The sequence below is a fragment of the Lolium perenne genome, chromosome 2 (genome assembly GCF_019359855.2).
Source record: "Lolium perenne isolate Kyuss_39 chromosome 2, Kyuss_2.0, whole genome shotgun sequence".
Lineage (NCBI taxonomy): Eukaryota > Viridiplantae > Streptophyta > Magnoliopsida > Poales > Poaceae > Lolium > Lolium perenne.
This window is the reverse complement of record NC_067245.2, coordinates 53,020,893-53,091,274: the sequence shown is the minus strand read 5'-3', so window position 1 is coordinate 53,091,274 and position 70,382 is coordinate 53,020,893. Positions and strand designations below refer to the sequence as shown.

Genomic DNA, 70,382 nt, shown 5'->3' with positions numbered 1-70,382 from the left:
TCTAGGCAAGGATGATAAGAATGTGACACCTCCTTGTCGCTCTAATAGTGAAGCTTCTTCTATATTCTATTGGCATAGAATTCGTTCAAATCCTCTTAACCTGCACAAATTGGCATATGCGTTCAATCAAGATCTCCAAATCTATCCTATCACGTCAAACAAAGTCCTCACGAATAGAATCAAGTAGATTACTAAACAATGCCATCTCATAGGTGTACATGATCCGAACAAGATAGCACAGTTACTTCTCGTACAAATTGATGCTTCATTACCTTTTAAATATACATCAAGCACACCATCATTCTGCTAAATATATGAGAACAACATACGCAGCTAGGAGACTACTATGCCGCATTCTCTTACTAAAACAATAGCTCTCTGCATTTCGGTAATCAGCTAATGGTACATATGATTTTATATGCATGAACGATCATTATACTTAAATTGCATGCACTATATATATGGTTGCTGAATCAAAGAAAACATGATGCTTCAAATGCTCTGATCACAGTGAAGAAGCAATCTGCATGCCTCAAATGCTAGCTCGAGCGGTAAGCAGCGTGGTTGTGCAAGCAACTCTCCGAGGTTTGAAAATTGCATTCGTGTTCTTGGTGCCTCACTCTTCTACCTATGAAAATATGGCTCTAGTTTCCTTCCCCGTTGTCATGTTTTTCATTAAGACGTCTTACCCAATGTCGTAGCTTTGGCAGGGCAATACATACCTCCACCTAAAATGTGCATGAAGATGGAATGTGGCCTATTCACTTCGACAACTGGTCATGTTGCAATTTTATAATCCGAGGCCTTGCTTCTCAAAATGAATGGTATAACGATGTGTATTGGTGGTTGCGGACATACCTTGATTACACCACAATATAATGTGCATTGGCCTCCACTTTCAAGAACGGTGCCATGTTCCCCACCAGACACCAGCAGCATGACACTGTAGCACAATTGCAATATTCAAGATATGAGACAACCAGACAAACTACAGGCAACCAAAATTCATAGGATCGTTGTGTGGCGTGCATACCTTGAAAAGTTCCAATTTCTACGAATCGCATCAATTATGCATCTTGCTTGACTAATTGAATTTTCACGGGCCTGCAGGGCAGAAATATGGCTTATATTAGCTGATTGCCGCTATTTTTATAGCATAAATTATGAAGTTGATGCCCGAGTATCTTCTCAACCAAATGCTCAAAAACTATATTCATTGGTAAACTTATGGAAAATGGATAGGAAAAAAACCAATTCAGCACCCAAGAAATGTGGGCATATTTTTATATTCTTTGTAGAACATCAACATGGGAACTCAAACTCATACAAACAAACTTTACATTGCAAAGATAACTGTAGAAGTTCAAGCTCGTGCGTTTTTCTCTGAAACCATTGCATCCAGATGTGAGAAACTTGACCCAAAAACACTCACCATTAATTAGTTATGCTAGCAATTCCTTGGGATAAGGAATCAGAGGGCACCGTTGTGCACGCCCAGGACGTGAAGACCTCTCCACGCACATCGTCGGGGGCATTGAAGCGGCATCCAAGGCGTCCTTGTACACTACCGGCAGGGAATACCTTGCCGCGCATGCGATCGAAGGCTCGAGGCCACACACGGCATCCAGGGCGCCGCCGCAAACGTTCTTGAAGGCGCCGTCGAGCCATGGACGGCTTCGCCCTAGAAGCCTTAGGCGTCGTGCACTCCATAGAGAATTCCGCGTCCAAGCCGACGGTGGGGCGAGTCGAGCGAACCGGCAATTAATCTCCAGCTCCCGTCATCTGATTATCTACTGTTGTCGTCTAAAAGATGAATTAGGCAAGATGTAGATTTGGTGAGCAAATTATGCTGCGGGATTTTTGGAGTGATTGACATGCATATGTGGCTGTTAATTTGCAACGTGATTTTAGGATCTAATTGTGGGCGTGGTTGATGGTTGGGGGATGTGGGAGAATAGCGAAATGTGGACCGTGTGATGCACGTGAATGAACGGTGGAGATTCAATTTTCCAACGGTACTTCGTGCCTTTATAAGTAGTAGAGATGACATGGAGGTTCGAACATTCAAACACCTCCAGGAATTTGAGCCGCTGCAGCAGGGAAGGTATCTCAAGGTGAATTATATCATCACAATGTAGAAGCTGCAAGTGTTCCAAAGCAAAGGAATTGGATAGAAGGCACCCTAACTCATCATCCGTGATCCGCACTTTAAACAGCTGCAACATTTTCAGGCTTCTAAAACCAAGTTGAAATGTGGGATGTAAGCCACAATTGAAAAGACGAAGATGCTGAATCGAGTCTTGGCTCTGGTCAGATAGAAGTTTGCATGGGAAATCAAACGGTGCCTCCTTCGAAAATAGTGCAAAGTCAAGTTCTTCTATCCCTGGTGTAACAGCCATCTTAAGCCAGCTATTGAGTTGATGACATGATACAGCATCACAAGGAGCATAGTATTCTAATTTGAATTTCCTCACACCAGCACCTGAGTGGTTTGCTAGAACACAGTCAATTTTGTGGGTGTAGTCTCTTATCACATTCCATCCCACTGTTCGTAAATTTTCTTTCGAGCACATCGTTTTATTAGTGAAGGTGAGGTTAGGATAGCATCTCCAGGACTGTAGAAAGGAGTGAGAGACACACCCAAGACGGGCAGCATCTTGCATTGGCAGGAGGAAATGTATATGACGCCAGATGTCCTACATGCAAAAGTAGAAAGGATCATCATTAGAATTGCGGGCTTGTTCTTGTAGAAATAAAAGAAGGATAAAAGCACGTAAAGTACAGCAGTCAGGGCAAAAAAAAAAACAAATTACACAGCTCCCAAGGAAAATAGTTCTACTCCCTCCGTTCTAGAATAAGTGTCGTAATTTTATCTAGATTTGAATGTATGTACAACTAAAATGTATCTAGATATATCTGTATCTAGCAAGCTTTTAGAAGTGAGGTAGTAGGAAATTTAGTTCGTCAGGAAGAGAATCTTAAAACTCGTGAAACAGTTTTCTGCCAAAAAGTTAGCTGCAACAGAACAAAGCAAAGCTTGTTGCAGTGAGAAGTATGTTCACAACTTCTATTTAGCTATTCTGCTGATGGAGATCTGACAATATCAAGACATACCTCTGGAAGGTCTGGCCCTAGATATCTCATTTTCTTGCCATCAAGAAAATAAACGTCCGGTTGGCAGGGTGAGCTGTTTCGTGTAGCTAATGAGGAAGCAATACATCCATCTGCAACACATGACTGTTAGTAATATACAAACACCCACAAAAGGAAACAACAGGTTCAAGTACACACAAAGTTCGATTCTTTGTCCAGTTTTTTGCAGGAACACAAACGAGATCGACAATCTACAAGACTCAATTATGTCAATACGAAAACCAAACTCTGTTGCCCCCCAGATCTTGTCATTTCTTTAGTCTAATAAAACTGGATCCCATCAAAGTGTGATATCTCTTGACCTTATCAGAAAGGCGGACGGGAACTCAAAAAAGGTTCCTTCTTTAACAGAGAAAACTCATTCATAACAGAAAGGCTGCAGGGTAACGATATTCTTAACAGGAGAGCGGCACACGTTGAGAATTAAGATCCCGAGATCTACAATCTACAAGGTCGATTGTCCATACGAAAATCAAACTCCAACTGAGAAAAAATATTTTAGGAAAACAACGCAGTTGCCCCCAAAGTCTAGTTAATTTCTTTCAAACTATTAAAACCGGATCCCATCGACTTGTGAGAGCCCTAGACCATATCACCGGTGCGAACTGTCCAAAAAAAAAAGGGTCCATTTTAGTAGAAGAGCGGCACACATATATAGGAGAATTTGCATCCCTAACCCTAATAAAACTCATACATAGCATCAAGGCGCGGGGTAAGCAATTCTTAACAAAATAGCAGCACACACAGGAGAACTTAAACAGTAGCAGAGGGGCCGACGAAGGAGCTAAGACGCGGCGCTTACTCTTTGATTGGGCACAGCCACGATTTCGCTTCTGTTCCCGCTGTATAGACATGAGCCGATTGGGAGGGAGACGACACCACAGTACGAACCACCAAACCCAGGCAGTATCGTTTCGGGCAAGGCCACCGGGAGGATGAATCCTATTTGAAGCTTATTGCGTCGGTTAGTAATTCAAGCTGAGGTTGTAGCTCTTCTTCTTGCGCCAATGTTGCGGGATTCAACCAATGTATTTAGAGCATCTCCAGTCGCGTCCCCCAAACCGTCCCCGCGCCGGATTGAGCGTTTGGGGGACGTGTTTCGTTCGTGCCGCGTTTGGGGGACGTCGCTCCCCCGTCGCGTCCCCCAAACCAAATTTCGCAAATTTTAAACTTAAGCGAGATTCATCCAAACTTGCCAGATTCGAACAAAATTTGACTAAATTTAAACTAAACCTAATCTAGAACCACTTGCAGCGGCCGGAGGCGTCGTAGTACTGCTGGAAGTTGTACATCTCCTCGGTGACGACCTCCTGCTTGACGCGCTCCTCGACGGGCTCGTCGACGGGCTCATCCTTCACCAAGCCGCTTGGTCCTGCCTCGCCGTCGTCGGTGAGGTCCACCAGCGGCTTGCCGGAGTCGCGGATGGACATGGCGATCGCCGCGTCCAGCTCGCCCCTCCAGGCGTCCTTGTCGTTCATGGACGCCAAGAACGCCGCCCGCAGCCCTGGGCAGTCCTCGGGGTCGTCGCTGCTGGCGATGAGCCGCTGCTGCCGCTCGTACTCCGCCATCAGCGCCGCCTGCGACGCTTCCTCCGGCTCCTCCTTCACCTCCGGCTTCGGGATGAGGAGGGCGCCGCCGCGCCTCCCTTGCTGCCGTCGGCTGCCGCTGCCGCTGCCGCCACGCCTCGTGTTGACGGGCGTCACCGGCTCCTCCTTGACCTCCCGTTTGGGGACGGTGTAGGGCGCCGACCGGTACGACGAGGACGGCGTCGATCGCGCCGGTCCCGAGGAAGAAGAGTGCGAGGAGGAGGAGTACGTCGTCCTCCTCGGCTGCCATTGAGGAGACGGCGGCGGCGACGACGGCATCTCCAGCCTTGGAGCGCCGTTGCGGATGCCGCGGATGACGTTGTCGAGGGTGCGCCCCGGAATGCCCCAGAACAGGGTGCGGCCGTCCTTGTTCCAGCTGTTGAGCCCGCTGACGATCCCCTGGGTGCTGTGCATCTCGACGTCGTACTTCGCCTTGAAGTACGTCGTCCACCAGGCGTCGTTGTTGGTGACCGCCCACGTTGGATCCAACCGCTCTGCGGGGGTGAGTTGAGCCCGCCGGGCCTTGATGGCGTCCCTCCATTGATCCGTGTCCGGCTTCGGCGGCGGCGGGATGCCAATGCCGTTCACGGCCATCTTCCAGCCGCCGCTGCTTGGCAGCCGCATGTCCGGCGAGACTATATACCGGGCGTGGTACAGCGCCCACGCCTGCGCCACGGTGAGGCTGCCGCGGCCGAAGCCGTTCGCCGCGGCGATCTTGCGGGAGGACGAGGTCGACATTTTTTGGAGCGGCGAGGAGAAGATCTGGGAGGGGGGAGGCGGCGGCGACGATAAGGATTGTGATGAGCGGCGAGAACTGCAGGGCGTCTTAAAACAGCGCCGGCAGCGGGTGGTTGCACGCAATAACTCCGGCGCGGACGGCCACGCGGCCATGCACGACGAGACGCGTCCCTGCGTCGCCTGGGAAAACAGGGACGCCATTAACGTCGCTTGACCAAAGGTAGGCGACGGGGTTTTAGCCTTCCGTGCCGCTGACGAGTCGGCCCCGCCACTCCCCGTCTCGCTTTTCGTTGTGTCCGGCGTCCCCGGTGCGTCCCCTGTGGGACGGGGACGGGCTCGGGGCGCCGGACACCGTATGGGGGCGCGCCGGACAAAAATGGGCTTTGGGGGACGCGGCTGGAACGGTTTTTTTTGGTCCGGCGCGCCCCAAATCCCTTTGGGGGACGCTTTGGGGGACGCGGCTGGAGATGCTCTTAAAAAACCGGGGTTGGGAGTTAAAAGTTATAGTATCCTAATTTCACATGTTGCATACTGATTGTATTTATAGTCTTGTATTCAATTTTTATTCGTGGGCAACTAACATTTATGGATAAGAAAGTATGGCCATGTGTGCAAGAAATTCAATTGGTTTATCTCATTCAACCACCTCAATTGATTTGGACAGAGTCACATGAAGGTCGCAAAGGAAGAAGACTACCATGACGTTAGTTAGGGTTAGAGTTAGGATTTAGGGTCGGTGGATTAAACATGCACGCTGATGCGTGTGGTTGACACGTCCGTTGGGAACCCCAAGAGGAAGGTGTGATGCGCACAGCGGCAAGTTTCTCTCAGTAAGAAACCAAGGTTTAATCGAACCAGTAGGAGTCAAGAAGCACGTTGAAGGTTGATGGCGGCGGGATGTAGTGCGGCGCAACACCAGAGATTCCGGCGCCAACGTGGAACCTGCACAACACAACCAAAGTACTTTGCCCCAACGAAACAGTGAGGTTGTCAATCTCACCGGCTTGCTGTAACAAAGGATTAACCGTATTGTGTGGAAGATGATTGTTTGCAGAAAACAGTAGAACAAGTATTGCAGTAGATTGTATTTCAGTATAGAGAATTGGACCGGGGTCCACAGTTCACTAGAGGTGTCTCTCCCATAAGATAAACAGCATGTTGGGTGAACAAATTACAGTTGGGCAATTGACAAATAAAGAGGGCATGACCATGCACATACATATTATGATGAGTATAGTGAGATTTAATTGGGCATTACGACAAAGTACATAGACCGCCATCCAGCATGCATCTATGCCTAAAAAGTCCACCTTCAGGTTATCATCCGAACCCCCTCCAGTATTAAGTTGCAAAGCAACAGACAATTGCATTAAGTATGGTGCGTAATGTAATCAACAACTACATCCTTAGACATAGCATCAATGTTTTATCCCTAGTGGCAACAGCACAACACAACCTTAGAACTTTCATCACATCCCTGTGTCAATGCGAGGCATGAACCCACTATCGAGCATAAATACTCCCTCTTGGAGTTACAAGCATCTACTTGGCCAGAGCATCTACTAGTAACGGAGAGCATGCAAGATCATAAACAACACATAGACATAACTTTGATAATCAACATAACAAGTATTCTCTATTCATCGGATCCCAACAAACGCAACATATAGAATTACAGATAGATGATCTTGATCATGTTAGGCAGCTCACAAGATCCGACAATGAAGCACAATGGGGAGAAGACAACCATCTAGCTACTGCTATGGAACCATAGTCCAGGGGTAGACTACTCACACATCACTCCGGAGGCGACCATGGCGGCGTAGAGTCCTCCGGGAGATGATTCCCCTCTCCGGCAGGGTGCCGGAGGCGATCTCCTGGATCCCCCGCGATGGGATCGGCGGCGGCGGCGTCTCATTAAGGATTTCCGTATCGTGGCTCTCGGTGCTGGGGTTTCGCGACGGAGGCTTTAAGTAGGCGGAAGGGCAGGTCAGGAGGCGGCACGAGGGCCCCACACCACAGGGCCGCGCGGCCAAGGGGGGGCCGCGCCGCCCTAGGGTCTGGGCACCTCGTGGCCCCACTTCATCTCCTCTTCGGACTTCTGGAAGCTTCGTGGCAAAATAGGACCCTGGGCGTTGATTTCGTCCAATTCCGAGAATATTTCGTTACTAGGATTTCTGAAACCAAAAAGAGCAGAAAACAGCAACTGGCACTTCGGCATCTTGTTAATAGGTTAGTTCCAGAAAATGCACGAATATGACATAAAGTGTGCATAAAACATGTAGATAACATCAATAATGTGGCATGGAACATAAGAAATTATCGATACGTCGGAGATGTATCAGCATCCCCAAGCTTAGTTCTGCTCGTCCCGAGCAGGTAAAACGATAACACAGATAATTTCTGGAGTGACATGCCATCATAACCTTGATCATACTATTTGTAAAGCATATGTAGTGAATGCAGCGATCAAAACAATGTATATGACATGAGTAAACAAGTGAATCATAAAGCAAAGACTTTTCATGAATAGCACTTCAAGACAAGCATCAATAAGTCTTGCATAAGAGTTAACTCATAAAGCAATAATTCAAAGTAAAGGCATTGAAGCAACACAAAGGAAGATTAAGTTTCAGCGGTTGCTTTCAACTTGTAACATGTATATCTCATGGATATTGTCAACATAGAGTAATATAATAAGTGCAATAAGCAAATATGTAGGAATCAATGCACAGTTCACACAAGTGTTTGCTTCTTGAGGTGGAGAGAAATAGGTGAACTGACTCAACATTGAAAGTAAAAGAATGGTCCTCCATAGAGGAAAAGCATCGATTGCTATATTTGTGCTAGAGCTTTGATTTTGAAAACATGAAACAATTTTGTCAACGGTAGTAATAAAGCATATGTATCATGTAAATTATATCTTACAAGTTGCAAGCCTCATGCATAGTATACTAATAGTGCCCGCACCTTGTCCTAATTAGCTTGGACTACCGGATCATCACAATGCACATGTTTTAACCAAGTGTCACAAAGGGGTACCTCTATGCCGCATGTACAAAGGTCTAAGGAGAAAGCTCGCATTGGATTTCTCGCTATTGATTATTCTCAACTTAGACATCCATACCGGGACAACATAGACAACAGATAATGGACTCCTCTTTTATGCATAAGCATGTAACAACAATTAATAATTTTCTCATATGAGATTGAGGATATTTGTCCAAAACTGAAACTTCCACCATATGGATCATGGCTTTAGTTAGCGGCCCAATGTTCTTCTCTAACAATATGCATGCTTAACCATAAGGTGGTAGATCTCTCTTACTTCAGACAAGACGAACATGCATAGCAACTCACATGAAATTCAACAAATAGTAGTTGATGGCGTCCCCAGTAAACATGGTTATCGCACAACAAGCAACTTAATAAGAGATAAAGTGCATAATTACATATTCAATACCACAATAGTTTTTAAGCTATTTGTCCCATGAGCTATATATTGCAAAGGTGAATGATGGAATTTTAAAGGTAGCACTCAAGCAATTTACTTTGGAATGGCGGAAAATACCATGTAGTAGGTAGGTATGGTGGACACAAATGGCATAGTGATTGGCTCAAGTATTTTGGATGCATGAGAAGTATTCCCTCTCGATACAAGGTTTAGGCTAGCAAGGCTTATTTGAAACAAACACAAGGATGAACCGGTGCAGCAAAACTCACATAAAAGACATATTGAAAACATTATAAGACTCTACACCGTCTTCCTTGTTGTTCAAACTCAATACTAGAAATTATCTAGACCTTAGAGAAACCAAATATGCAAACCAAATTTTAGCATGCTCTATGTATTTCTTCATTAATGGGTGCAAAGTATATGATGCAAGAGCTTAAACATGAGCACAACAATTGCCAAGTATCACATTACCCAAGACATTATAGCAATTACTACATGTATCATTTTCCAATTCCAACCATATAACAATTTAACGAAGAAGAAACTTCGCCATGAATACTATGAGTAGAAACTAAGGACATACTTGTCCATATGCTACAGCGGAGCGTGTCTCTCTCCCATAAAGTGAATGCTAGGATCCATTTTATTCAAACAAAACAAAAACAAAAACAAACCGACGCTCCAAGAAAAAGCACATAAGATGTGATGGAATAAAAATATAGTTTCAGGGGAGGAACCTGATAATGTTGTCGATGAAGAAGGGGATGCCTTGGGCATCCCCAAGCTTAGACGCTTGAGTCTTCTTGATATATGCAGGGGTGAACCACCGGGGCATCCCCAAGCTTAGAGCTTTCACTCTCCTTGATCATGTTGCATCATACTCCCCTCTTGATCCTTGAAAACTTCCTCCACACCAAACTCGAAACAACTCATTAGAGGGTTAGTGCACAATATAAATTGACATATTCAGAGGTGACACAATCATTCTTAACACTTCTGGACATTGCATAATGCTACTGGACATTAGTGGATCAAAGAAATTCATCCAACATAGCAAAAGAGGCAATGCGAAATAAAAGGCAGAATCTGTCAAAACAGAACAGTTCGTATTGACGAATTTTAAAATGGCACCAGACTTGCTCAAATGAAAATGCTCAAATTGAATGAAAGTTGCGTACATATCTGAAGATCATGCACGTAAATTGGCTTAATTTTCTGAGCTACCTACAGGGAGGTAGACCCAGATTCGTGACAGCAAAGAAATCTGGAACTGCGCAGTAATCCAAATCTAGTATGAACTTTTCTATCAACGACTTTACTTGGCACAATAAAACACTAAACTAAGATAAGGAGAGGTTGCTACAGTAGTAAACAACTTCCAAGACACAAAATAAAAACAAAGTACTGTAGGTAAAAACATGGGTTGTCTCCCATAAGCGTTTTTCTTTAACGCCTTTCAGCTAGGCGCAGAAAGTGTGTATCAAGTATTATCAAGAGACGAAGTGTCAACATCATAATTTGTTATCATAATAGAATCAAAAGGTAACTTCATTCTCTTTCTAGGGAAGTGTTCCATACCTTTCTTGAGAGGAAATTGATATTTTATATTACCTTCCTTCATATCAATGATAGCACCAACAGTTCGAAGAAAAGGTCTTCCCAATATAATGGGACAAGATGCATTGCATTCAATATCCAAGACAACAAAATCAACGGGGACAAGGTTATTGTTAACGGTAATGCGAACATTATCAATTTTCCCCAAAGGTTTTTTTGTAGAATGATCAGCAAGATTAACATCCAAATAATAATTTTTCAGCGGTGGCAAGTCAAGCATATTATAAATTTTATTAGGCATAACAGAAATACTTGCACCAGGATCACATAAAGCATTACAATCAAAATCTTTAACCTTCATCTTAATGATGGGCTCCCAACCATCCTCTAGCTTTCTAGGAATAGAGGCTTCGCGCTCTAGTTTCTCTTCTCTAGCTTTTATGAGAGCATTTGTAATATGTTGCGTGAAAGCCAAATTTATAGCACTAGCATTAGGACTTTTAGCAAGTTTTTGCAAGAACTTTATAACTTCAGAGATGTGGCAATCATCAAAATTCAAACCATTATAATCTAAAGCAATGGGATCATCATCCCCAATGTTGGAAAAAAATTCAGCAGTTTTATCACAGGCAGTTTCAGCAATTTTAGCGATTTCGAGCGGTTTCTCGCTTTGCATTAGAAGTGGAAACATTGCTAACACCAATTCTTTTATTATTAATAGTAGGAGGTGCAGCAACATGTGTAGCATTAGCATTACTAGTGGTGGTAATAGTCCAAACTTTAGCTACATTCTTCTCTTTAGCTAGTTTTTCATTTTCTTCTCTATCCCACCTAGCACGCAGTTCAGCCATTAATCTTATATTCTCATTAATTCTAACTTGGATGGCATTTGCTGTAGTTGTAATTTTGTCATCTAAATTCTCAGGTTTAGCAGCCATTTTATTAATTAAAGAAGATTGTGATGCAGACATGTATGAGATTCGGTTTTCAGCATTAGCAAGTTTAGTTTGCAACCCCGAGATCTCCCTATTCAGATTTTCAAGTTGATTCCCTATATTCTTCAACAAGGTAGATTGCTCATTCATGGTTTTAGTAAACAATTTATTTTGCTCATATTGTGATTGCATAAAGCTCTTGGTGGATCTTTCAATTTCTAGCATCTTTTCTTCATTAGGTGAAACATATCTACCATAAGAGTTACCATTAGCAGGGTATGGCCTAGAATCATTGTGATTGTTATTTTTAATGAAATTCACATCAACATATTCTTTTTGACCTACCAATGACGCTAACGGAACATTATTAGGATTAACATTAGGCCTACCATTCACAAGCATAGACATAATAGCATCAATCTTATCACTCAAGGAAGAGGTTTCTTCGACAGAATTTACCTTCTTACCTTGTGGAGCTCTTTCCGTGTGCCATTCAGAGTAATTGATCATCATATTATCAAGAAGCTTTGTTGCTTCACCAAGAGTGATGGACATAAAGGTACCTCCAGCAGCTGAATCCAATAAATTCCGCGAAGAAAAATTCAGTCCTGCATAAAAGGTTTGGACGATCATCCAAGTAGTCAGTCCATGGGTTGGGCAATTTTTAACCAGAGATTTCATTCTTTCCCAAGCTTGAGCAACATGTTCAGTATCTAATTGTTTAAAATTCATTATGCTACTCCTCAAGGATATAATTTTAGCAGGGGGATAATATCTACCAATAAAAGCATCCTTGCATTTAGTCCATGAATCAATACTATTCTTAGGCAGAGATAGCAACCAATCTTTAGCTCTTCCTCTTAATGAGAAAGGGAACAATTTTAATTTTATAATGTCACCATCTACATCTTTATATTTTTGCATTTCACATAGTTCAACAAAATTATTAAGATGTGCAGCAGCATCATCAGAACTAACACCAGAAAATTGCTCTCGCATAACAAGATTCAGTAAAGCAGGTTTAATTTCAAAGAATTCTGCTGTAGTAGCAGGTGGAGCAATAGGTGTGCATAAGAAATCATTATTATTTGTGGTTGTGAAGTCACACAACTTAGTATTTTCAGGGTTGGCCATTTTAGCAACAGTAAATAAAGCAAACTAGATAAAGTAAATGCAAGTAACTAATTTTTTTGTGTTTTTGATATAGCAAACAAGATAGCAAATAAAGTAAAACTAGCAACTAATTTTTTTGTATTTTGATTTAGTGCAGCAAACAAAGCAGTAAATAAAACTAAGCAAGACAAAAACAAAGTAAAAAGATTGAGAAGTGGAGACTACCCTTGCAGCGTGTCTTGATCTCCCCGGCAACGGCGCCAGAAATTTGCTGCTGGCGTGAAGTTGGCGTGGGAGATAGAAATCCTTGTGCTGTAGCTTTTCTTCAGGTCCCCGGCAACGGCGCCAGAAATTTGCTTGATGCGTGTGGTTGACACGTCCGTTGGGAACCCCAAGAGGAAGGTGTGATGCGCACAGCGGCAAGTTTCCCTCAGTAAGAAACCAAGGTTTAATCGAACCAGTAGGAGTCAAGAAGCACGTTGAAGGTTGATGGCGGCGGGATGTAGTGCGGCGCAACACCAGAGATTCCGGCGCCAACGTGGAACCTGCACAACACAACCAAAGTACTTTGCCCCAACGAAACAGTGAGGTTGTCAATCTCACCGGCTTGCTGTAACAAAGGATTAACCGTATTGTGTGGAAGATGATTGTTTGCAGAAAACAGTAGAACAAGTATTGCAGTAGATTGTATTTCAGTATAGAGAATTGGACCGGGGTCCACAGTTCACTAGAGGTGTCTCTCCCATAAGATAAACAGCATGTTGGGTGAACAAATTACAGTTGGGCAATTGACAAATAAAGAGGGCATGACCATGCACATACATATTATGATGAGTATAGTGAGATTTAATTGGGCATTACGACAAAGTACATAGACCGCCATCCAGCATGCATCTATGCCTAAAAGGTCCACCTTCAGGTTATCATCCGAACCCCCTCCAGTATTAAGTTGCAAAGCAACAGACAATTGCATTAAGTATGGTGCGTAATGTAATCAACAACTACATCCTTAGACATAGCATCAATGTTTTATCCCTAGTGGCAACAGCACAACACAACCTTAGAACTTTTCTGTCATCGTCCCGGTGTCAATGCAGGCATGAACCCACTATCGAGCATAAATACTCCCTCTTGGAGTTACAAGCATCTACTTGGCCAGAGCATCTACTAGTAACGGAGAGCATGCAAGATCATAAACAACACATAGATATAACTTTGATAATCAACATAACAAGTATTCTCTATTCATCGGATCCCAACAAACGCAACATATAGAATTACAGATAGATGATCTTGATCATGTTAGGCAGCTCACAAGATCCGACAATGAAGCACAATGGGGAGAAGACAACCATCTAGCTACTGCTATGGACCCATAGTCCAGGGGTAGACTACTCACACATCACTCCGGAGGCGACCATGGCGGCGTAGAGTCCTCCGGGAGATGATTCCCCTCTCCGGCAGGGTGCCGGAGGCGATCTCCTGGATCCCCCGAGATGGGATCGGCGGCGGCGGCGTCTCTGGAAGGTTTTCCGTATCGTGGCTCTCGGTACTGGGGGTTTCGCGATGGAGGCTTTAAGTAGGCGGAAGGGCAGGTCAGGAGGCGGCACGAGGGCCCCACACCACAGGGCCGCGCGGCCAAGGGGGGGCCGCGCCGCCCTAGGGTCTGGGCACCTCGTGGCCCCACTTCATCTCCTCTTCGGACTTCTGGAAGCTTCGTGGCAAAATAGGACCCTGGGCGTTGATTTCGTCCAATTCCGAGAATATTTCGTTACTAGGATTTCTGAAACCAAAAACAGCAGAAACAAAGAATCGGCACTTCGGCATCTTGTTAATAGGTTAGTTCCAGAAAATGCACGAATATGACATAAAGTGTGCATAAAACATGTAGATAACATCAATAATGTGGCATGGAACATAAGAAATTATCGATACGTCGGAGACGTATCACACGCCAAATAACATGCAAGACAAAAACGTTGTGTTTCCTCTCGCTCCCTCCTCCCCTATAAGGTTAGGTTTATGTTTGTCAGCGGTTTGTGACATACAGTGAGACACGTAGTCGTCGGCTCGTGATGTCTACTTCCCCCTCCTTTTCCTGTAGACAGTGTTGGGCCTCCAAGAGCAGAGGTTTGTAGAACAGCAGCAAGTTTTCCCTTAAGTGGATCACCCGAGGTTTATCGAACTCAGGGAGGAAGAGGTCAAAGATATCCCTCTCATGCAACCCTGCAACCACAAAGCAAGAAGTCTCTTGTGTCCCCAACACACCAAATAGGTGCACTAGTTCGGCGAAGAGATAGTGAAATACAGGTGGTATGAATATATATGAGCAGTAGCAACGGTGCCAGAAAATAGCTTGCTGGCGTGTAGTTGATGGTGGTAGTATTGCAGCAGTAGTAACACAGTGAAACAAAACAAGCGTATTAATGCGCCAGCAGTATTTAGGAACAAGGCCTAGGGATTAGACTTTCACTATTGGACACTCTCAATATTGATCACATAACAGAATAGATAGATGCATACTCTACACTCTTGTTGGATGATGAACACATTGCGTAGGATTACACGAACCCTCAATGCCGGAGTTAACAAGCTCCACAATTAGATGTTCATATTTAAGTAACCTTATAGTGTAAGATAGATCAAAAGACTAAACCAAGTACTAACATAGCATGCACACTGTCACCTTCATGCATATGTAGGAGGAATAGATCACATCAATACTATCATAGCAATAATTAACTTCATAATCTACAAGAGATCATGATCATAGCATAAACCAAGTACTAACACGGATGCACACACTGTCACCATTACATCGTGCAGGAGGAATAGAACTACTTTAATAATATTGCTAGAGTAGCACATAGATAAATTGTGATACAAATACATTGCAATCATAAAGAGATATAAATAAGCACCTCACTATGCCATTCATCAGTGAATAAGTATTCTGTGAAATATAGCCTAAGAGACCCACACGGTGCACACACTGTCACCTTTACACACGTGGGACAAGGAGTCTCCGGAGATCACATAAGTAAAACTCACTTGACTAGCATAATGACATCTAGATTACAAGCATCATCATATGAATCTCAATCATGTAAGGCAGCTCATGAGATTATTGTATTGAAGCACATAGGAGAGAGATGAACCACATAGCTACCGGTACAGCCCCGAGCCTCGATGGAGAACTACTCCCTCCTCATGGGAGCAGCAGCGGTGATGAAGATGGCGGTGGAGATGGCAGCGGTGTCGATGGAGAAGCCTTCCGGGGGCACTTCCCCGTTCCGGCGGCGTGCCGGAACAGAGACTCCTGTCCCCCAGATCTTGGCCTCGCGATGGCGGCGGCTCTGGAAGGTTTCTGTGGTTTTCGTCGAACGTCCCAGGGTTTTCGATCCAGGGGCTTTAAATAGGCGAAGAGGCGGCGCGGGGAGGGTCGAAGGGCGACGACACCATAGGGCGGCGCGGCCGGGGCCCTGGGCCGCGCCGGCCTATGGTCTGGGGCCCAGTGCCCCCTCTGGTCCTTCCCGGTGTTCGGATGCTTCCGGTGAAAATAGGAACTTGGGCGTTGATTTCGTCCGATTCCGAGAATATTTCGTTACTAGGATTTCTGAAACCAAAAACAGCAGAAAACAGGAACTGGCACTTCGGCATCTTGTTAATAGGTTAGTTCCAGAAAATGCACGAATATGACATAAAGTGTGCATAAAACATGTAGATAACATCAATAATGTGGCATGGAACATAAGAAATTATCGATACGTCGGAGACGTATCAGCATCCCCAAGCTTAGTTTCTGCTCGTCCCGAGCAGGTAAACGATAAACAAAGATAATTTCTGGAGTGACATGCCATCATAATCTTGATCATACTATTTGTAAAGCATATGTAGTGAATGCAGCGATCAAAACAATGTATATGACATGAGTAAACAAGTGAATCATATAGCAAAGACTTTTCATGAATAGCACTTCAAGACAAGCATCAATAAGTCTTGCATAAGAGTTAACTCATAAAGCAATAATTCAAAGTAAAGGTATTGAAGCAACACAAAGGAAGATTAAGTTTCAGCGGTTGCTTTCAACTTGTAACATATATATCTCATGGATAATTGTCAATGCAAAGCAATATAACAAATGCAATATGCAAATATGTAGGAATCAATGCACAGTTCACACAAGTGTTTGCTTCTTGAGGTGGAGAGAAATAGGTGAACTGACTCAACATTGAAAGTAAAAGAATGGTCCTCCATAGAGGAAAAGCATCGATTGCTATATTTGTGCTAGAGCTTTGATTTTGAAAACATGAAACAATTTTGTCAACGGTAGTAATAAAGCATATGTATCATGTAAATTATATCTTACAAGTTGCAAGCCTCATGCATAGAATACTAATAGTGCCCGCACCTTGTCCTAATTAGCTTGGACTACCGGATCATCGCAATGCACATGTTTTAACCAAGTGTCACAAAGGGGTACCTCTATGCCGCCTGTACAAAGGTCTAAGGAGAAAGCTCGCATTGGATTTCTCGCTATTGATTATTCTCAACTTAGACATCCATACCGGGACAACATAGACAACAGATAATGGACTCCTCTTTTATGCATAAGCATGTAACAACAATTAATAATTTTCTCATTTGAGATTGAGGATATATGTCCAAAACTGAAACTTCCACCATGGATCATGGCTTTAGTTAGCGGCCCAATGTTCTTCTCTAACAATATGCATGCTTAACCATAAGGTGGTAGATCTCTCTTACTTCAGACAAGACGGACATGCATAGCAACTCACATGAAATTCAACAAAGAGTAGTTGATGGCGTCCCCAGTGAACATGGTTATCGCACAACAAGCAACTTAATAAGAGATAAAGTGCATAAGTACATATTCAATACCACAATAGTTTTTAAGCTATTTGTCCCATGAGCTATATATTGCAAAGGTGAATGATGGAATTTTAAAGGTAGCACTCAAGCAATTTACTTTGGAATGGCGGAAAATACCATGTAGTAGGTAGGTATGGTGGACACAAATGGCATAGTGGTTGGCTCAAGGATTTTGGATGCATGAGAAGCAATCCGTCTCGATACAAGGTTTAGGCTAGTGATGTCTACGTTCCCCCTCCTTTCCTGTAGACAGTGTTGGGCCTCCAAGAGCAGAGGTTTGTAGAACAGCAGCAAGTTTTCCCTTAAGTGGATCACCCAAGGTTTATCGAACTCAGGGAGGAAGAGGTCAAAGATATCCCTCTCATGCAACCCTGCAACCACAAAGCAAGAAGTCTCTTGTGTCCCCAACACACCAAATAGGTGCACTAGTTCGGCGAAGAGATAGTGAAATACAGGTGGTATGAATAAGTATGAGCAGTAGCAACGGTGCCAGAAAATAGTTTGCTGGCGTGTAGTTGATGGTGGTAGTATTGCAGCAGTAGTAACACAGTAAAACAGTAAACAAGCAGCGATAGCAGTATTTAGGAACAAGGCCTAGGGATTACACTTTCACTAGTGGACACTCTCAACATTGATCACATAACGAGCAGAGATAAATGCATACTCTACACTTTTGTTGGATGATGAACACATTGCGTAGGATTACACGAACCCTCAATGCCGGAGTTAACAAGCTCCACAATTACTGTTCATATTTTAGTAACCTTGTAGTGTAAGATAGATCAACAGATTAAACCAAGTACTAACATAGCATGCACACTGTCACCTTCATGCATATGTAGGAGGAATAGATCTCATCAATTTTATCATAGCAATAGTTAACTTCGCAATCTACAAGAGATCATGATCATAGCATAAACCAAGTACTAACACGGTGCACACACTGTCACCTTTACACACGTGCAGGAGGAATAGGACTACTTTAATAACTTTGCTAGAGTAGCACATAGATAGTAGTGATACAAAACTCATATGAATCTCAATCATGTAAAGCAGCTCATGAGATTATTGTATTGAGGTACATAGAAGAGAGATGAACCACATAGCTACCGGTACAGCCCCGAGCCTCGATGGAGAACTACTCCCTCCTCATGGGAGCAGCAGCGGTGATGAAGATGGCGGTGGAGATGGCAGCGGTGTCGATGGAGAAGCCTTCCGGGGCACTTCCCCGCTCGGCAGCGTGCCGGAACAGAGACTCCTGTCCCCCAGATCTTGGCGTCGCGATGGCGGCGGCTCTGGAAGGTTTCTGTGGTTTTCGTCGAACGTGGTAGGGTTTTCGCGACGGAGGCTTTATATAGGCGAAGAGGCGGCGCAGGAGGGCTTCTGGGGGGGCCCACACTATAGGGGGGCGCGCCCCCCCCCTGGCCGCGCCGGGGTGTGGTGTGGGGCCCCCAGGGCTCCCCTCTGATCCTTCCCGGGTGTTCTGGATGCTTCCGATGAAAATAGGAACTTGGGCGTTGATTTCGTCCGATTCCGAGAATATTTCGTTACTAGAATTTCTGAAACCAAAAACAGCAGAAAACAGGCGGCACTTCGGCATCTTGTTAATAGGTTAGTTCCAGAAAATGCACGAATATGACATAAAGTGTGCATAAAACATGTAGATAACATCAATAATGTGGCATGGAACACAAGAAATTATCGATACGTCGGAGACGTATCAGCATCCCCAAGCTTAGTTCTGCTCGTCCCGAGCAGGTAAAACGATAACAAAGATAATTTCTGGAGTGACATGCCATCATAACCTTGATCATACTATTTGTAAAGCATATGTAGTGAATGCAGCGATCAAAACAATGTATATGACATGAGTAAACAAGTGAATCATAAAGCAAAGACTTTTCATGAATAGCACTTCAAGACAAGCATCAATAAGTCTTGCATAAGAGTTAACTCATAAAGCAATAATTCAAAGTAAAGGCATTGAAGCAACACAAAAGAAGATTAAGTTTCAGCGGTTGCTTTCAACTTGTAACATGTATATCTCATGGATATTGTCAACATAGAGTAGTATAATAAGTGCAATAAGCAAGTATGTAGGAATCAATGCACAGTTCACACAAGTGTTTGCTTCTTGAGGTGGAGAGAAATAGGTGAACTGACTCAACATTGAAAGTAAAAGAATGGTCCTCCATAGAGGAAAAGCATCGATTGCTATATTTGTGCTAGAGCTTTGATTTTGAAAACATGAAACAATTTTGTCAACGGTAGTAATAAAGCATATGTATCATGTAAATTATATCTTACAAGTTGCAAGCCTCATGCATAGTATACTAATAGTGCCCGCACCTTGTCCTAATTAGCTTGGACTACCGGATCATCACAATGCACATGTTTTAACCAAGTGTCACAAAGGGGTACCTCTATCTTTGCTGTACAAAGGTCTAAGGAGAAAGCTCGCATTGGATTTCTCGCTATTGATTATTCTCAACTTAGACATCCATACCGGGACAACATAGACAACAGATAATGGACTCCTCTTTTATGCATAAGCATGTAACAATAATTAATAAATTTCTCATTTGAGATTGAGGATATATGTCCAAAACTGAAACTTCCACCATGGATCATGGCTTTAGTTAGCGGCCCAATGTTCTTCTCTAACAATATGCATGCTTAACCATAAGGTGGTAGATCGCTCTTACTTCAGACAAGACGAACATGCATAGCAACTCACATGAAATTCAACAAAGAGTAGTTGATGGCGTCCCCAGTGAACATGGTTATCGCACAACAAGCAACTTAATAAGAGATAAAGTGCATAATTACATATTCAATACCACAATAGTTTTTTAAGCTATTTGTCCCATGAGCTATATATTGCAAAGGTGAATGATGGAATTTTAAAGGTAGCACTCAAGCAATTTACTTTGGAATGGCGGAAAATACCATGTAGTAGGTAGGTATGGTGGACACAAATGGCATAGTGGTTGGCTCAAGTATTTTGGATGCATGAGAAGTATTCCCTCTCGATACAAGGTTTAGGCTAGCAAGGTTATTTTGAAACAAACACAAGGATAAACCGGTGCAGCAAAACTCACATAAAAGACATATTGTAAACATTATAAGACTCTACACCGTCTTCCTTGTTGTTCAAACTCAATACTAGAAATTATCTAGACCTTAGAGAGACCAATTATGCAAACCAAATTTTAGCATGCTCTATGTATTTCTTCATTAATGGGTGCAAAGCATATGATGCAAGAGCTTAATCATGAGCACAACAATTGCCAAGTATCACATTACCCAAGACATTTATAGCAATTACTACATGTATCATTTTCCAATTCCAACCATATAACAATTTAACGAAGAAGAAACTTCGCCATGAAAACTAAAAGCTAAGAACACATGTGTTCATACGAACCAGCGGAGCGTGTCTCTCTCCCACACAAGCATGATGTAATCCAATTTATTCAAACATAAACAAAAACAAAAGCACACAGACGCTCCAAGTAAAGCACATAAGATGTGACCGAATAAAAATATAGTTTCAAGAGAAGGAACCTGATAATTTGTCGATGAAGAAGGGGATGCCTTGGGCATCCCCAAGCTTAGACGCTTGAGTCTTCTTGATATATGCAGGGGTGAACCACCGGGGCATCCCCAAGCTTAGAGCTTTCACTCTTCTTGATCATGTTGCATCATACTCCTCTCTTGATCCTTGAAAACTTCCTCCACACCAAACTCGAAACAACTCATTAGAGGGTTAGTGCACAATATAAATTGACATATTCAGAGGTGACACAATCATTCTTAACACTTCTGGACATTGCATAATGCTACTGGACATTAGTGGATCAAAGAAATTCATCCAACATAGCAAAAGAGGCAATGCGAAATAAAAGGCAGAATCTGTCAAAACAGAACAGTTCGTATTGACGAATTTTAAAATGGCACCAGACTTGCTCAGATGAAAATGCTCAAATTGAATGAAAGTTGCGTACATATCTGAGGATCACGCACGTAAATTGGCATATTTTTCTGAGCTACCTACAGGGAGGTGGACCCAGATTCGTGACAGCAAAGAAATCTGGAACTGCGCAGTAATCCAAATCTAGTACTTACTTTTCTATCAACGGCTTTACTTGGCACAACAAAACACAAAACTAAGATAAGGAGAGGTTGATACAGTAGTAAACAACTTCCAAGACACAAAATAAAAACAAAGTACTGTAGCAAAATAACACATGGGTTATCTCCCAAGAAGTTCTTTTCTTTATAGCCATTAAGATGGGCTCAGCAGTTTTAATGATGCACTCGCAAGAAATAATATTTGAAGCAAAAGAGAGCATCAAGAGGCAAATTCAAAACACATTTAAGTCTAACATGCTTCCTATGCATAGGAATCTTGTAAATAAACAAGTTCATGAAGAGCAAAGTAACAAGCATAGGAAGATAAAACAAGTGTAGCTTCAAAAATTTCAGCACATAGAGAGGTGTTTTAGTAACATGAAAATTTCTACAACCATATTTTCCTCTCTCATAATAACTTTCAGTAGCAACATGAGCAAACTCAACAATATAACTATCACATAAAGCATTCTTATCATGAGTCTCATGCATAAAATTATTACTCTCCACATAGGCATAATCAATTTTATTAGTTGTAGTGGGAGCAAATTCAACAAAGTAGCTATCATTATTATTCTCATCAAGTGTAGGAGGCATAGTATAATCATAATAAAATTTACTCTCCATAGTAGGTGGCACTAAAAGACCAGTATCATTATAATCATCATAAATAGGAGGCAAGGTATCATCAAAGAAAATTTTCTCCTCAATGCTTGGGGGACTAAAAAGATCATGCTCATCAAAACCAGCTTCCCCAAGCTTAGAATTTTCCATATCATTAGCAACACTGGTATTCAAAGTGTTCATACTAACATGTTCCATGGGTTTTTTAATTTTCGGATCAAACCATCCATGTCTTAACTCAGGAAATAGAATAAAAAGCTCATTGTTGTCCATTATGCCAAACTAGTGTAAACAAGAAACAAAAAGTTGCAATTGCAGGATCTAAAGGAAATAGCTTCGAGTACTTACAATGGCGGAAAATAGCTTGGTAGCCGAGGTCCGGAGTGTGAGTACCTTTTACCTTTCCTCCCCGGCAACGGCGCCAGAAAAGTGCTTGATGTCTACGTTCCCCCTCCTTTCCTGTAGACAGTGTTGGGCCTCCAAGAGCAGAGGTTTGTAGAACAGCAGCAAGTTTTCCCTTAAGTGGATCACCCAAGGTTTATCGAACTCAGGGAGGAAGAGGTCAAAGATATCCCTCTCATGCAACCCTGCAACCACAAAGCAAGAAGTCTCTTGTGTCCCCAACACACCAAATAGGTGCACTAGTTCGGCGAAGAGATAGTGAAATACAGGTGGTATGAATAAGTATGAGCAGTAGCAACGGTGCCAGAAAATAGTTTGCTGGCGTGTAGTTGATGGTGGTAGTATTGCAGCAGTAGTAACACGAAGAAACAAAGAAACAAGCGGCGATAGCGATATTTAGGAACAAGGCCTAGGGATTACACTTTCACTAGTGGACACTCTCAACATTGATCACATAACAGAACAGATAAATGCATACTCTACACTTTTGTTGGATGATGAACACATTGCGTAGGATTACACGAACCCTCAATGCCGGAGTTAACAAGCTCCACAATTACTGTTCATATTTTAGTAACCTTGTAGTGTAAGATAGATCAACAGATTAAACCAAGTACTAACATAGCATGCACACTGTCACCTTCATGCATATGTAGGAGGAATAGATCTCATCAATTTTATCATAGCAATAGTTAACTTCGCAATCTACAAGAGATCATGATCATAGCATAAACCAAGTACTAACACGGTGCACACACTGTCACCTTTACACACGTGCAGGAGGAATAGGACTACTTTAATAACTTTGCTAGAGTAGCACATAGATAGTAGTGATACAAAACTCATATGAATCTCAATCATGTAAAGCAGCTCATGAGATTATTGTATTGAGGTACATGGAAGAGAGATGAACCACATAGCTACCGGTACAGCCCCGAGCCTCGATGGAGAACTACTCCCTCCTCATGGGAGCAGCAGCGGTGATGAAGATGGCGGTGGAGATGGCAGCGGTGTCGATGGAGAAGCCTTCCGGGGGCACTTCCCCGCTCCGGCAGCGTGCCGGAACAGAGACTCCTGTCCCCCAGATCTTGGCGTCGCGATGGCGGCGGCTCTGGAAGGTTTCTGTGGTTTTCGTCGAACGTGGTAGGGTTTTCGCGACGGAGGCTTTATATAGGCGAAGAGGCGGCGCAGGAGGGCTTCTGGGGGGCCCACACTATAGGGGGGCGCGCCCCCCCCCCTGGCCGCGCCGGGGTGTGGTGTGGGGCCCCCAGGGCTCCCCTCTGATCCTTCCCGGGTGTTCTGGATGCTTCCGATGAAAATAGGAACTTGGGCGTTGATTTCGTCCGATTCCGAGAATATTTCGTTACTAGAATTTCTGAAACCAAAAACAGCAGAAAACAGGAACTGGCACTTCGGCATCTTGTTAATAGGTTAGTTCCAGAAAATGCACGAATATGACATAAAGTGTGCATAAAACATGTAGATAACATCAATAATGTGGCATGGAACACAAGAAATTATCGATACGTCGGAGACGTATCAGCTAGCAAGGTTTATTTGAAACAAACACAAGGATGAACGGCGCAGCAAAACTCACATAAAAGACATATTGTAAACATTATAAGAATCTACACCGTCTTCCTTGTTGTTCAAACTCAATACTAGAAATTATCTAGACTCTAGAGAGACCAAATATGCAAACCAAATTTTAGCATGCTCTATGTATTTCTTCATTAATGGGTGCAAAGCATATGATGCAAGAGCTTAAACATGAGCACAACAATTGCCAAGTATCACATTATCCAAGACATTTATAGCAATTACTACATGTATCATTTTCCAATTCCAACCATATAACAATTTATCGAAGAAGAAACTTCGCCATGAAAATTAAAAGCTAAGAACACATGTGTTCATATGAACCAGCGGAGCGTGTCTCTCTCCCACAAAAGCATTTATTCAAACAAAAACAAAAACAAAAGCACACAGACGCTCCAAGCAAAGCACATAAGATGTGACCGAATAAAAATATAGTTTCAAGAGAAGGAACCTGATAATTTGTCGATGAAGAAGGGGATGCCTTGGGCATCCCCAAGCTTAGATGCTTGAGTCTTCTTGAAATATGCAGGGGTGAACCACCGGGGCATCCCCAAGCTTAGAGCTTTCACTCTTCTTGATCATAGTATATCATCCTCCTCTCTTGACCCTTGAAAACTTCCTTCACACCAAACTTCTCATAAACTTCATTAGAGGGGTTAGTACATAATCAAAAACTCACATGTTCAGAGGTGACACAATCATTCTTAACACTTCTGGACATTGCTCAAAGCTACTGGAAGGTAATGGAACAAAGAAATCCACCCAACACAGCGAAAGAAGCAATGCGAAATAAAAGGCAGAATCTGTCAAAACAGAACAGTCCGTAAATACGAATTTTTAATAAATACTTCCGTTGCTCAGATCAGAAAACTCAAAACTAATTAAAGTTGCGTACATATCTGAGGAACACGCACGTAAATTGGCATATTTTTCTGATTTTTCTACAGAGAAAACAGCCCAGATTCGTGACAGATAGAAATCTGTTTCTGCGCAGAAATCCAAATCTAGTATCAACCTTCGATTAGAGGCTTCACTTGGCACAACAAAACACAAAACTAAGATAAGGAGAGGTTGCTACAGTAGTAAACAACTTCCAAGACACAAATATAAAACAAAGTACTGTAGCAAAATAAACACATGGGTTATCTCCCAAGAAGTTCTTTTCTTTATAGCCATTAAGATGGGCTCAGCAGTTTTAAATGATGCACTCGCAAGAAATAGTATTTGAAGAAAAAGAGAGCATCAAAAGGCAAATACAAAACACATTTAAGCCTAACATGCTTCCTATAAAAAGGAATCTTGTAAATAAACAAGTTCAAGAAGCATAATGCAACAAGCATAGAGAGATAAAACAAGTGTAACTTCAAAAATTTCAGCACATAGAGAGGTGTTTTAGTAACATGAAAATTTCTACAACCATATTTTCCTCTCTCATAATAACTTTCAGTAGCATCATGAGCAAACTCAACAATGTAACTATCACACAAAGCATTCTTATCATGAGTCTCATGCATAAAATTATTACTCTCCACATAAGCATAATCAATTTTATTAGTTGTAGTGGGAGCAAATTCAACAAAGTAGCTATCATTATTATTCTCATCAAGTGTTGGAGGCATAGTATAATCACAACAAAATTTACTCTCCATAGTAGGTGGAACCAAAAGACCACTATCATTATAATCATCATAAATAGGAGGTAAAGTATCATCAAAGAAAATTTTCTCCTCAATGCTTGGGGGACTAAAAAGATCATGAAAACCAGCTTCCCCAAGCTTAGAACTTTCTATATCATTATCAACAATGGTGTTCAAAGCGTTCATACTAATATTACTACCAGCATGCAAATAAGATTCCATAGGTTTTTTAATTTTCGCATCAAACAATCCATGTTTTAAATCAGGAAATAGAATAAGAAGCTCATTCTTGTCCATTATGCCAAACTAGTGTAAACAAGAAACAAAAAGTTGCAATTGCAGGATCTAAAGGAAATAGCTTTGAGTACTTACGGCGCCGGGAAATAGCTTAGTAGCCGAGGTCCGGAGTGTGAGTACCTTTTACCTTTCCTCCCCGGCAACGGCGCCAGAAAATAGCTTGATGTCTACTTCCCCCTCCTTTTCCTGTAGACAGTGTTGGGCCTCCAAGAGCAGAGGTTTGTAGAACAGCAGCAAGTTTTCCCTTAAGTGGATCACCCAAGGTTTATCGAACTCAGGGAGGAAGAGGTCAAAGATATCCCTCTCATGCAACCCTGCAACCACAAAGCAAGAAGTCTCTTGTGTCCCCAACACACCAAATAGGTGCACTAGTTCGGCGAAGAGATAGTGAAATACAGGTGGTATGAATATATATGAGCAGTAGCAACGGTGCCAGAAAATAGCTTGCTGGCGTGTAGTTGATGGTGGTAGTATTGCAGCAGTAACACAGTGAAACAGTAAACAAGCAGTAGTAACGCAGCAGTATTTAGGAACAAGGCCTAGGATTAGACTTTCACTAGTGGACACTCTCAATATTGATCACATAACAGAATAGATAGATGCATACTCTACACTCTTGTTGGATGATGAACACATTGCGTAGGATTACACGAACCCTCAATGCTGGAGTTAACAAGCTCCACAATTAGATGTTCATATTTAAGTAACCTTATAGTGTAAGATAGATCAAAAGACTAAACCAAGTACTAACATAGCATGCACACTGTCACCTTCATGCATATGTAGGAGGAATAGATCACATCAATACTATCATAGCAATAATTAACTTCATAATCTACAAGAGATCATGATCATAGCATAAACCAAGTACTAACACGGATGCACACACTGTCACCATTACATCGTGCAGGAGGAATAGAACTACTTTAATAATATTGCTAGAGTAGCACATAGATAAATTGTGATACAAATACATTGCAATCATAAAGAGATATAAATAAGCACCTCACTATGCCATTCATCAGTGAATAAGTATTCTGTGAAATATAGCCTAAGAGACCCACACGGTGCACACACTGTCACCTTTACACACGTGGGACAAGGAGTCTCCGGAGATCACATAAGTAAAACTCACTTGACTAGCATAATGACATCTAGATTACAAGCATCATCATATGAATCTCAATCATGTAAGGCAGCTCATGAGATTATTGTATTGAAGCACATAGGAGAGAGATGAACCACATAGCTACGGTCTGACCCAGGAGCCTCGATGGAGAACTACTCCCTCCTCATGGGAGCAGCAGCGGTGATGAAGATGGCGGTGGAGATGGCAGCGGTGTCGATGGAGAAGCCTTCCAGGGGCACTTCCCCGTTCCGGCAGCGTGCCGGAACAGAGACTCCTGTCCCCCAGATCTTGGCCTCGCGATGGCGGCGGCTCTGGAAGGTTTCTGTGGTTTTCGTCGAACGTCCCAGGGTTTTCAATCCAGGGGCTTTAAATAGGCGAAGAGGCAGCGCAGGAGGGTCGAAGGGGCGACGACACCATAGGGCGGCGCGGCCAGGGCCTGGGCCGCGCCGGCCTATGGTCTGGGGGCCCAGTGCCCCCCCTCTGGTCCTTCCCGGGTGTTCTGGATGCTTCCGGTGAAAATAGGAACTTGGGCGTTGATTTCGTCCGATTCCGAGAATATTTCGTTACTAGGATTTACGAAACCAAAAACGCAGAAACAGGAACTGGCACTTCGGCATCTTGTTAATAGGTTAGTTCCAGAAAATGCACGAATATGACATAAAGTGTGCATAAAACATGTAGATAACATCAATAATGTGGCATGGAACATAAGAAATTATCGATACGTCGGAGACGTATCAGCTCGCGTCGGACATAGTGGTTAGAACTTAGGATATCGATGTCGTTAGTGGAGAACGGGGAATCTGGCGGGCATGCATGTCTAATCCATTGATATCGTGCTTCACGATTCGTGGCTTACTTTTCTGACTACTCTTGTGACCCAATTGCAAGAGCAGAGCTCTACCAACTAGAAAAGCGGTGTTCTCTCTATAAAAACAGCGCGCCTTTTTTGAATTTCTCATGATGTGTTGTATAATTTTTTTTTTGGTGACTCGTTTGGCAAAAAACACACAAAATAAAACAGATAAAAAGGGGATGGAATCGGTGCCTACTATCTATGGTGCATGGTAGAAAGACATTTCTCCAGTGTTGGTGGGTAAACATGGAGAGTTTTCATTGCGTCCGTAAATTGTTCCTGCCATATATACTATCAGTAATTTAGTAATCCGGGTAGAGATTTGCTCTGACAAGAGTCATCAGCGGTGTCACCGGCAAAGCACTCGCTGACTTCCCCCACATCACCTACCCACACCCCATGGATTTCTCCGCCGGCGGCGGCCGCGGCGAGCCGGCCCGCTGGCTGGACATCGCCGGCAAGCTCCTCGCCGCGCGCGACCTGGTCGGCTGCAAGCGCCTCGCGGAGCGCGCGGTGGACGCGGACCCGCTCCTCCCAGGGGCCGACGAGCTCCTCGCCGTCGCCGACGTCCACCTCGCGTCCCAGCGCCTCCTCCCCTCCGGCCGCCCCGATCCCCTCGCCGTCCTCCAGCTCCAGCCCGACCCCGACACCGCCGACGTCAAGCGCTCCTTCCGCCGCCTCGCCAACCTCCTCGCCTCTCCGCGCAATCCCCACCCCGGCGCCGACACCGCCCTCCGCGCCGTCGAGGAGGCCTACGCCCACCTCTCCGAGACCACCGCCTCCACCGGCACCCCTTCCGCACCCGCTGCTCCCGGCGGCGCCTCCGCCGCGGCAGATACGTTCTGGACGGCCTGCCCCCACTGCTGCCACGTGCACCAGTACGAGCGCGCGCTGGCGGGGCGCAAGCTCAGGTGCCCCAGCGCCGGGTGCCGGCAAGCGTTCGTGGCTACCGAGATCCCGTCCGCGCCGCCTATCGTGCCGGGCACCAACATGTACTACTGCGCCTGGGGTTTCGTCCCAATGGGATTCCCCAAGCCCGCCGATGTGAGCACCAACTGGAAGCCATTCCGCCCGATGCCGCCACGGGATTCATCTGCTCCACAGCCAGCACCTCAGCCATCATCTGTCAGTAAACAAACTGTGCTGAATAACAGTGGACATACTGATACAAATCCACCGCCATCAAATGCACATCCAGCAGCTACGAGCTCTGTCGGTGGCGTCGTGGCAGGACCACCCAGAGGTAAAATGAAGAAGACAACAGCCCGCAAGAAGGTTGGCTCTGCCCCGAAGAAGCATGCTTCCAGCGGCCTGGAGAGCGGCATCGAGCCATCTTTGCTTGGGTCGGATTGGAACGGGAACATGGAGGGTGGAATCGCGGTGAACTCCAAGGGAATCAACATAAATGAGGTGGCGAAGCCAACTGATGGCGGCAGCACAATGTTGCATTTTGGCGGGGATGCGGACATCGGGTTCGACTTGGATGTTGATGCAGCGGATGATATAATGGGGAATTTGCACAGCCTGCCATTCTTGAGGGAGGATGACAGTTCCAGACGGCTGTTCTAGTTGCTGTGGTTGGTGATGGTATACCATAGAAGTAGTGTAGCATATGATGGTTGGAGGAGTATCATTAGCTGTCACTTTTGCTTTTCGTGTCATGTCAGTTATGTTGGTCTTATGCTTCGTAGTAGTCTACCATGTGTCTGTAGATAGCTGGTGCTGTGTTGTAGCATCTACTAGATGAGTACTCTAGATTATAGAGCATCCCTCCCTATATTAGTTTTGGGGATTTGCAGTATCTGTCATCCCCAAATCAACTCAAGGAGCTTACTGGTGAAGCAACTAAGGCTCCCTTCATGGATGATCGGTCGGTCAGGCTATTATAAGAGTTTATCATGCAACTGAGGTCTCATGGAGCAGCCCCCCAAAGAAGTAAGTTTAAGTTCCCCTCCTTGACATAATGCTCTCCTTTATTTGAAGATCCATGTTTGTCATTTTACTCCTGATTGTGTGATTCAGTTTGTACTATTCAATAAATGTTTCACAAAGTTCGAATTTGCCGATGCATGCCCGTGGATGTAAAATGTTGACCTTAGTATAGCAATTCACTTGCCAGTTTACATGACCATCCTGTCATTGTTAGCACCAATCATCTTATTGATATTCCATTTTATTACCTGTTTATCGAAATAACTCTCATGTATATTTGATTTTGATCAGAAATCACATCAGACAAGAACTATATTTATGCGCGTACTCGTTTTTTTTCCAAACTGTGAAGCATATGCAAATGATACACAGGTCACGTGGAACCGTCATGAATTGGACCTGTGTCAATAAAGCGCATAGTTGGCTATAACAAAAAAGTAACAGTAACTAATTGCTATATGCTGTGTTTTACATGGACTTAAGTTCTTTAACACTTGGTAGGCTTGCAATATGCTTTCTTCCAAATGCATTGTTTGAGCATGGTTTCTACGGCTAGTACCGTATCAATACAGTCCATGAGCTATGTTGGATACTGTTCCAGTAACTCCAAGTTGTGTTCTTGTATACTACTAACAGGAAGTTCATTAGACCACTTCATAAAACATACAGGTGGAACCGTTTAAAAAATATGGAGAACTCAATTAAAATTGCAGCAAACCACAGCTGAGTTAATATGCATAGATGTATCAAAGTAGCTTGATGGAATATATCGTTTCAAACTGTGATCCAACCTTGTATCACCATTTTTCTTGATCCAACAATTGCCTTCTACATGTATCCTGGTGTAAAATTATGAAGCATCCCAGTCCATGCCATGAAAATCATAAGTTATTGGGGTCCTGGCCTCCTGGAGATACTTGTTTGTACTTTAGTTGTAATTTTATCAAAATTTCTGATGTTTGAGTTTCCCTTTCAGTGTACCTTGGTCATATCCTGGAATTGCATGTTCAATTTTGAACTATTTTTTATGCCCTTTTGTTTATTTCAGCTGTCTGGACTTGAAAAGCTCCATTTGTTTGGCGACGTCAGTGATTGCCTTGACCACTCATCAAAGAAGCTGAATAAGAGAAGCGCATGGCTTGGTTTAGCGGATATTTATCAGTAGCTTGCAAGCTGAACTTCTCCCTTTTGTTGTTCTGGTCATGTACTAGCTTGAAATTAAATGTAAGCAGAAAATGCTAGCAGTGTCTGTTTTTGCTACATGTTCGCCGTGTCAATTATCAGGCTCCAGCGTCTGCTAACTGATCGTTATAATAATCGGCTAGCTCTTCATCCTCTAACTGATGTCCATCGTTTGCTGCTGGAATTAATGTGTTTTTTGGCAGCAGCAGCAACTCCTGCAGTGTTCCTTTTTGCGCATGCTGCATTTCTGCGTCAATCCTGATGATGGAAGTGACTTCGCTCCCGCAACATTTTGTGCTGGAGAATAGGAGCTATGAGCCATGGTTTGTATTTACGCATGATTATTTGCGTGTAGATTATATATGGAATCTAGAAGGGCCAAAATTCATCTGCAATCTCGTATTCCGCTGCTATGTGCACCTAGGCTTGCAATGTCCAGCTTATGTTTACTCAACCGAAGAATTGTTTTATTAGAAAAAAATAATTGCCTTTTCTACAATCAGTTAAAAGAGTTGCTGTTTTTCTTTGAAAAGAGTACTCTTACTCCGTACTAAAGAATTGCTAACTTTTTTTTTGAGAAAAAAAAACTAAAGAATTGCTAACTGATTCGCAAAAAAAGAAAAGAATGGCTAACTGAATCCAGTTCGCTTCAGCAAGTATTTCAGTCTGTTCTGTCTTCAGTTCAGATAATTAGAATCATCCCGGGCCGAGAGCCGTCAGATCAGGAACCAACGGTTACGATCGCTTCATCCAGCCGCCCGTGTCGCCGTGCGCCCGCCTCGTCGGCGTCTTCTTCCGCTCGTTCTCCACTTCCCCGTGTATACTCTGTCCGTTCTTCAGATCGCCCCGGCGCTCCGTCGTGGTCACGAGACGCGCGGCCGGCGGCGAGGCGGGAGCCGGCGAGGTAGCGAGATGATCTCGCAGTTCTTCGTGCTGTCGCAGCGCGGCGACCACATCGTCTTCCGCGACTGTAAGATCTGGATCCTGCTCCCCGTACGATCCACGCTGATTCTTTCCCCGTAATCAGTAGCGATCTTGTGCTGATGTTTGGGTTGCAGATCGCGGCGAGGTGCCCAAGGGCAGCGCGGAGATCTTCTTCCGCAAGGTCAAGTTCTGGAACGAGGACGAGGCCGAGGAGGCCCCTCCAGTGTTTGTACGCATCCGCTCCCCCTCTCCGGGCCCCTTACTCATTCTGATAATCCGTCCTGATTCTGAGGCCTGCTAGTGTTCTAAGCATGTCGTTGTGATGAGCTGATAGCTGTTTTGAGAAGCTTGATAGCACCACCGCTTTGTAGATAGATCATGGGCTCACAAACTTGGATGCACCGCTGCTTCTGTTTGGAATAATTGTGTCTAGCATGTTTGGTTCCTTTTACGATAGTGTTGCCTTCTCGGGTCTCGCCATTCTAACTCCAATCGGTAGTTTTACTTTCATTGAGGCGTAAGGGAGAACGTTTGCATTGTGGCGTAAGCGGCTCATAGGGCAGAGGCTTTAGATGGGAAGAAAAGAAAGTGGAATTAGTACCTCCAGCAACTCTTCAACTGTTTAGGAGGAGTGGCATGCTTGAACTAAACTCAGTAAGGAAAGGAACTTTGAGTGCTCGACCTGCATTATGGTTCTTTGGGTAGTGAGCTGGGTTATAGTGTGACGTGCAGCCAGCTGGCTCCATATGGTATGTGCATGGAACCTGCATTGGAGGATCTGTGTATGGAAAATGTTAAGCTGGGTGGCAGAGATTTTGTTATCTTTTAGCATATCCGGGTCTTGATAATTGAAAAAAAATAAGTGACATATATATTGTGTCGAAGAAACCACAATGATTATATTCCTTGTTTTGTTGATTCACCCATTGCTTTCCCACTTGATCTGACATGTGGCTTTTCTTTTTACATTTTGTGAATGACAGAATATCGATGGCGTTAATTATATCCATGTCAAAGTCGCAGGACTATTTTTTGTGGTAACCACAATGGTCAATATCTCGCCATCGCTTCTCTTGGAACTTCTGCAAAGGATCGCTCGTGTTACAAAAGATTATCTCGGTGTTCTGAATGAAGATTCTCTGAGGAAGAATTTCATTTTAGTGTACGAGTTGCTCGATGAAGTCATTGTAAGTACTCCACGCTGCCTTTCTTCAGAAAATATGCAACGATACAACCTTTTGCTGACCATGTTTTTGGGCCAGTAGCAAAGTCTTCTGTGTGTTTATCATGGAATTAGTGTGATCCATCTGTTTAGTACACAAAAATACAGTCATATTTTGGAAGAACCGTATGCCACTATTTATGTGTTAAATTGTGTAATTAGGACTTCGGATACCCACAAACAACCTCCACCGAGGCTCTGAAGTCGTACATATTTAATGAGCCAATCATGGTTGATGCCGGGCGACTACCACCACTTGGTCCTGCTGCTATGTTCATGGTAATACTTCTGCCTATTTTCACAAGAAAGCATGACATTAGGGTCTAACTTGACCAAGCAATGTGCTATTCTCCATTTTATGTTGTTAATGTTGTAGTTTCATTTGACACATGGCCTTCTGCAGCAAGGCACAAAGCGGATGCCTGGTACAGCTGTTACAAAATCTGTTGTTGCTAATGAGCCTGGTGGGAAAAAGAGGGAGGAAATTTTTGTTGACATCATCGAGAAAATAAGTGTGACATTTAGCTCGAGTGTAAGTTCTGATAAATTTCACCCCTTGTTAGTACATCTTCTCATCAGAGAGAGATTCAAGATTTGTTTCCTATTCTTCTTCCCAATCTGAGATCTCAAATATGTTTACTCTGTAGTATTAATAGTGAACACTAAGTACTTCAATTTAGTGTCCATAGTTTCACCAATATGTATCATGTTTATCATTCAGTTCCTTGAGCATCTTCTGTGTTTACAATTTTAAACTGGACATGGAGAAGATGCCATATTGACATATTGTTGCCTCTTACTGTAAAATTCCAAATTCATGGGATATGCACTATTGCACTCTAATGAACATGGATTTTCTTGCACTTTGTGACACACTAAATATGATAATCCCACTCCTCGTAGTTGAGTGGCAAGCCATTTGTTATCTTATATACTGTGATAAGTATGATGGTTGATGAATTTGTTTTATTGCAGCACTATTGCTTTCATGCGCTCACTATGTTTTATGTGAATTCTCATTTTAACAGGGTTATATACTTACCTCAGAGATTGATGGAACCATTCAAATGAAAAGTTATCTTAGTGGAAATCCAGAAATCCGTCTAGCCCTGAATGAGGATTTGGGCATTGGAAGGAGTGGCTCTTCTACACATGGTACGTCCCTTACTCCCTTAGCTTTTCCTCCTTTATCACCTAACTTAGGAAAATGTTGTAGTACTATTTTCACGAACTTATGTATGTCTGGACATAACATGGAATTTGTATTTCTTCTTTATTCTTGATCATGTGCATCTAATGTTAAACCCAGTTGCATATACTTGGAATGTTATAGGTTATTTAGTTGATATATATTTCACCATGACAGACTCTATATGCCTTTATACTACTATAATTCACTGAAAATTGGTATTTCGCTCTAATTTTTCACTCCACAGTAGTTTTCATGTATTCTGCTGTTCATGTCGTGCAAATTTGATCTGGTTACTGTCGTATCTTTCAATATCTTGTGGATGAAGAACACTATAATTATTTTTATACCAGATTACAGAAGTTCTTCTGGGGGAGGATCAGTCATCCTTGATGATTGCAATTTCCATGAGTCAGTGCAGCTAGATAGTTTTGACATTGACAGAACTCTGCATTTGGTACGTACTACAACTGCCATTATTTTCTTGTTTCCTTGTGATATTTTTGCTGCAGAACTACACATCAGCAAGTTTGACAATTATATTTACCATTGAGTAGATACCGCATGATGGAGAATTTTCTGTAATGAACTACCGGATGACTCAAGAATTTAAGCCGCCCTTCCGCGTTACCGCACTAATTGAAGAAGCTGGGCCATCTAGGGTATGGTTTATGTTTTTCTTAGGCACTGATAAAACTTATATTTCAATATCGGTGAACCTCGATTCAAGATCTTGATTTATGTTATGTAGGCTGAAGTTATACTGAAAATACGGGCAGACTTTTCTGCTAATGTCACTGCTAACACAATCACAGTACAAATGCCAGTGCCTTCTTACACAATGAGGTCAAATGCAGCTTTATTTTGTCCCTTTGAGTTCAGAAAGAGCGAAATATTAACTTCTGCTTTGATAATTTGTTTAAGAGTTGTATTATGGACTACTTTGCAGGGCAAGTTTTGAACTGGAAGCTGGAGCAATGGGACAGACAACGGATTTTAAAGAAGGAACTAGGAGACTGGAGTGGAATCTAAAAAAGGCAAGTTTTAAAAAAGATTTAATCTCTTTGCTCTTGTCCATTGGGTTTGCAATCTATTATATGCACACCCTATTCGAAGATGCTCATAGGAAATCATGTAAACCTGATTTAACCAGTTTGCTGTACTTTGCTGAATAAGTTGAACTTTTCGCAGATTGTTGGTGGTTCTGAGCATACCCTTCGTGCAAAGCTCACATTTTCCCAGGAGTCACACGGTATGCATTTGACTTTTGCCGTGGCCTGACTATGCTGAGTGTCTTTTTTGTGACACATCCTTCTGGAATACAGGAAATCTCACAAAGGAAGCCGGACCAGTAAACATGAATTTCACTATACCTATGTACAATGCTTCAAAGTTGCAGGTCAGACCATCTGCTGTCAAGTATGCTATCATTGTGCTGACACTAATATAATTCCAGACATTTTTCTTGGCGATATTATACTATTTGGTATGGTTGAACAACTAGGAACTCTGTGCAGCTTTGATGCTTCTTGAACACCTTCAGTTTCAGATACTTATGCAGAACACTTTAACCCACACGACTGACTGTTCCCCCCTTCCCCCTGCAGGTCAGATATCTACAGATAGCGAAGAAATCCAAAACATACAATCCATACAGGTGGGTGAGATACGTGACGCAGGCCAACTCGTATGTAGCTCGTCTATGAGGACGCTGTTTGTACAATTCTTTCAAAGGTCCTTCCCCGCTGTTTCTTGTGCAATTATCTTGGTCAGACTTCAAGCTTGGACAGAGTGGCATGTATTTTAACTTTATAGGGGGATCCCAAAATCACTCTGCTCCTGTAGCTGAACTTTTTTAGTGTCATATTTTCCTCCTGGAATATGCAGGAAATACATACTGGTGTTTGTATTATGAGAAATGAATAAATTTCTTGTTTATCCTGTAATCTCACAAACTGAAACTGTCTCATTTCGGAAACACAACAGAAGCCCAAGCATACTCTGCAACGCATCATAGGCTGCTCATACTGCTACTGCGATGTCTTGCATCTAAATCTGGATCTGGCACTATCGATACAAAATGAGATAATGAAATTAGCATTTTAGAAAGCTAACTCTTGATTGAAGATTTCACTGGATTTACAAAGCCGCTACGTGCTCCACATTGTCCCTTGGCAAGTAATCGAACTCATATGAACACGAAACCTAAGTCCCTAACGAGTAACAACTCTAGATACTTGGATACGTTTGTATATGTGCTATCAGGATTATTAAGCCAACAAACGGCAGCTTCTGCCATCCCTACAACACAACTCCTACAAGCACAGGTGCAAACAGCGTTCTGTTCTGGGGCTATATGGACCAGAGTGCTGATGAGGATGGTTCATCATGAACATTGTGCCAAAGTGTGTATTGACGAGATCAATGACATCAGCCGTCGTCATCAAATGCTTTCTGAGTTGGCAGAGTCCTGGGCAATGATGCTAAATCTTTGCATACGTATCGGTGCGTGCCTTCAGAGCCTCGGTGCGCCTACTCTTTCCCATTGTTTCTACCAACCAGTCGATACCAAGTTTGATCCCCGTCCTGCCATAAGAAAAATCATTAAAGAACACAAGAAGTCTGCAAAACTTTCTTCCTATTAGTACTGGTCAAGAAGCAAAGACTTCAAATGGCTAGTGCAGTCCTATCCTTGAATGTCATTGAAGATTATTCTGCAACAGTGCAAATTTAAACAAAAGAGAAGTGATGTAATCGCTAGCCTAAACTGAATTATTCATTCGCCAACTAGGGGAGAAATTAGTAGAAATATGCACCACAGTAAGCATAATAACGAATCATCTTTCCAATGTGAGGCAAATAAGATCGGAAACTTCAGGGGTTCCTCTACTTACCCATCATAGGCAGACCCAGCCACAAACATGTATGGCCTCTCATCAAACTCTTTCAGGTGAAGATGTCTGTCCAACTCTTCTTCTGTGACTGCTGCTGGTAAATCCTGTTGATAGATACAGGTAAGCCTTCAAACATGAATATATATAAGAGGCACTGGCGAAAGCAACATATCAAGATGAAATGAGCTTGCAAAGGACTCAAAGCAATAATATGGACAGTTATTTTGCCCAGTCTGTCTTTCTCCCCTTAGAATTCACAAGTTCTTGAATAATATTGACTATCAGTGCAAGCACATGGTTAAATGTATGTTTCTATTCTTCCATATTTTGTGCTCTTCACCTTATGATGCATGGAAAGTAAACTGATATCTTCTGACACTCAAACAGTATGAGTTGGATTCCAAAGTTACAACTAATGTGCATCACATGATAGAATTCTCCCACAAGGGCCAATTTTCATCCGAGAATTTCCTTTTTTAACTGAGAGTAAATGGGGAGTTTTGTAAGGTAATTTAGTAGTGTATATGGCATTTCAGATAACTTAAAGGTAAACCTCAACCTGTTTGTTTGCGAATATGAGTAGTGGGGCCTCTTGCAGATCCTCATGTCGAAGCGCTTTCTCTGCAGCAACAATGTTCAAGTCACCATTCACTCTAGTAATGATCCAAAATTTTCCAGTCCCCAGGGACAGATACAGGTTACACTAATGTTCTGTGAAGAAATGGAAGCAACTTACCAAGAGCAGATTTGGCATCTTCAAATGTTGATGCGGAAGCAGAATCGATAACATAAACTATAGCATGTGCCTCATCATAATATTTCTCCCATATTGTTCTTAGGCCAGGCTGTCAAAAACATGTAATCAGCATTGGAATTTGCAATAGCTAGAAAAATATTATTATCAAACTTGTATTGTTTGTGAAATTTATGAATGAAGTCGATTCCTCCTTGTTAGCTTTCATGAAGTAAAGATCATATCTACAGTTTAACATGCTTCATTAAGCAAAACATAAATCACATAACGTGAAAGGTGTAACTTGTCAATCATCATTCATAGCCAAAGTTTATGTTTGTACAACACTGAAAGTAGATTAGACAGTAGTAAACGAGAAACTTTCGCACAGCTATTAGGTACATATAAAGGATGTAGACCAAGATCACTGCAGCATCGAAGTCTTACATAAGATAAACATTTTCCGCAGATCTTACATGAACGTGGAAAAACTTATAAAAAATGACGGTTACATGCCTTCAGGAAAATTTCTTTTTTGAAGCTTCGAAACAAGGGAATGAAAACTGGCCAAACATTGCCAGCTACCTAGCCTAGCTACCTTGGTTTGCAAAATGAAGAGTGTTCTATCTCCAGGAGTTAGAGTGACAGCATGGAGAAAATACAATCGCATGATTATAGCGTCAATGAGTCATTCCGTTTGAAATGGAATGCGATATTTGTTGCTCAAGTAAAGATTTACAGTCAAACTAAAATAAGCTGTGAAACACAATCTGGCGACCAGTGCAGCCAAACATCAATCAGTGTATTGTCCGGTTCTAGCAAAATTAGATAAACCACGTGCAGCTCTACTATGGTTACAATTAATGTTCTTGAGAAAGATCTCTCCCAGGTTTCATCAATTTAATCTCCATTAACATATGAGCAAACATCAATCTATCTTCGATAAACTGAAAACAACCCCAAATGGTGAACAAGGAAGCTTGTCTATAGCACAAGAAACCATACCTGACCACCCAGATCCCAGAAAACAAGTTTTACATTTGCATCTTCAATCCGTCCAATATTAAGCCCCACAGTTGGAACGACGCGGTCATGTGGAAGCCCTTCTCCTTTCAAATAGATTGACTTCAACTTTTCTAGCAAGGTCTACATGGTCATCATGAGAAGCATGTCAATTTTTAGTATAAACCTAATCATGCACAAATAAACTCAATCTTCACACAAGGATACTAACACGAAAAGAAGACAACATTGTTAAATGCTCCATGCATATAAACAGGAGTTTCAGATGAATTACCGTCTTCCCAGCCTTATGGACTCCGAGTATGAGTACACGGAACTCTGTCTTGCTAAACACATGGTTCCACAGGCCGTAGAACAAGGAGAACATTGCTGGTATTCCCCTCTTCTCAATCGGCTACCACCCTGGTGCACCGATGATCCCACAACCTGAATAAATCAATCTCAGGTTACACGTATTTTCCTTGAACTAATCTGAGATATGAATCTGAAGCAACTGAACACTCGATAATGAGCAGGCTCAGAGTTTCGAAATTGCAATGACTACTCAGTACGGTATCATCAACTCCACGCTTGCATTGCGTGATAGCACAAATTACCCATTCCCAAACCCTGGGATAATCCTAACCATCCACCGCCACCATTTCTGATTCTCGAGCTGGGCGAGCGGTACCAATTCGTCCCAGGCACGACCAATTCGGTTCACCAACACCCCACCCCCTGCCAGATCCCAACTCCGTTTAACAGCGGGAATATTTGCATACATCCGAACACCAACCGCGGAATCGCTCGGCGTGCCGCTGAAGCAAACCAATGCGCATCAAATCCGGGGCCGCGGAAACAAATTCGAGAGAGGAGAGGGTAAAAAGCGTGTAAACCACGGCGCGGAAGCGAAGATCCGGATCGCTCACCGGAGGAGGAGGCGGCGCGCGGCGATCGGATCGCTTGGGGCCCTCGCCGACGTCGCCGTCGCGGTCGGTCGGTCGCGTCGGCGTCCCCGGGCACGGCACGAGACGAGACCGCCTGACGCCACTGTACCTACGCGATCCTAAAATCCTTGGTAAGCCAAGCCCCCTGGAAAGAAGTGAAATTGCGCACTGCTCCTCCATGGACATAGGGCTGGTGAGGCGTCGGTGCGGTTGACATGTGGGCCTCAGATAGGTCCACATGTCAACACAGAGTGGAAGTAGTGAAGCTGGCAAAGGGTCCCACACTCCTACCTATTGGTCCTGTTGTCATTTCATTCTTCTTCTTTTTTGGTTTGTTGTCATTTCGTCGGCGATTTACACAAAAATAACCCAAAAGTGAAAGAAAAGCACAGAATGACCCTCCGGCGAAACTATTTCACCAATCTAACCCTTTTGTGTGGCGCCCCTCCCACGGGCGCCACACATGCCTATGTGGCTCCCCTCCTGCCGGCGCCACTGTCCCACCCAACGTGGCCCCTCGCCGCTGAGCTGGTGCGCCCATCCGACGTGGCAGCATGTGTGGCGCCCCTCCCAACGGCGCCACACATGCACTTGTAATTGCCCAAAACATACTGTGAGACAAATCCTCTGGGACTTAGCCGTTTTGCGAGGCTCGATGTGTGGCGCCGATGCCACGGGCGCCACACATAGAGGCTCGCGAAAACGGCTAAGGACTTATCGTCCGGAGCCCCTGGATGTTTTCGACCCAATAGTTCATATAAGTTGGCATGTGTGGCGCCGATGCCACGGGCGCCACACTAGCATTTGTGGCGCCAGTGGGAAGGGCGCCACACATTGACTTGTGTTAAAAACATGAAAAATCCTACCAAACTCCAACAGTTACGAGTACAACATTGGACACAACAAGTAGCAATTTCATGACATACACATATAACACTTCATAGGTCACATTGTAGCACGTAGATTCAAACAACAAGTAGCATTACAGACCATGGTTCGAAATGACATAGGGTTCACAAATCGATACTTATGAATATAGAGTTCACAACAACACGTAGCACATCCTAGTAGCGTCCTCGACGTGCCGTCCTCGCGGGCTGCTTCCGGACGGCCATCCTCTTCGTCCGCTGCCGTGGCTGTTGTTGCTGCTGCTCCTGCTGCTGCTCCTGCTCCTCCTGCTCCTCCTGCTGCTCCTCCTCCTCCTCATCTGAAGAGAACGGCTCGTCGTTCCTCATCCTCGACAAAGCTGATCTCCGCCGCGGCCCGTCATCCTCCTCAGTGACAACCTTCTTTCCTCGGTTGACATAATCTTCCGGAGTGTACCGGTTTGGAGCCTTGCCCCTTGGCTTGAACTGGTAAGCTGGCCGTGGGGCTTGCTTGGAGGTACGCTTTGGAAGTATGCCTTGACTCAGAATTAGCTCGTCCTCAGGAATCTTCACAAACATGAACACATGAGATTACAAAAGTTGAAATTAGTAAGAACATGTTTGACAGCAACAAAATAGTCCATACCTCCCGCTCTTCTGAAGAGGAAGATGTAGCGATTTCGGCTTCCCGGCAACCTAGCAAGCTGGCTAACCGCCGCATCTTTCGTGCAGTGTTCTGCGTCATGCCGTTCATGGTTACAAATCCACCACATCATAGTAGCGTACATTCAAAGTTGGTGATCATACCTTAATGAAATACCGCAACGGTCTGACAGGCTTGTCATCTGTCCCGCTCTGCTCCCAGATAACCTCGCACTCCTCAGCTATTTTTTGGATCTCCTCCCACTGTGACAAACATAGCATACACAATTGAAGCGAGCACATGGCAATGTAGATGATGTACTAGTTAGTGAGAGAATCCATTACCACGAAGTTCAGCTCGGAAGCAATAGAAGTCGATCTCCCTCTGCGAGCAAAGGTGTCGTGCTGGCTTTGCCCAACCTCATCGAACTGGATGGGGTCGTCCAAGATCTCCTCAGGATACACGTGCTTAACTAACTCGATACGCGTGTTCTCATGGAACCACTCGAGGTAGTTGTTGAAAGCGGCGAAGTTGTGAGGCACAATCTGCTCAGGGCCAGCATTCCGTGCCGCTTGCAAACAGTGTTGGAACGCTGCGATGTGGCCGCTATGATGGACTGGCCAATTTGTGATCTTCCTCTGCGCGCCTATCAAGCCTCGCAAGAATCAAAAAGTTAGTTTTTACCTCTTCTATCACGAATCTTCCATCGCATGATTCCGTAAGTTTACCTATGAAGCGCCTTGTCCGTGTCTTGCCACACTGGTGGGCACTCCTGATACAGCCCAAACTGTCTCATCACTCTTTGCGGCTGGTGGTGTTCAACAAGCCACATGCATATGAGTGGGCAGCGCATACGCCAGAACCGCGCCTCCTCCGTGCACTTGTGGTTGAGGTCAGTCATCGACGCGCCAATACGGTAGTAGGTACCATATGGCTCCCATTCCACCTGCAGCATACAAATATCTCAGAATTTGCCAGTAGAATCAATGAAAACTAGGATTGCAAAAGAGTGATCGGTTACCTGCTCAGCGGCAAGAGTGTCCAACTCCGCAGTGTACTGCATGTACATGATCTTTGGATCGCTCGTCATCTCCGAGACATTGTCCCAAAGGTATGCCCAAGTGGGCTCCCGATCAGGAAAGTGAGGGTGATGAGGCCATGGCCTCTCGTTGAGTACCCTGGCCGCATGGCGATAGGCGGTCCCAGCTCCATACGGAAAGTAGGAGCATGCATCCACCAATACCGCCGCTCCCAGACCTGCGACAAGCTTCGTCCAACTGCGCACATAAGACATTTGGTTAGTACTTTGTCTAGCACACTACTATAGGAAAATAGTACATAGAGCAAATCATCACCTGCCGGTAGAGGTAGGCAAGTGCCGCTGTTCCCCAACTCCACCGGTTATCCAACACCGTAAGCGCCTTCAGCCAACACCAATGGGCCAGCTTCCCCCCACTGTCAGGAAAGAGAGTCCTCGAAATCATGTACCATAAGTACACGCGGGCGTACGTCCTCCGAGTGTCCTCGTCGGCCTCTTCCGGGCATTCTCCAAAGTTAGTCCTGATCCATTCGAAAGACGCGCCGGTGGGAGCTCTCTTCTTTGGTTCTGTTGGCAGCGGAGGAGCCCTGCCAATAAGGTCCTCCATCTGTCTCCGCCACCCATCAGAAGCTGTGTTCATACACAGTGGCTCGCCCTGAATAGGTAGTCCAAGGATCATGGAAACATCCTGGAGAGTAGGGGCCATCTCGCCGGCCCTCAAGTGGAAGGTGTGAGTCTCCGGCCTCCACCGGTCGACAAGGGCGGTGAGTGCCGAGGGGTTCATGTGTGGCCCCCCACGGCTTACAAGGGATATGAACGGCATAAGACCGGTAGGCCGGATGAACTCCGTGTACCTCTCGTCATACGGTATATCCGCTGTGCCATGGTAACGAATCTTCAAAGGGTGAAGATCCGTTCCCCTCTCCGTCATATGAATAGTCCGGCGCACCCTGTCGTACTCTTCATTCAGAAGCCACACCATCCTACATGTTTACACAACCATATTATGAGTCATTCCACTAACAAAAATGAGCAACACATACATGAGAGTTCATATCCAAATCCATGAGAGTTCCATACATACACACATACATTCATATCTAGGGTTCCAACAAATATTTGGTTCAAATATGAGTTATTCCATCACAAATAATAGACATTTCAAGACATACATACATAGAATTTGAACACATACATAGCCATTTTATATCTACATAGCCAAATATAGGGTTCATATCCAAATCCACCAACATATCCAAATCTAGGGTTCATATCCAAATCCACTAACATATCTAGGGTTCCTACACATACACATTCAACACTTACATAGCCATTTCAACACATACATAGCCATTTCAACACATACATGTAAAATTTCATATCTAGGGTTCCAACAAATCTAGGGTTCATATCCAAATCCACCAACATATCCAAATCTTGCTAGGTTCAGAGCCAAATGCACTAACATATCAATGGTTCATATCTAAATCCACCAACATGAATTTCCATGTCTAGGGTTCATACCCAAATCTACCAAATCCACCAACAATAGTGGACGAATCAGAGGGAATCGAAGGGGAATACCTTGAGGAATGGAGGAGGAAGGACTTGGCCGGATAGATCTGACGAATCCTTGGTCGATTTGGTGGGGGGGACGAAGGGGAGTCGGGCGGCGGCGACGGTTTCCTGGGAGAAGAGAAGAAACAGAGAGAAGAACTGGCTGGGTCGGGCTGGGGGCGGGGGCGGGCGCGGGCGCCACACTTAAGTGGATGTGTGGCGCCCGTGGCATCGGCGCCACACAGGCTAGTGTGGCGCCCGTGGCATCGGCGCCACACATCGAGCCTCGCAAAACGGCTAAGTCCCAGAGGATTTGTCTCACAATATGTTTTGGGCAATTACAAGTGCATGTGTGGCGCCGTTGGGAGGGGCGCCACACATGCTGCCACGTCGGATGGGCGCACCAGCTCAGCGGCGAGGGGGCCACGTCGGGTGGGACAGTGGAGCCGGCAGGAGGGGCGCCACATGGGCATGTGTGGCGCCCGTGGGAGGGGCGCCACACAAAAGGGTTAGATTGGTGAAATAGTTTCGCCGGAGGGTCATTCTGTGCTTTTCTTTCACTTTTGGGTTATTTTTGTGTAAATCGCCCATTTCGTCCTAGTATTTTGGTGGACAAGTGCGGCGACTTGTGACAAGGGATTAACTTGTCAATGCATACGGGTTGTAGACTAGGGTTTTAGTTGGAAGTAGAGGGCAAGTAGATCTCGAAGGTTTCAGCCGAAAAGTGCTCGACGATATGAAAACTAGGGTTTGTGAGACAATGAATCGATGCTTTCTTTGTCCCTCGACTCCCCCTTATATAGGACGCGGAGCCGAAGGATTCGTGATACACAAGTTACAGAGTCCGGGAGGGTTTCCAACTTATCCCGCAAGATTACAAATATCGTATCCTAATACAACTCTAGCTTTCCTTAATAGTAGACTGGGCTTCTGATTCTTCTTATCTTTCAGGTCATGGGCCTTCAGTAAACCCCGGGTACCATCTTCGGCAGGCCCATTGGGGATGCCTATGTCAACTTGATGCTTGATGGGAGCCCCTATATACCGCTTTTTTAGCGATGCGCAAAGCTGGAGAGGTGCTTTACACACTCCTACCTATCGGTCGTGTTGTCATTTCGTTATTTTTCTGCGGTCTGTTGTCATTTCTTCCTAGTATTTTGGTGGATAAGTGCGACCACTTGACGGGAGCCCCTACAGACCTTTTTAGCAGTGCGCAGAGCAAGAGAGGAGACTCGTACACACGTCAACCATCTAGGGCGCACCAATCATGCGCCCTATTCTTCTCTTCTTGCTCGATAATGGAGATAGAGTTGTTGCCACATGATTTCTCCTACTCCTCGTTGACCCGTCCACCCACCGTAGGCCTAACCGTCGCCTCCCACCAGTCACGGTTGGCGCCTCGCCGTCCCATCCTGCCAGAGCCGCCATCTTCATTGGTTTGCCGCCATGCGATCGACCATCCCTCTAAACCCCCTTCCTCCAACGCCAGCGAGACCCCGCATCCCTAACCCTAAGTTTGGTCACCGACTAGACCCCACCCGTGCCCCTAACTCTAAGATTTCTTCCTCACATCTTCCACTGAAGCCATCCACATCATCCTATCTTCCGTGAGGACTTGGCCTCATCTCCGTCGCCGACTACGCATCTTGCACCTCCACCTCTAAGATCTTTGGCCAGTCGCGAGGAAGAAAGGAAGACGTGACTCCCACCCGCACCCCTAACCCGCTCGCTAACATGCCCAACCCACCACCGCAAGCATGCCTAGGCGGGGTACGCAGCACGAACGATCGGCGCCGCAACAGGCGGTGTATAGAATTCGCCATGCGACGGAGGTGCGACGCCAATACCAAATGACAGTTGGCCCAACTAACGTGCAGTACTAACCAGCCCAACAAAACCCAGCACATTCGGCCCAGATACATGCGGCCCACTCATCCTTGCAGAAGTAAATCACAATAAAACACTTCGGCCCACGTCTTCTTCTTCTCCGCAACTCGCTAGTTTCAGTTCCAGAGCAGTGCAGTAGTCAGAGCCAGGACCAAGGCGGCGACGGCGAGCTTGACCGCGAGCGCTTGCCCCGGCTCCCCGAGAGATCCGAGCAGCGACCGGCAAGGTGCGTCCCTCTCTCTTCGCCTCTCTCGGATCGCGTGCTCGCGGGAGGAAATCGTGCCCTTTCCCCCACGGTTTCCTCTGCCTCTGTTCGTCGTGATTTTCGGTAGATCCGTCCGATTTCGTGGTGGGATCATTAGCTGGGTGTGCGCAGTGGTTAGGTTCTGACGAAGTGTCACCCTGGTTTGCCCCGATCTCGTGACAGGATCAGCTTCTGATGGCGTGAGATCTCGTTCGATTTGGTTCCGGAATTCGGGCAGGGGATCGTTCGTGCTAGTTCATTCGGTTCTCCTTTGTTAGATTCGTTCGTAGGTGTGTGTGCTACATGAGGTTAATTTGTTGCAGTATATGCGTTGGAAATCTTTGGGTGGGTGTGGTTTGCCATAGGTGGACGTAACCCGCTTGGTCAGGATCAGGAGGTAGATGCAGTTATGTCTCATATCCATTTGGAACGAATTTGAAGTAATTCTCCAGCTTTAACTCTAGGAGATTATGCAACCCCGAGATCAGGTTGAACTGTATTGAATGGGTTAGCTGAGGAGCTGAATTTGTGTAGGTTTATACTGGAGGATAGGTCTTACCGTCTTATACCCTTCATTCTTTGAACGCAAGGTAGAAGCTAGCCTTGAACCTGAGGCGGTGGGTTTATTTTTTTTTTGTTTGCATTCCTTGAGAGTCCTCTTGGCAAAAGTTATTCGGGAAGGGGGTAGTGAAGATTCGAAGACCATGACCTTCATTCTTTGAACATAAGGTAGAAGCTAGCCTGAACCTGAGGCGGTGGGTTTAATTTTTTTTGTTTGCATTCCTTAAGAGTCCTCTTGGCAAAAGTTATCCGGGAAGGGGGCAGTGAAGATTCAAAGGCCCATGGCCTTCATTCTTTGAACATAAGGTAGAAGCTAGCCTTGAACCTGAGGCGGTGGGTTTAATTTTTTTTGTTTCCATTCCTTAGGCCTTGTTTGGTACTAGTGTTTTAGTGGGGATTAGTGGGGATAATACTCTAGAGTATTGGGTGAATCTCTGCTGTCACCCAATCCCCGCAAAACCCCATCCCCAATCCACTAGGTAGGGGTAGAGTATTGGGGATTGAAAAAATTACACTAAAATTTGGGGAAAAGTGGGGTTAAATGAGGATTAAACTCGCTCATACTCTAGCACCAAACATGCATTTACAATAAGTGGGATTTGAAGTTTAGAGCGGATTATCCCCGCTAATTCCCACTAAAACTCTAGTACCAAACAAGGCCTTAAGAGTCCGCTTGGCAAAAGTTATTCGGGAAGGGGGGTAGTGAAGATTCGAAGACCAATGAATTGCTGCTGCGGAGAAATTATGTTATCTGTATGCCATATGTGCATAATAACAATGTAGGTTCTCTACATCCTCTGTAGCATCGTGGAGAGAGTGTTCTTGTGCAACAATCAACTAAAATTCCCCTCCACTCATGCATATCACAGGTTTTGCTTGTAAATTTTTTTTGTGTAATGTTGTCTCCTCACTTTCTGGCTTGCTTTTATTAGAAATTTCTTCTGGATACCAGTAGCCCTGAATTATTAGATTTTGTAGCATGCCCACGGTAGTGCAGGTTGATTCACACCATCTTATGTTATCCACCTCTGCACATCAGTGGCAGACTGTTATTCACCGGTCCAAGCTATGGTCATTTTTAATCACGCTACACCACTAAATGTTTACTAGCCAGCCCACCAGCCCCCACAAGTCCATTCCTGAACGACAGTAATTCTCCATCATGATAAAAGTGGACTGCACTTAAGACCAGTTTGTTTGTTGTTCATACTTATCTTTTTTGTGAAAGTGGAGTTAGAGTGATGCTGAGTTGGTGAGATCCCAATTTGTCATCAAGTTAGATTTGCTGGAATATAGCTGAGAGCTAAGAAATCTCTGTTTCAGAATCATGTGATGATTAAGAAGGGGTTTCTCACTTGTTTTGGCCTGCTGCATTTTCCATTGACAATCTGTCCATAATCCTGCAGTAGCTTGTAGTGTTTCATGATCTCTCTTTTTATATTCCCTCCGTCTCACCAAAATTGTCTCAACTTTTTCAAAATTTGGATGTATCTAGACACTATCTAGTAGATTGATACATCCATATTTTGACAAAGTTGAGACACTTTTGATGGGACGGATGGAATATTATACACGCAGCTCGTGTATAACCTCTGTTTGTATGTTGCACTTTAGCTTTTACTTCCATATCATATACTTCTGACAAGTGGCAACTACTACATTTGGTTATTATCATGAACTGCTTGTTTTCGGATCTTAACTAACATGTGTTTACAACCTTTGCTGCAGATGTTTGACGATCAGGACCTGGGTTTCTTCACCAACTTCCTGGGCATCTTCATATTTGTCTTGGTCATCGCCTACCACTTTGTGATGGCAGACCCCAAGTACGAGGGGAACTGATCTCCTCTCCTTGTTGAACAATGAGACCGTATTATACTCAGATCAAAATAGGGAAATATGTCTGTTAATTGATGCTAGGGGAGCGCCTGAATATTCTTTACTGGTTATCGTGAAAATTGGACATGCTACTTCTGGCATTATGGCTTGAATCGTGTTTAATCCGTTGAACTAGTGAACTGCGGAAATTTTTAAGAAGCGATTTTACTCATGGTATCTGCTGCTGATTTGTTATTTGCTGCTGGTGATGAGATGACTACCGTGCTGCTCTCAGATGTTCGAAAGTCGTCGCTTGTCATCAATCATTCTTGAGCCAATATTTCTTTCTGGACGAACAACCTGAATTCAGAAATTTGCCTACATTCTGCATTGATAGCAACCTTCATGTCATCTCTTGACAACTTGAAACATCTCCACGTCCCCCGCCCTGTTTTGTGCACTCTTCTTGCCAATCGCGTATGTATTTGCTATGACGAGCAGGACAGTGATGGCCACGGGCGGCCATTGCTCCTTGCCGTCGTCATGCTAAACATGGTGACACGTAAGCGATCACTCCTCAGATATTCCACGGCGGATCGTGCCTCCGGATCAAATCATTTTTGTTCCAAAGAAGAAAGAGGGGTGTATTTCATGCTTTGGCGCGCACGCGGGGGCGGCATCAAGATCTGAGAGGCAGCTTCGCGCGCTCCCTAGTGGTAGTGGCTACCTTTTTTGTTGGGTGGCTACTTATATATCGAGCGAGCGTGTGTGCACTTCTCTAGGAGCTTTAATAACCAAATCCTCCTGCAGTCCTACGTGCCACCAGTTGGGTGCGATTAGGACGTTTGCCATCCTGGCTTCGATCGGCATCGACCGCAATTCTGTCCCATGCCCACAGCTGACAGCTGCATCTATGAAAATCTTCGGCTAATCCAAAAGGGCAGTGGGAGGAACTGTTGTCCCATGATTTTTTCAAGCACCTGAGTTGGTTTTGTAAACCAGCTATCTCAACCCACAAAGAATTAGCAAATGGCAACTTTGTAGCTCTAGATAGATCGTGCCTATGGCTAGTGAAAATCCACTATGTCATTTTGGTGATTGTCATGTTAATTAGTCTGTCATTGGACAAACAATGAAGCCTCAGAGGATAAGAACTCTTCAACAATAGTGGGGGTCTTGACTCTTGAGCTAATCCCTGGCTAAACCTGCGAAATCTTGACTCCATAACGCTTTTCAAATCCTCCTAGCCACAATTCTATTGCAGTAATTTTCGCCAGGGAAGAACACTGAAATCACTGCTTGTATACCTGGAATTGGCCATAATTTATTGGGACATCATGTGTGCATTGTTTTGATGCAGAGGATAGAGTTCAATCTCCATTTTGAAAAACAAAGAGGAATAAGGGTTGAGGATTAATTTACCTGGTGTGAGATATCGCATTATTCCACAAACCCTATGTGGTGCTCGAAAATGCCATTTTTCTTTTTTGACGAAGAAGACTGTGAGGAAACAACCCCACAACATAGTGCTACATTTTCTTGTCTCGGTATAATTAATCATGCACAATGAATATATCACTAACAAAAAAAAGAACCAAGTGTAGGTTTGGTGGCCAGAGGGGGTGGTTGAATATCTAGTCCACGAGGGATCAGATCATGGATCTAACATCATGGTGTGTCAAGATAGTTTATCCCTTTAGCGGGAGGCGACATTTGGATCACGAAATGCCCGTTGAGACTTTAGTCTTCAGTAGACATAGTGAGCTCATTCTCCAACAACAAACCATACGATTCCTCTAGTTTAAAATGCTTGTCCTTTTAGAATCGGTCAAAATTTTATCATCATTAAATATTTGAAAATATTGATGATATTAAATTCATGCTATTGAATATACCTTGACATATACTTTCATAATGCACAATTATTTTTGTTGAAATCAACATATTTTGAATAAATTGATGATCTAAGTATGTTGCTACCGACCAGGTCAATGTTCTAAAGGACATGTGTTCAGGAACATAGAGACTAGTAACAACTCTCAAGGAAAAAATGTTGTCTTTGGTAAAAACAAGAACAGAAACATCGATCTAGTCTCATTTGCTTCCATTACGCCTATCAAGTTGGTATTAAAAAACAGTTCATTCACGCGGGTGCAATAACTTCGGTCTTCTTTCCATTCTTCGTGCCAAAAAGGCATTAAAAATTATCTCATTCACACGAGAAAAATAACACCGGTTTACTCTCATTTTTCGTCATTGCAGCTAACGAGTTACCCATAAAATTATTTCACTCACACGAGACAATAACGCCCCACCCTGTTGTCGGTTACACACGCCGTATGTTTCTTTAAGAAATGTTGGGTGGATATTGGGTTTATTACCACCAAAAAGGACGGGAATCAATGCGTGTGAATTCTTCATGGGGTGGATGGAGCAAAATGCTCCCGAAAGTCAGCCACTAAGTTTACCACAAAGATTATTGCTTGATCATTCCCCCCTTAAAACCACACACACCCCATTAAACTCCCCAAGCCCTTCTCCCTTTCTCTTTCCTAGGAGACCCTCTCCTCTTGCTGATGTCAAGTTAGTCTTGTGGCGGAGAAACAAAGGAAATATAGCCATGATCTTAAAGGGTAAGGTAATTCTAAGAGAGAAGTGCTACATTTTATTATTTCTATGTAATTAGTATTTGTGGTGAATATAACATGAATTACATCGAAAATTGAGAACAACAGGATGGTTGTATATTTAGTGCACTAGGTATACAAATCATAGATTCAACACCTTGGGTGTCTTAAGCTACAGAATTTCTTTAGTGTGAGGCTATTTTCCCATCATTGTCGAAATAGTCTTATCAATCTTCCGCAATTTGACTACAGTCTTTAGTAAGCGCAAGAAGTTAAATGTCCAACAACAAGACATACTCTCTGGTTTGTAACAATTATCCTTTTAGAATCCATGCTGGCAAAACTTTATTTTGCTATCAATTAATAAAGATTTATCAATATTGCCAACATTAAATTCATACTACTAAATCTACCACGAGATATACTATTAGAATGCATAATTATTCTCAACATATTTCACCAAATTGATGACCAAAGTATATCATCGAGGACCTTGTCATCAATGTCGTAAAGGATTAACAAAAGGACACTCCCAAAAGGAAATGAGATGGATGCATCAGTTTGTTTACTCTCAAAGGAGTTGAACAAAAGAAACACCGTTCTCATCATTTCCATTTCCGCTTGTCGACTTGGCGGTAGAAATCACTTCATTGATGTGAGACTAATAGCATCGGCCAGGTTCCATTTGTTTCCATTGTTCGCATCGAGTTGGAGTTAGGAATCAACCCATTCACACAAGTACAATTCACTGGTCTACTCTCAATTGTCGGCATTCCAACTCGCCAGTGGCCAATACAACTATTTCATTCACACGAGTACAATTCATCGGCCTACTCTCATTTGTCGGCATTCCAGCTCGCTAAAATCATTTCATTCACATGAGTACAATAACGCTAGTCCATCGAAGACTTGACGGGTATACACGCCATGAGGATTTATCATTCATGTGAGACTAATAGCATCAGCCAAGTTCCATTGTTCGTGTCGAGTAGCGGTTAAAAACCAGCCCATTCGCACGAGTACAATACACCTGTCTACTCTCATTTATCGGCATTCCAACTCGCCCGTGGCCAATAAAGTTTTTCATTCGCACGAGTACAATTCAACGGCCAACTCCCATTTGTCGGCATTCCAGCCAATCATTTCATTCACACGAGTACAAATAACGCTAGTCCATCGACGACTCGACGGTTATACACGCCGTGCGGATCTATCGCCACTAGAGAGGGGAAGGCACCATGTGGATTCATTAAGGGGTGGACGGAGCAAAATAGCCAAAATGTGCCGCTAAACCTAGCGCGGAGATTATTGCTTGATCATTTCCTCACTTAAAACCACACACCCTATAAAACTCCCAAAGCCCTTCTCCCCTTCTCTTCCCCAGGAGACCCTCTCCTCTCTCCTCTCTCTCCCCCCACATCTTGTCTTTCCCTTTGCCACTTCCCAAGACACACGCCGATACAGTAGAGAGAGAGCGGCGCCTTCTCCTCCATTGGCGCATCTTCATCTAGGCCACAGCCGGAGGGAAAGAGCAGCAACCTTTAGGCCCCAAGAACGCCGATCCTTGCGAAAGAACCAAATACTACTCCCCAACCCCAAGTGATAGCGGCGGCGGCTGTTTCTTGCGATCTTGAGATGGGTATCCTCTGCTTCGGTGCTTCCTCCACCCTGCTCTGCGGCGAGGACAGGAACAGCGTCCTCGGCCTGGGCGGCTGCGGCGGCGACGGCGACGGCGAGGTGGTGGAGGCGGGGAGCGGCCTGGATTTCTTGGAGGCCGGCGCTCTGTTCCCAGTGGACTGTGACGAGGTCGTGGGGGTGCTGGTGCTCAAGGAGATCGATCATCAGCCCAAGGGCGGCTATGTGGAGAGATTGGAGCAAGGAGGATTCGAGTCTTCCTGGAGGAAAGATGCCATGGATTGGATTTGCAAGGTGAGAAAAAAAAATCTGTAGGATTTATTGGTTCTTGCAATCAGTTTCCTTTTCCAGCGTGATGGATTAATTGATTCTAGGTAGTAGGTTGTTGCATGCTTGCACTGTGCGTCCGTCTGACCCTTTGTGAATCCAGTTGTGGCTGGCTGTATGTATGTCCTTGTTGCATCATGTTCCTGTGGCTTTTCTTGCCAATTTGACAACTATTGCCAGATACTAGCAATGAGGCGGATGCTTCCCCCCCTTTCCTTCATCCGGGACAAACCGGTTTTAAGAAGAACCTGTCGAGTACTCATCTTGTCTTCTCTCATGTGGGCTGCAGGTCCATTCCTACTACAATTTTGGACCACTCAGCCTCTGCCTCTCGGTGAACTACCTGGATCGGTTCCTCTCCACGTTTAATCTCCCTGTAAGAATCTGAACTTCTGCATTGCTAACAACTGTGAAACTTGATCTGCTACTGATCATTGCGTTTCTTGCTTTTGTTTGTATGTTGGTTTTGTAGCATGACAAATCTTGGATGCAACAGTTGATGTCAGTTGCCTGCCTATCTCTTGCTGTCAAGATGGAGGAGACTGTGGCCCCTCTTCCTGTAGACCTTCAGGTGAATGAGAACTTACAGCATTGTAAAACCGATAACTGTTTGATGATCCCTCGATGATGTTGCTAAATTGGGATAACATGTACGGCAGGTCTGTGGCGCGAAGAACATGTTTGAAGCAAAGAACATTAAGAGGATGGAGCTCGTTGTGATGGAGACCCTGAATTGGAGATTGCACGCCGTGACCCCATTCTCTTTCATCTGCTACTTCTTGGACAAGTTCACCGAAGGGAAGCCGCCGAGTTACATGCTGGCCTCACGGTGCGCCGAGCTCATTGTTGGCACTGTGAAAGGTTCGACAATAGTACCTGATGAATTAATCAACAGTTTTTCCTACAATGTCAACGGCCAGTATCTAGTGATGATATACTAACTAGAGCATTCATGTGCCATGGATTTGCAGACTACAGATTCTTGTCATTCAGACCTTCTGAGATTGCTGCCGCAGTGGTTCTATTGGCGCTCTTTGAGAATCAGGTTATTGGCTTCAGCAGTGCCATTGCAGCATCTGAAATCCCTGTAAATAAGGTGATCATCCTCTTTGAGTTATGGAAAACGAAAACTGATGCACCATTGCAATTGCACTGTTTCTGAATTCTGAAATCACATCTACAGGAGATGATTATGAGATGCTATGAGCTGTTGGTGAGGATGAGAGGGAACTTGAGTGCAAGCCTTTCAGCGCCGCAGAGCCCGATCGGTGTGCTGGATGCAGCATGCTTCAGCTTTAGGAGCGATGACACAACACCAGGATCATCGCCATCAAACAATAACAACAGCGGCAACAACGATCAGGCCTCTGCTCCGGCTTCGAAGAAGAGAAGGCTAAGCACATCACCAATCTGATACAACGTACATATATATTACTCGGCACTGCTCCCGGCTTGTTCATTCGATTATCATCTTATCCCCAAAGCCCATCAGTCATCAGGGTAACAAGTTGTGGTGCAATAGTAATTATAGTGAGCATTGTGCCGATTAGAGAAATGTGGGCAGCAATAAGGTTAGTACCGGCTTCTTGAACTCTGAAAGAGGAGAGGAGGGTGTGTGCGTTGATGGGAGGAGGGAGTCTTCTTCCTCTTACAATTTTGTCTCCCCCTTCTTCATTTTAATTATTTATTTATTTTTCTTTTTTCCTTCTCTGGGGGCTACTCCAGGAGATCATTGTGGATATGAGATGGAAGATGTGAGAAAATCAGCAAAATTGGATTTTCGTTTTGTTTATTTATTGTTTCACCATATAAAAAGGCTTGTTGCATTCCAGTGCTGAAAAGGGTGTATTGCTGCTGATTCATCACTGCATTCCTGTTACTGAGTTGACTGCCTGTCTTTGTGACTATTCCATGCCCCCTTTTTTGTATGAAGGAAACCTATCATAAGTACAAATCTTGGTATGGCTTCACACATATAAAACAAATGGTGTTTGTCTTTTTGGTGAGATGGAGGAGAACAGAGGACAGACACGATGGGTCCCCAATCTGAAGTTCTAAACTCCCATTTTCCATTAGTAGTATGGTTAATATAATAATCTAATGAGATTTATTTCCTAAACTAATGATGGAATCATGCCATTTCCATGGCCTTGTCTGCGTTTTGTTTTCTTGGTTGAGTTATTTATTCCCCTTTCTCCAATCAAACAGCGTTAATAGATAGCAAGAGGAAAGCATACCTACCTCATGGGAATATAACATCGAAACCTTTCAGGACCATCTCTTTTTTAAGGAACACCTTGGGGCCTCACAGAAAGCAATCACAATATAAAACAGGCACAGATTCATGTGCTCTTTAAACAACATGACAGTGCTAAGGAGATTACTCTTTCCATAAGGGACTCATCTCCATATCAACCTTAGTAGTGGTATGTAGACTCGGCACTTTGCAGCTCTGATGTTCAGGGATAGAGGTGTGTATGATTTGTGAATGATAAATCTCACTTTGATTGATCTTCTATTTTTCTCTGAATGTAGGTGTCAGGATTAATCAAGTGAATGAGTGATCAATAAATTCACCTAAAAGGGCCGGTAAAAAGCCTGCAATGAAAACTTATTGTTGCCTGCAGCTTCTTTTTTCATATAGGTAGGACAGTGCCCCTGAGAGGTCAGGAGCTGCACAAGGAAATGGGTCAAGTAGTAGAGGCTGCCATGCCAGTTGCCAATGCTTTTACAAGGAAGGGGTGGGGTGTGCTGTTGTGGTCTCACCACTGTTATACCTGCTAGGGTCTCTGGACCGTGGGCCCGTGATAAACATGGCTGCAAGTTTCTCATGAAGGTCCTGACATCGTTAGACAGAGACCCCAAACTGAGCCAATGGAATTGAATTTGATGATCAAAATTGAAGCATTCTCAGCTCAGAGTTGCTACAGTTTGTAGTCCTTTTGTGCTTTGGATGCCGACTATTTCATCAGAAAGAGAATTATCTTATCAGATGAGATTTTCAGAGTGCCCATATGTCAGGTGCTCCGCTAAACCAAAGCATGTGATATGGAGACACATGTGTTGGCACTTATGATGGAACTTAATTAACATATCACTTTTCAGGTCAATTTGGTCAGACATGGCAATTACTTTCTGGTTGAATTGCAGGCTAAATCACGAGAGACTAGTTTTGAAATTAGAAATCTGTGGACAATCTCTCCCAGGGAGCATAACGGATAGGAGAAAGATAGAACCCACGTGCGGAGAGACGTGCCGAGTAGTGGCAATTGGCAAAGCAAAAAAATTACAGGGCAGCTTGATAATTAACAAGTTACGTCCCTTGCTGATCTACAAGCATCGGCATTTCGAAAAGAGGGAGCCCCCTTTGCGTAAGAAGAGTGCGTGGCAATTTGACACCGAATTTGATGTGATTCCAGTGGCATTTTCACGTCGATTTAGATGCCACTCCGTACGCGCGGGGTGAAGAAAAACTAGAGGCAACGGGCCAGCACATCACGGAGGATATTGTCTGTCGAGAAGTTTAAACACTCGGTATATGTGCACATGCGAGTGTACTTGGATACACCAGCACATGACGATCACCCATGAGAGATACATAGATGGCCGTTTTTGTACGTTTCCGTCGGCGTAATCTCCCTCGCATTATCTTATCAAGTGATCGGGATCGCTGCATCTAGAAATCAAACGCACACAAGAAATATGAATCGAAGTTTTTCCTGTCTGACAGCAGAACAAGAACATCACTTACTGACGCGGTTCATTGGCTGCCTAGCATCGCTAACGATCGACGTGACATGATCAGAGGCTAAATTAAATTTATTTATGCTTGACGTTGCAAGGCGGCAGTTTGTTTGGACAGATTTGAAGTTGGAGTGATCGAACAATATGAAGCATCGAACACGCAGGCCATCAGATCTGGCGCCAAATGAATCCAGCTAGCTAGCTAGTGTGTGTTAACGTGCGCGTTTTGATTAGTCCGTTGTGCCATAGGATTCTTCTTATCTCCGTCCATGCATCTTAATGCTCCAAGATAGGGAAGGAAAATCAATACTTATCGCTCTCTGCTCCCCTAGGATTCTCGATCCATCTACGTCGTCGTTCTGAAGATAGAACAAGAGAGGGAAAAGAACAACCGAGGACGGTTAATGGCAACATCCATCTCTCTATCTTGTCTTGACCTTTCCTTGCTCACGGGTGACACCGCGCTAGTGACTCGAGTAAATTAGGATGCTGGAAAGGGAAGTTGCTATCCTATGGCGATAGGTTAGTGCTTGTCAATTCAGTATTAACTAGCTTACCGATGTTTATGTCGTCTTTCCTTCAAATACCTGTTGGGGTAAGGAAACGTTTGGACTACTATAGATCTAGATTCTTTTGGCAGTCCGACGACAACAAAAGAAAATACCGGCTTACAAAATGGAACATCGTTTGTCGACCGAAAGATCAGGGAGGCTTAGGTATTGAAGTCCTAGAAATCAAAAATAGATGTTTATTGAGTAAATGGTTGTTTAAACTTCTTAATGAGGATGGGGTGTGGCAGGAATTGCTACATAATAAATATCTGAGACATAAAACATTATCGGAGGTTCATGCCAGACCTATTGACTCGCCTTTCTGGAAAGGATTAATGGAGGTCAAACAGGAGTTTTTTTCCAGGGGTTTTTTCAAGGTGGGTAATGGTAGCAGTACTCGTTTTTGGGAAGATACCTGGTTAGGCAAGACTTCGTTGGCCCAACAATACCCATCATTATATAATATTGCCCACCATAAGAATGTCACGGTTGCACAAGTTCTTGGTCAATCGCCTTTGAATATTACATTTCGAAGATTGCTAAATGGTAATAAGTGGTCTTCCTGGTTACAACTATGTCGGAAATTAATGATGGTGCATCTGAATGAAGATGACGATCGTTTTATTTGGAATTTGATATCTAATGGTTTGTTTACAGTAAAGTCGATGTATGAGGATCTTATGTGTGATCATACCCCCTTCTTGCGAAAATATTTATGGAAGGTTAAAGTTCCATTAAAAATTAAGATTTTCATGTGGTTTTTGAGTAATAAGGTGTTGCTAACAAAAGATAATCTAGCTAAACGACATTGGAATGGGTGTACAGAGTGTGTTTTCTGTGGGGAACAGGAGACCATTCAACACCTTTTTATTGAATGCCCTTTAGCTAAACTCTTATGGCGTACTGTGAACTTTACTTATGCTCTTCCACCTCCCACCAATATTACTAATATGTTTGGTAACTGGTTGAATGGAGTAGATAGACAATCTAAAGCATTTATCCGGATTGGGGTTTCTGCTCTATGTTGGTCTATTTGGAGGAGCAGGAATGATATAATTTTTAATAAGAAACGTTCCTTTCATTTCTTGCAGGTTATTCATATGGTCTCCCATTGGGTCCAACTCTGGGCCCTACTCTCTCCGGAGGGGCAGCGGGATGCCATGGCTTCTGGATGCACACGGTTCCTGATGGTCGCTCAGGATATCTTGTGCCAGGCTGGTTGGCGTCATACTAGAAGGCTATGTTGATTTGTAGTCTTGCTATGTGTTTCTTTCGATGGTTGATTCTTGTATCAATCCTCGTCGATGAGTGATTTGTAAACAATATTATTTTGAATATTTTTAATAAAAGGCTGTGTGCATCACCATGATGCAAGTACCGGGGAAGACCCCCATTTCGAAAAAAACAATATTTACGTACTCATGATGTATATAGAAATGTCATCCAAGCTGCTTCCAACGAGAGATGGTGTGTGTCTGTGATGCACCCTAGCCGATCTCTTATACAAGAGCATCTCTAGCCGAAGTATAAAAACTTAGGGACAAAAAGCTTTCCCATAACTTAACTTCCCACATTTAGTCCTCTAATTTTGCGCCGTAGAACCGAACCACAAAAACTTGGAGGAATAAAAAAGTTTTCAACATAATTTGCAAATTTGAGCACATGAATACATGACAACATATAACATAAGTAGATTTATAATACTCCCTCCGTACCAAAATGTAAGGCATCTAAGGTTTAGCCAAAAGTCAACATCTTCTAAGTTTGACCTAGTTTGTATAAAAAATATGAATATCTACAATATCAAATGGACATTTTTAGAAACTATACTTTCTGGTGAATCTATTGATATTGATTTAATATTGTGAATGCTTATATTTTTACGAATAAATTTGGTCAAACCTAAAATATGTTGACTTTTAACAAAATCTTAGGCGCCTTACATTTTGGGACGGAGGGAGTACATATTAGTAGATTCATAATGAATATACAGTCAAACAAATTGATATCATCATCTAAACTCGACAAATTGATAGTCATACAAGTTGATACCACAATGAAACACTTGTTAACTACCGAACATCTCCACTAGTCATCATCTAAAACAAACTTCCTCCTATTAGAGCGCATTACTAGAACATGCCACCTATTCATCATCGATGACATGGACCAAACATCTTCACTAGTTCTTTGATTGAAGTTGTCATTGGATCTCCTCCCAAAATTGCTTGATCCTCAACAAGTGTTTGATGATGCCATGCAAAGTACAAATCATTCACTCCATTTTGCTTCTCTCTTCCTCTTTTTACGAATCTAAACGAACAATAATCATCTTCATCCGCCGAAATTCACTAAATTTCACTAAAGAAAAATGGGATAAAACACACATAAGAGGATCGGGTGCCGGTGCCGGCGCTGGTGCTAGTGCAGGGGATGTTGCCAGCGCCGGAGCTGATGCCGGTGCGTTGCTGCCGCCGGCGCCCGCACGAGTTTCGGGAGGTCCTTCAAGCTGAAATCCGGCGAGTTGCGGCGGCGCATGGAGGAAGAAGACATGCTGGCGGTGCGTGGCCTCGCGAATCTGGCTGTACCTCGACGAATCCTGGTCGCGGTCACTCGAATCCGTCGGCATCGGCGACGGATTTGCTTGAGGTTGCGCCGCCCGATTCCGACGATATAGGCTGCTGGCGGCTACGCGGAGAAGGTAGGAGGGTCGGGGAACCTAGTAGGAGTCGATGACGGCCGATCTGGTTGCTGGATTGGTCGACGAGCAGCTGACGGCGGCGATGCGATGATGCGGGTGAGGAGCGGAGGCAAAGTCGGAGGAGTAAAACTTTTTCTCGAGCGGCCGCGGAGGAGAAAATTTAGGTGTCGCAGAGGTGTTGAGGACTATTTTTTCTCCTCTAAACTTGTTAGGGCTTCGGCTATAGGAGGTTTCGTCCGTTAGGGACGTATATTTAGTCCTCTAAAGCCTTTTTAGGTTTCAGTTAGAGATGCTCTAATTTAATTTCTTACCTTTTAACTTCTTATATATTTAATTAGTCCTCTAAACAAAAGCGGCTTCTAGCCCGATCACCTATAATTAACTTCGTAATTCTTTTATTCCAAACCAAACTATTTAAAGCCAAACCCATGGGATTGGACTGTGAAACAATAAAACTATAGAGCTGACTATGCCGAATTTGATTGACGAAAAGCAAATACATAACTCACCCAGCCAACGCTCTCGGGATAGGAACATCCTTGAGGGTGACCGAAATACGTCTTATTTTCATATGGTGGCCAGCCAACGCCGTAGGAAAAAATCCTTATCTGTATTAGATGGTCCCAGTGGTCCTGTTGATCGTATTGATGACATGTTGAAGGTTGCGGTGGATTTCTACAAAAATCTCTTCCCTAAAGAAGATAAGCCTAATATTTCTTTAGATGACAACTTTTGGGATGAGCAGGACCTTCTCACTGCTGAGGAGGTTGCTATCTTGGATGCCCCTTTCTCTGAGGAGGAAATTCACTCGGCTATTATGGGATCTTATGCTGCAGGTGCTCCTGGCCCTGATGGTTTTTCCTTCCTCTTTTATCAATCCTTTTGGGATGTTATAAAAACTGATTTTATGGCCTTGGTTCGTGATTTTGAGGCTGGTACGCTAGATGTTTCCCGCCTCAATTATGCCATTATAACTCTTATTCCAAAAGAACCTAATGCAAGAGATATGAAGAAATTTAGGCCAATCAGCTTGGGTAATTGTAGTTTGAAAATTATTTCCAAAGCTATGACTAATAGGATTGCTCCTATTGGCCATAGAATTATCTCCAAGAACCAAACCGCCTTTATAAAAGGCCGATTTATTTTGGAGAGCGTCGTGGCGGCTCATGAGGTTATTCATGAAGTCCACTCTAGGAATCACTCTGGTCTAGTTTTAAAACTAGACTATGAAAAAGCATATGACAGAATTGATTGGGACTTTTTGGATGAGATGTTTAAATCTAGGGGTTTTGGGTCTATTTTTAGGAAAAGAATTAAAGCTATCCTGCATAAGAGTTCCTTTTGTGTCCGGATTAATGATATCCATAGTAGCTACTTTGTGGCTGGCAAAGGGCTCAAGCAGGGTGATCCTATTTCCCCCATTTTGTTCAATTTAGTTGCGGATGTTTTTTCTAAAATTCTTTTTAAAGCTGCCACTAATCAGTTGATTTGTGGTTTATTTCCCCAAGCTATTCCCGGGGGTGTCATTAGCTTGCAGTACGCTGATGACACCATCCTTTTCCTTCAGAAAGACCTGGGGATGGCTAGAAATTTAAAATGGTTGCTTACATGTTTTGAATCCATGTCTGGCATGCGTATTAATTATCACAAGAGCGACCTCCTGACTATCAATGTTGATGGTGATGAGGCCAACCTGTTTGCACAAGTTTTTGGATGTAAACTAGGTAACTTTCCTTTTACCTATCTTGGTGTTCCTCTTCACTTCTCTAAGCTTAGAAGAGAAGATCTACAGCCTGTACTAGACAAAATCTGTAAGGGGATTGCAGGTTGGAGAGGTAAACTTCTTTCATATCGGGGGAGGCTTATTCTACTTCAAGCATGTATTGCAAGCATTCCGATGTATCTTTTATCTTTCATCAAGTTTCCAAAATGGGTGATAGCTGCAATTAATTCGCAGATGGCCCATTTTTTTTTGGAACAATACTGAAGATTCGCATAAATATCATCTTGTTAATTGGGACTTTGTGAGTAGGAAAAAAGAATTTGGTGGTCTAGGGATTCAGAATTTGCGTGAGTTTAATTTATGCCTACTTGCTTCCTGGATTAAGCGATATCACCTTGATAATAACAAAATTTGGAGAATGATAGTTGATTATAAATATAATCTGTCTCCTAATATGATCAGGGCTCAACCGGCACATTGCTCACCTTTTTGGAAAGGTGTAATGTGGGCAGCATCTGCTGCTAAGGTTGGATTTAAGTGGTGTGTGGGTTCTGGTAAGAATGTACTTTTCTGGGATGCTATGACTATTGGATGCACACGGCTCCAGATGGTCGCTCAGGATATCTTGTGCCAGGCTGGCTGGCGGCACAATAGGAGGATACAGTGATGTGTACTCCGTTTTCTTTAGTTCTCTTTCGCTGGTTGATTTTTGTATCAATTCTCGGCGATGACTGAGGTGTAATAACTTTGTGCTATCATACGTTTAATAAAAGGCCGTGTGCATCATCATGATGCAGAAGCCGGGGTTTTATTCCCCATTTCGAAAAAAAAATCTATTCTTTTCTCGGATTTGTACATTATTGTCAATGAACAAATGTGTGTGATTGCGGATGTTTGGGACGGGGTTAATTTGAAATTCACGTTTAGAAGAACTGTCTCGCCTGCCTTATTCGCTAGATGGCTTGAATTAGTTGCCTTGGTCCGAACAATTCAGTTAACTGATTGCCTTGACCAACCTGTGTGGCTTTTTCATCCTTCGGGTGTTTACTCGGTTAAGTCTTTTTATGGGGTTATCAACAATGGCGGGGTTATCCCGGTGCATACTCCCGCGGTGTGGAAATTGCATGTGCCTCCCAGAACGCATATCTTTTTGTGGCTGCTGGCAAATAATAAGTTACTCACGCGTGATAATTTAGATAAGCGTAGCGTTGTTGATGATAAGACTTGCTTGTTTTGTTGTGAACTGGAAACTGCACATCACCTTTTCTTTGAGTGTGTGGTTGCTCGTGTGCTTTGGTGCCATCTTTCTGAGATCCTTAAAATTGACATTGGCGCTGATTTTGAGTCGGTTGCCCGTTGGTGGATCAGTGAGAACAAGAATTCTGTTATTAACATCTTTTCTTCGGTGGTTCTTTGGATCTTGTGGTCAACCCGTAACGAATTATGTTTCCAGGGCAAAAGCTGGCCAGGTGTCAAAAATATTCTCCGAAGACTGTGCTCTATCATCAGGATTTGGAGACCTCTATGTCTGGACAAGCACTCGAGCCTCCTCGACTCCAACCTATTGCTGCTGGACCATATCAGGGAGAGCTGTTGCAAATTGCCTGGACTTGAGCCTTCTGCTGCTGGGCGCCATTGGAGAATCTGATGGCTCAGCTGGGCTCCGTTGATAGTGTTGGCGTCAGGGGATTGCGTGCGAGAAGATGCTGAAAAATGTTCGCCTTCGTTGATTATCCTCTTTTCTTGATGTTTCTCGGTGGTGATTCCCTGTTCTGTCATGTCGCTGGTTCCCAGTCATGTCCAAAAGTTTGGTGAAAAAGTGAGTTGGTTTTGGGTTTAGTTCCCAGTTCTGGGTTTTGTAATGAGAGTCCACAAAGCTCAACCTATTTGTGAAACCTTGGTTGCATGTCAATGGAACCAGGGGGCTTTTTTTTTGCCCCTTTTGATCTACTCCCTCCGATTCATCCATATTAGAGTCAATTAATATGAACCGGAGGGAGTAAAAAAACTCACCCAGCCAAACCGTCTAACACTTGCAGGGCGGAGGGGTAGATGGTAGAAATCAGGTGCCCGCCACGGTCGCCGGCTCGATCGATCGGATTGCCGTACGTGGGGGAGATGTGATGGTGATAGGGCGGCCGCGCTCAGTCAGGCAGGGACGCCCGTTGTCGTTTGCCCTGGCGCAAAGACGCCGTTTGGCTCCATCCCGTTGGCCATTGTACGCGTCCGTGTGTACCATCCATGTCGTGCAGCCAGAGACGGAGACATGTCTAAACGCACGGGCTCGTCCAAGCACGAGAAAGTCTCCACGTACTGCTGGCTCGTGGCTCATGCCAGTGATGCCACATTGTCGCTGATGAGCAATCGAGTCGAGCACTGATTCAGAATGTAATAGCTCTGTCAGTTTGTCACAGCGCCACCCATCGATCAATCCTCCCTGCACCGGACAAGAGCCATCGATCGATCGCAACTGTATGTTGTGTAGCACCTGCCTGATCGATTCGATCCACAAACCGCGTGAAGAGAGATGAGTACGTACTAGACTGGTTACTGCAGGTGCGCTAGTACAGTACACTTACACAGTACAGTAGTATACTAGTACGGAGAGGCGTGTTTTCGCTCATGCAGCATATACTCCTTTTATTTTAAAATACATCTTACATACGTTTTGAAAATGCTGAAATTTTTGAAACAAAAAGTTCCATACTCTCTTTATTTTGAACCAAAAGGTGCAATAGTACAGTACACTTACACAGTACAGTAGTACTATACTAGTACGGGGAGTCGTGTTTCGCTCATGGGAGTATATATACTCTCTTTATTTTAAATACATCTTACATACATTTTAAAACGCTGAAAATTTTGAAATAAAAAGTTCCATACATACATTTTCATTTTCATATGATATGCACCCATAAAGTCGTTTCATGAAAAATCGACTTGTCGTGTGGCATGTATAAACAAGATATTATAAAATTGGTGTTAAAAATAAGGCTTTCACAAGATAAATTTTCTCTTTTTTACATAGACCACAAAAAAGTATTATTTTTTTAGGAAACTTGACGAACACACATATATTATGGAGATGTAAACTTTTGTCAAAAAAATTCAACAGTTCGAAATATATATTTTTGGTAGAGGAAACATATGAGTCCATGGGCCGAATTGATTTTTAAAATAGTATGTAACCTTTCATTGGTATCAAAGGGGAATAGTGTTAGAAATATTTCTCATAAGTTAAGCGGTGGCTTACGTGCCACCATCTCCAAAGGCCAGCCAACAGCTTGTTTTTGTCGACACCTTTTTTTGTTGTTAGAGAACTTTGTGAGTTTTTCGTTAATTTGAAGACGGCTAGTCCTGTATTTAACAAATAGATTGGGTGCGTTCTATCGGGGAAGGATATTGGATGGGTAAAGGCAAAACAAAAAAAAAACACAAGAAAGCCGTCCGCAACTGCCAACTACTTGATGGATGATTCTCATCTTTAGTTTTGCCAAGATCTTTATTCTTGTGCTTTCAGTAGGGTTTATTTCAAGTGATATAATCAATGTGCCGTGAGTTTGCAGTCACGACTGGTTGGGAGAATAGGTTGATCAGACCTTTTTCGATAAAGGGTTGATCAGATCTGCCTTGGCGATCAGGGAGTTACAAAATTTTGGTTTTAGTGTCTGCGTGTGCCGGTTTCAAAATTAAGAAAAAAAAGTGTCTGCGTGTGACGTTGGTTTAGTAGTTTTCGCCCGGGTTTGCTGTTAATTGACGGGACAATTGGCTGCTCTTTATAATTAATAGATTGAAGAAGAAGAATAACTGCCCTCCGTTTTTTGACAAAGAAAATCTATAGACAAGCGGAGAGGATCCAAAGGAGCTGCAGCACTGCGTGCGTGCAGCGAGTAGTTTTCCGTGGCTTCTTTTCCCTTTTGGCTCTGCTGCCTTGTGAATTCTGATGCAGCGGCGTCGACAGAGGTGTCAGCTGTGCGAGTGCGACGCGGGGAAGAAGACGCGCCTAGCGTGGAACTGACCGACTGGTCACTGATCGATCGATATGCATATGCGCGTGCCAAGGTCCATGCATGTTCATTTCGCGGTGGTGCTCGGTTTCATTACTCGTGACGGCCTGACGGCCGGGGTTGCTGCGATAGCGATTGCAACTACGTCGCTTGATTTGAGGGGAGAAATGGAGACGGTCGGGCCATAGACGACGCTAGCTCGTGAGGAGCGTAATGCGACGCAACAACCCAGCCTAGTACGTACAACAACTTGGCCTTCCTCGACACCAGCTGGTTGGGGTTTTTTGTTGTTGCAGATTCGAGGGCCAGGAAGGCGGATTCATTGCTCGCTCGTGACTCTCCCTATCTCGTCCGTGTGAGGTCCAAATTCTGGCAGATCAAACGAGCTAGCTAGTACCAGATAGATCGATCGCGTACGTTGGACTTTGGTTTGAGGGGTCGCGGTGCCGGCCATGTGCCTGCTTTGTTTGTTGCCGTTGCGGAGACTTGAGAGTTGAGATCGAGGAGTTAGAGCATGGCGCGCTAAAAGCCCCGCGCGGCAAAAAAACAGTCGGTTTGGCGCGCGGGCGCTCGCGCGCAGCTCCAGCGGACGCGGGAAAAAAGCGCGCGCGCTAAAAAGTTTGCCGCGCGTCCGCGTTTGCGCTATCCCGCGCGGGAAATCTGCCGCGTCCGCTGCCGCGCGCGCTATATAGACGACACGCGCGAAGCGTCAACTGACACTCCTCCCACGCGTCTTTCTCCCGCGCCTCTCTCTCTCCCCGCCGCTCTCCCTCCCGCGCCGCTCCACCTCCGGCCGTTCCGCCTCGACGCGAAGAAGCCGCCGCGCCGCCGCCCATCCTCCGGCTACCACGGCGTCCGCGCGCGGCCTAGCGGCCGATTCGGCGCGGAGATCCGCTCCGGCGAGAGCCGGATCCGTCTCGGCACCTTCGACACGAGCGCACGAGGCGGCGCGCGCCTACGACGCCGTCGCGTGGCGGCTCGGCCGCTCCCGGCGGTTGTTGAACTTTCACGACGTCTACACGCGCGAGCAGGCGGAGATGCTCGCGCCGCCGCCGCCCGTCATCACGCAAGAGCAGGCGCGCCGGCGAAGGGAGTTGGAGCAGCGCCTCCTCATCGCGGAGCGCGATGAGGCGCTGCGCGTCGAGTGGGCGCGGCGCTTCCCCGAAGACCTCGCCGCGACGGAGGCCTTCTACGCGCAGAAGGAGGAGGAGAAGGCGGCGCTCAAGGCGAAGAAGAAGGCGTGCCGCGAGAAGCGCCGCGCCGAGTCCGCCGCGAGGAAGGCGGCGAGGGCCGAGAAGGCGGCGAGGAAGGCGGAGGAGAAGAAGAACGGCGCAGGGCCGTCGACGATCGTTCTGTCCTCCTCCTCCTCCTTCGAGTGGACGTCGACGCCGGTGTCGGAGACGACTCCGAGCACCCACTCGTCGGACTTCGATTGGGACTCCGAGTAGCTTTAGATTTTCGTTTTCGACTACTATGTCGCGCTGTATCGTTGAACTTTTTAAATATTCGTATTTTCGATCAAATTTTAATCGTTCGTTTGATTAATTTTGAAATTAACGGTCGAAACGCGCTGCAAAATACAGCCTCCGGCGGAGGTGCTTTTTTCCCGCACCAACGCGCGCTGCAAAATGCAGCCTCCGGCGGGGGAAAAATCGGTAGCACGCGCTACCGTTCTGTGCAATAAACGGAGGTATAGCGCGCCGCGATATAGCGCGCCTGTTGGAGATGCTCTTATTGCTCGTGAGGAGAGCTTAACATGTCGCAGCTACCAAGAGTGTATGCATCTGTATGTATAGCTCCTGGTCGGGTTTGACCCAGTACGTACGACGTACGTACGTCGACTTTTAGTAGTGACCGTGCTACTGCTACCTACGCAGAGCATTTGGGGTGAACATCGGCACACCAAAAGGGGTTTTGCATGGATTTGGTTACCGAGTGGAATACCGCGGTTTACCGGCCGGTAAACCAAAGCTCCCAGCCCTCTCCCGTCGATGAATTTCATTGTGTGAAACATCTCAATCCATTTGAATTTCTTTTGGATTTGGGTTTGTTGGTTAGTTTAATCTAAAAACGTACGTACGTGGTTCCTCTCCCGCTACAACCCCTTGCATTGCATGTCCCAACTCATCTATCTGAAGAATTTGCTTCCGCCGCCTCCAAACATCATATTGTAAATGTCTAGATCTTATTAAGTTCGAAATTTGAATTTTGTAAAATTTGGTCCAATATATGGATAGGTTATCTCTTCTTTCCCCGTTGGGGAGTAAATACAGTAGCAATGAGTAGCTTGCACCTACCCGATCGATCGAGCTCGGATAATCCGCTTCTGTATATGCTAGGTACAGTCGGAGATGACTGGCCAGATAGCCATGGGACCTCTACACCCCAACAGCTACCAGGTTGCGCTTCCTAGCATTCATTCATGTTTCTACGGGCGACTCACACGTTTTTTTTTTTTTTGACTTGGACTAAGGCTGGTTTACGCCGGCCTGAACACTTTATAACAACTCACAAAGCTTACAAGGGGCATTACAATATTTTAGAGGACAGAGAGAACGTCTCGCCCGTTCGTACGTACGTCCATCGAATCATGGAACTGCATGCCACGCGATGAGAATGAGATCGTTTTGCTCGAAGAACATTCCGACATAGACGTTGCAGCGCTATTAATCCGCGTGCGTGAACGCTAGCAGCAGCACACGAGGAACGTGTGCATGCAACCACAAGCACTTTCGCCTCTAGTTCCGTAATAATTATTTCACTGAACTACTGAACTCCCCCAGTTGCTTCATTGAAGTATAATTCCTTTGCTCAAGACAGTGTCACGCAGTGCTTTTTTTTTTATACTAATATCTGGAATATATTAAGTAAGGAAAACAAGATAATACAAGAATTGTCCAGATAGAAGACAGTTGTCCCCAAACTTCAGAAAGAACCCTAGCCAAACTAAAATTACAAATGAGCCCTTGCGATCTTCTGGAACATCCAAGATCGGCCACCGCCTAAGCCAACACTTCGACCTCGCCGGAGAGCAAGAAGAGGCGTTGCTGGCCGCAGCCGTGTTGCCGGAGAGATACTGTAGAGGAATGAACCTCGTTGAAGTCGCTGCAGTTTCCACCCGGCAAGGACGTCGGGATCTGAGGGAGATTGACCGCAAACCGGCGGGGGACACGCCCCGCATCTCGCCGATAGTCAGGCCAGACCTACTGGCTGGAGCCAGCAGCGAGGCCAGCAGTAGCTTGTACCGAAGAAGAGGAAGCAGCTGAAGATACGCCTCGAAAGCACGAGGTGTCTGGACTCCTGTACACGGACGCCAAGGGATCCGGAAGACCAGAACCATCGCCCCCTTCCTCCACAAACTTGCCAGCGCTGATGGAGCAACCGACGCGAGCACGAGGAAGCAACTGGGAGGACCAAAATTCGCGAGATGGTGAAGCCCACCTCGCCAGGACCACACCCGCGAAACCAACGCCGTAAGCTCGCCAGCAGAACCCCGAAGAGCGCCGCCGAGGTGAGGATCGAGCACCGGCACCTTTATTCTTAAGCTTCGCCACCGCCGCCACCTCGCCAGCGCCACCCGGGAAACCTAAACTACTATGTACACGCACGGTCAGATCCGGAGCTCCCCTCCACCTCGCAGTGCCCACATGGCCACCAGAGGCGAAGGGGAGCGGCGAATCCGCCGGCGAGACCGAGAACTTTTGAGTATCTCCCTCGATTTACTGTAGTAGAGGATAAGGAGAGGAAGGTAGGTGGGGAGTGTCACGCAATGTTACTTGGTTGAGATCCTCCCCGCAACCCTACGACGCCTGGTGATCGATCGATCCGATCGAAGCGTTGTAGCACTTCCTGATTCATGCAGTTGTGGGACGACCCGCAGATTGTGCTTATGAAATGGGGCGCGGTTGATATCACAGTCATTGTTTATAGTTGTGTTTCTCGAGATTCGGTCCAGCATGACCCCACGTGAAAAAGGAATCTACAGCTGTCATGTGTGTAAAAGCAACATTACTTTTGACATTACTACATGTACCATATGAAAAATTGACAAGAACTTTATAAATACAGCAGTACTTTTCGCAAGACTACATAAACATGGCATACGGATTACATGCACAAATAATAGAGGACTCTATAGATACAGTTCACGAAATCAATTTAAAAAATTAAATATTAGACTCATTTTGAAGAGTTCGTCGGGAGGAAGTCAAATATGCAAACAAAATCTCATTTACATTTATTATGCAAAAGTTATACTCATTTTAGAATTAGTAGTGTATTTCAAAAAAAAAAATCTTTTGCAATTAGTGGTTGAGC

At 44.3% G+C, this 70,382-nt stretch overlaps 7 protein-coding genes across 7 annotated transcripts in view; 4 read left to right on the top strand and 3 right to left on the bottom strand.

The window, feature by feature from the left end:
- Positions 1 to 5,153, bottom strand: part of LOC127330012 (uncharacterized) — a 6,612-nt gene extending 1,459 nt beyond the window's left edge. Inside the window, exons 1-4 of the mRNA XM_051356382.2 lie at positions 5,092 to 5,153; positions 3,956 to 4,095; positions 3,115 to 3,224; positions 2,049 to 2,696 (exon numbers count right to left, since the gene is read on the bottom strand). Of these exons, the coding sequence (XP_051212342.2) occupies positions 2,049 to 2,696; positions 3,115 to 3,224; positions 3,956 to 4,095; positions 5,092 to 5,153 (960 nt within the window). The remainder of the gene's footprint in view (positions 1 to 2,048; positions 2,697 to 3,114; positions 3,225 to 3,955; positions 4,096 to 5,091) is intronic.
- A 23,291-nt stretch (positions 5,154 to 28,444) lies between these two features.
- LOC127332622 (uncharacterized) lies at positions 28,445 to 31,534 on the top strand. The gene is made up of 2 exons (XM_051358939.1): positions 28,445 to 30,045; positions 31,091 to 31,534. The coding sequence occupies exon 1, from the start codon at positions 28,510 to 28,512 to the stop codon at positions 29,677 to 29,679; it is 1,170 nt and encodes a 389-aa protein (XP_051214899.1). The 5' UTR covers positions 28,445 to 28,509; the 3' UTR covers positions 29,680 to 30,045; positions 31,091 to 31,534.
- Positions 31,535 to 32,034: 500 nt separating this feature from the next.
- LOC127332619 (AP-4 complex subunit mu) lies at positions 32,035 to 36,505 on the top strand. The gene is made up of 13 exons (XM_051358936.2): positions 32,035 to 32,194; positions 32,283 to 32,377; positions 33,132 to 33,335; positions 33,533 to 33,649; positions 33,774 to 33,902; positions 34,399 to 34,525; positions 34,913 to 35,016; positions 35,117 to 35,221; positions 35,311 to 35,405; positions 35,509 to 35,596; positions 35,751 to 35,811; positions 35,885 to 35,958; positions 36,167 to 36,505. Exons 1-13 carry the CDS (start codon positions 32,137 to 32,139, stop codon positions 36,263 to 36,265), a joined length of 1,356 nt encoding a protein of 451 aa, XP_051214896.1. The 5' UTR covers positions 32,035 to 32,136; the 3' UTR covers positions 36,266 to 36,505.
- Positions 36,506 to 36,645: 140 nt separating this feature from the next.
- On the bottom strand, positions 36,646 to 40,280 carry LOC127332620 (ADP-ribosylation factor-like protein 1). Its single transcript, XM_051358937.2, has 7 exons — positions 40,118 to 40,280; positions 39,484 to 39,635; positions 39,192 to 39,332; positions 38,190 to 38,298; positions 38,013 to 38,074; positions 37,454 to 37,557; positions 36,646 to 37,145 (listed from the first exon to the last, which is right to left on the bottom strand). Exons 2-7 carry the CDS (start codon positions 39,574 to 39,576, stop codon positions 37,043 to 37,045), a joined length of 612 nt encoding a protein of 203 aa, XP_051214897.1. The 5' UTR covers positions 39,577 to 39,635; positions 40,118 to 40,280; the 3' UTR covers positions 36,646 to 37,042.
- A 753-nt stretch (positions 40,281 to 41,033) lies between these two features.
- Positions 41,034 to 41,734, bottom strand: LOC139836000 (uncharacterized). Its single transcript, XM_071826010.1, has 2 exons — positions 41,648 to 41,734; positions 41,034 to 41,568 (listed from the first exon to the last, which is right to left on the bottom strand). The coding sequence occupies exons 1-2, from the start codon at positions 41,720 to 41,722 to the stop codon at positions 41,200 to 41,202; spliced, it is 444 nt and encodes a 147-aa protein (XP_071682111.1). The 5' UTR covers positions 41,723 to 41,734; the 3' UTR covers positions 41,034 to 41,199.
- A 4,476-nt stretch (positions 41,735 to 46,210) lies between these two features.
- On the top strand, positions 46,211 to 48,987 carry LOC127332621 (dolichyl-diphosphooligosaccharide--protein glycosyltransferase subunit 4A). The gene is made up of 2 exons (XM_051358938.2): positions 46,211 to 46,353; positions 48,661 to 48,987. Exon 2 carries the CDS (start codon positions 48,661 to 48,663, stop codon positions 48,772 to 48,774), a length of 114 nt encoding a protein of 37 aa, XP_051214898.1. The 5' UTR covers positions 46,211 to 46,353; the 3' UTR covers positions 48,775 to 48,987.
- A 3,751-nt stretch (positions 48,988 to 52,738) lies between these two features.
- LOC127332618 (cyclin-D2-2) lies at positions 52,739 to 55,131 on the top strand. The gene is made up of 6 exons (XM_051358935.2): positions 52,739 to 53,306; positions 53,629 to 53,715; positions 53,812 to 53,910; positions 53,999 to 54,200; positions 54,311 to 54,435; positions 54,523 to 55,131. Exons 1-6 carry the CDS (start codon positions 53,013 to 53,015, stop codon positions 54,751 to 54,753), a joined length of 1,038 nt encoding a protein of 345 aa, XP_051214895.1. The 5' UTR covers positions 52,739 to 53,012; the 3' UTR covers positions 54,754 to 55,131.
- The last annotated feature ends 15,251 nt before the right edge of the window (positions 55,132 to 70,382 follow it).

Coding starts and splice junctions, on each gene's coding strand:
- LOC127332621 (XM_051358938.2), top strand. CDS start 48,661: ATGTTTGACGATCAGGACCTGGGTTTCTTCACCAACTTCCTGGGCATC.
- LOC139836000 (XM_071826010.1), bottom strand. CDS start 41,722: ATGCGGCGGTTAGCCAGCTTGCTAGGTTGCCGGGAAGCCGAAATCGCT. Junction 41,569..41,647: donor CCTCTTCAGAAGAGCGGGAG/GTATGGACTATT, acceptor ATGTTTGTGAAG/ATTCCTGAGGACGAGCTAAT.
- LOC127332619 (XM_051358936.2), top strand. CDS start 32,137: ATGATCTCGCAGTTCTTCGTGCTGTCGCAGCGCGGCGACCACATCGTC. Junction 32,195..32,282: donor CCACATCGTCTTCCGCGACT/GTAAGATCTGGA, acceptor TTTGGGTTGCAG/ATCGCGGCGAGGTGCCCAAG. Junction 35,017..35,116: donor TTGACAGAACTCTGCATTTG/GTACGTACTACA, acceptor ACCATTGAGTAG/ATACCGCATGATGGAGAATT.
- LOC127332622 (XM_051358939.1), top strand. CDS start 28,510: ATGGATTTCTCCGCCGGCGGCGGCCGCGGCGAGCCGGCCCGCTGGCTG.
- LOC127332618 (XM_051358935.2), top strand. CDS start 53,013: ATGGGTATCCTCTGCTTCGGTGCTTCCTCCACCCTGCTCTGCGGCGAG. Junction 53,716..53,811: donor TCTCCACGTTTAATCTCCCT/GTAAGAATCTGA, acceptor TTGGTTTTGTAG/CATGACAAATCTTGGATGCA. Junction 54,201..54,310: donor CATTGTTGGCACTGTGAAAG/GTTCGACAATAG, acceptor ATGGATTTGCAG/ACTACAGATTCTTGTCATTC.
- LOC127332620 (XM_051358937.2), bottom strand. CDS start 39,576: ATGTTCTCCTTGTTCTACGGCCTGTGGAACCATGTGTTTAGCAAGACA. Junction 38,075..38,189: donor AGATGCCAAATCTGCTCTTG/GTAAGTTGCTTC, acceptor TTGTTGCTGCAG/AGAAAGCGCTTCGACATGAG. Junction 37,146..37,453: donor GCTGGGTCTGCCTATGATGG/GTAAGTAGAGGA, acceptor TTCTTATGGCAG/GACGGGGATCAAACTTGGTA.